Genomic DNA, 72,089 nt, shown 5'->3' on the forward strand with positions numbered 1-72,089 from the left:
AATTTCAAACTTATTTGTATGTATAATTTTATTAAAAAAAATGATAAATATATAGAAAATTCTAAAGAATTCTGAAAAAAAAAAATATCATCGTACAATTTCTTATATAAATAAATAAAAAAAAAAAGCACATGAATAAATATCTTCAAATGTATGCTATAATGAAGAAAAATTAAAAATTAAACAATTCTCATACAAAATAAAAAAAGGACGATGTATCTGTAAAAAAACAAAAAAAAATATCATCATATAATTTCAAAACAACTGTCATTATCGTATCTTACTTGTAGTCATCACTACATTTAAAGTTGTATATGTAGATTAATGTTTTATTTTTAATACATATTTATATATATATTTAATGGTTCACTACAGAAAAAAAAATCTTACTTTAAGTCACAATAAAATTTGTGACTAAACATACAAATCATCATTCCTTTGTTATCATTAAAAAGTCCATACCTAAAAGTATTAGTCACAAAAATCACAAGTTGTTGTCGTGAATGTGTTTTCAACCCAAAACTTATTGTGACCAAAACTAAACTAGTAACAACTTGCATCTAAATACTACTTTTTAGATATATATATATTTTTGACTAAATTAATGTGATATTTAGTCACAAAAAATCTATGTTGTAACTAAAAATTTATCACTAAAGGTAGCATTTTTTATAGTGGTTATCATATACAGTTGTATGAATTAAAGTAGAATAAAAAAATTAGAAAAAATAAAATAAAATTTAAAGTAGAATAAAAAAATAGAAGAATGAGAGAATTTAAATTAGAATAAAAATAGAAAAATTAAAGAATTAAAGAGATAATAAATAGAGGTATTTAAAATAATTTTAGATTGTCATGTCATCATCTTATTATTGGAAGTTATTTTACCAGGAACTTAGATCTACTCACAAGTATGTTGATTTATCAACCTAAATATGAACTTCTAAAACGATATGAAATTAAACACATAAGAGTATCAGAAATCTTACAGTGATTGCAGCGGAATATATATGTCTCCTCCCACTCAGATCTCTAACCCTTGATTCCTTTCTGTAGCAGAGTATAATCAAGATCTGAGCCCGAAAGTCCTTCTTTGTTGTCTCTGAAATCTACACAGCCTTCCTCACTATGATTGAGGTATTACTTGATGTGTGTGGGCACTACTCTAGCACTCATACATTTCGAAACAGTGAAGGTATAGAGAGAGAGAGGGTGGCGGCTCAGAGAGAATTTTCTGAGAGAAAATTCTTTCAGAATAATGCTGTGAAAAGCTTGTACAGATGTGTGTAACTCTGAAGCCTTTGCCTTCTATTTATAGAAGACCACCAAGGGCTATGATTGACATTTTGAACTGAGAAAATCAAAGGGAAAAGGAAGGTAAAGGGGCCGGCCTAGGCAATGTGGAAACAAGGCTTGCCTCTTTTCCAACTTTCCTTTTCCTACACTTGATAGTTTCCCTTTTGTGAAAAATTGCCAATTCCATTGTTCAACCATATTAATGATAAATCTAATTATTTAATAATTAAAAATAATTATCAAATAATATATTATCATTTATTTTATTAATAATGAAACTAATTAAAGTTTCCTAATTAATAAATATGCCCTTCAAAATCTCTATTTACTGTTTTGCCCTTAATAAGTGCTAAATTCTCAAACTGACAAGTCCATCTTGAGAATTTTTAATTGATTAATTAAAATCAATTAATTGAGTCCTACAAGTAATATCATCTCAACTAGTGAGGGGACCATGGGTCTATATATCCGAGCTTCCAATAAGCAGATCTAGAATTTACCACTTAAATTCACTGACTTATTAATTCTTCGTTGAATCCACACATAGAACTCAGAATTGCACTCTCAGTATATAGAATGCTCTATATGTTCCACCATATAGATACATTATTAGTTATCCATTGTTATAATCTTAATGTGATCAATGATCCTCTGTATGGATGATCTACATTGTAAAAGGACTTAAATTACCGTAACACCCTACAATGTATTTTATCCTTAAAACACTTAACCCTGTATAAATGATATTTCAACTAAGTGAAATGAGTACTCAATCATTTATCTCGTTTGGTTAAGCTCGAAGGAAATCACCCTTTGCTTACTATTCGCCAGATAGAAGCTATAGATTCCATATTTATGTTAGCGCTCCCACTCAATCGCACTACCGTGTTCCCAAAATGTATGTATTGCCCAGACTAAAATTTTAGGCTTAACTAACAAATCAAAGAACACGAATAATACTCTTGAAATTAAGCCTAACCATATCAGGATTTAGATCATGTGATCTAGGATCAACTTATGATATTGAATTGAATAGATGTTTACGGTAAGTTTCAAAATCTAATTCAAAGTTCAATATCTGTCCATTCCAATGCATACTCCATGCATCCAACCTGAGCTTTACTTTAACCTATGTTCTGGAAAGAACATAACATTTCTCCAAATGTAAGTAAACTCTGTTGTAGATTGTCATATCAGTGAAACCCAGTGTTCTGATAAATCTAGGAATACTTTATTCACATAGTCATGTTTATTTTCCACTGTGTTGACAACACAATAAACATGTTCAAGTATGTGAAAAGGGTTTGGATGAATTTATAAATCAAATAGACAAGCAATTGATTAAGTGAACCAAAACATACACAAGTGAATGAAAAATTACTTCTGTTACTTTATTGATATAGAATAATCTGGATTACATTGAAACAGAGTTTTATTTAGGGCATAAAACCCAACAAACTCCCACTTGCACTAATATAAAACAAATCAGTACATTTCAATTAATCCTAAATTCTGACGGTGCTTTTCGAATGAAGTTACTGCCAAGACTTTGGTGAATGGATCAGCCAAGTTATCCTGCGTATCCACTTTCTCCACCAAGACATCCCCTCTTGCCACATATTCTACGATAATATGATACTTTCTTTCTATGTGCTTACTTCTCTTGTGGCTCCGAGGTTCCTTACTGTTGGCTATAGCTCCAGTGTTATCACAAAGCAGGACTAGAGGCCTTTCCATTCCAGGAACTACACCAAGACTGGTGAAGAACTTCCTAAGCCAGACAACCTCTTTAGCTGCTTCAGCCGCAGCTATGTATTCTGCCTCCATGGTAGAATCCGAAATCGCAGTTTGTTTAGCACTTCTCCAAACTACTGCTCCACCCCCAAGAGTAAACACCATCCCAGATGTAGATTTCCTGTCTTCAAGACATCCCTGGAAATCTGAGTCTGTATAGCCTAAGGGATTCAAAGCACCACCCTTGTAGACTAATACATAATCTCTTGTACTCTTTAAGTATTTCAAAATATACTTAACCGCGTTCCAATGTACCCTTCCTGGATTTGGTCGATACTCGTTCACGATTCCAACTGCATAGCAGATGTCAGGTCTAGTGCATAGCATAGCATACATTAGACTCCCAACTGCAGAAGCATAAGGAATTTTTGCCATGTCTTCTATCTCTTGAGGATCAGTAGGACACTGTTCCTTATTTAGACGGATACCATGTCTAGAGGGCATGTTTGCCCCTTTGGTATTGGTCATGGAAAATCTCTCAAGAACTTTGTCAATGTAAGCTGTTTGAGAGAGAGCAAGGGATCTGTTCTTCCGGTTTCTGACAATCTGAATACCAAGAACATAGGCTGCCTCACCCAAGTCTTTCATGTCGAATTGAGTGTCAAGCCATTCCTTGATGTGAGTTATTTTCTTGACATTGTTTCCAATGATCAAAATGTCATCAACATAAAGGACCAGGAATACTACTACTTGGTTTTCCTTGAGTTGGTAAACACAAGGTTCATCTTCATTCTGATGAAAGCCGTAGGTCTTGATGATCTCATCAAACCTTTTGTTCCATGAGCGAGAAGCTTGCTTAAGCCCATATATGGACCTATTTAACTTGCAAACTTTATTCTCCTGCCCATGAAGAACATAACCTTCTGGTTGCTCCATATAGATGGTTTCTTCAAGAAGCCCATTAAGAAAGGCTGTCTTGACATCCATTTGCCAGATTTCATAATCTAAAGCGGCAGCTATGGAGAGAAGAATTCGGATGGATTTGAGCATGGCAACAGGACTAAAAGTTTCCTCATAGTCCACACCTTCTCTTTGGGTATAACCCTTGGCGACCAGTCTAGCTTTGAAAGTTTCGACTTCGCCTCCAGCACCTCTTTTCTTCTTGTAGACCCATTTACATCCAATTGGACGAAAATCTTCAGGTGGTTCTACATATTCCCAGACTTTGTTCTTTTTCATGGAATCCAAATCTAAGGTCTGGAAGTTGAAAATACACGAAACAACAACCTGGAAGTCAATACGAGTGCATAGTGCCCAAGTTGACAATCCAACTAGGATTTTGGTTTACGGGCCCGTCTTAGTGAAAATGAGTCAAACTTTGTACTAGGACATGAATTAGACATGTCATGAACATATTTATGGCAACAATATCAAAATCAAAGAACTTTCAATTTTGAGCACCCGGAGCACCAGGTGCCCCAAGCAACTAGCGCCCAGGTTGACATATTGTCTACATGGGGCACTTCCATCCGCAATACTGAAGAACTATCCCAAGAATTTTCTTTGTCTTCATCCAAAATGAGGAAACAAGTGCTTCTAGGGGAGATACGGATCGACCTGACGGCCAGAACGGGAACCCAGCGCCCAGGTTAACACTTTGTACAATCTATAGTACTATATAGGTAATATACTGGGTATCCATATCTCACATTACGTACAATCTTTGTTTTGTAAAATATATTATTCAGTATGTAGGTAACAATGATTAAAAGGTTAATAATAAAACATTTAATCACATCTTGCAGAGTGTTATCTTAAATAATGATCATGCCTTGAGACAGAAGCAAAGAGTTGAAAAGGAGAATAAGCGTAAAAAATTGGAAGCAGAAAAGACTGAGGTTGGTGAAACATCAAAGAAAAGAAGAACCGATGTAGAGGAGGAGAAACAGTGGAGCACAACAGTGATAGGGAACAAGAAGAGGTGGAGAATGAATCGAAAGTACATGGAAGGTGTGCCTTTGATCGACTTTTTTAGAATTTATGAGTGTTTTATGCCTGAGTAGATTGAGACCATAATCGCTACCGATTTCGGATCTTGCATAAGGGATGATGGTCCATACATCAAACATTCTTTACTTCAATGGATTGTTGGGATGGTGGACACTACGGCATCAACTCTAAACATATATGGACGACAAATCCCAATAACACTAGATGCATTCGGACAAGTAATGGGTATAAAGGACGGGGGTGAACCTATTGTGATTACTGATAAAAATAATATTAAAGAGATTGAGCAACTCCTTGGTGTTAGTAAGCAACTGGTTAGCTTGAATAATTTAAAGATCAAAGATACACTCCCAACCTTAACAAGAAGTTTCCATATTATTAGGATCAACCACAAAACGAAAACACTATATTCTTCTTCTTCTTTTTTTTTTTTTGAATAACTCATAGTGATCTTCAAAATAATAATAATAAAAAAGCCAGAGCAGTAAACTAAACGTATGTACAGTCGTCTAAAATATACCTCTTGGCACATTCAATAAAGCTTAACCTTGCAATACAATACAATAACCCTGAGATTATCAGAGAACTATCGAGAAACCTAACCACTCCGGTTGGTTGTATAGAATAAAGAAAGGATCTTGCAATGTATAAAAATAAAAATACAATGAGTTCCAAATGCAATTCGCACAAAAAAAAAATGGATAGCTTCAGCGGAGGAGATTAAGTATGTACTAGAAAATGGTTTGCTATTTCAGATTGAAAAAAAAAAACGAACAGAGCTCTATATAAGAGTTGGAGGATGAACGAATTGCCCTCCAAAATACTAAAGACTGGGTAACCCTAATTAAGAAATATCAATATATTATTTTTGTTAAAACATATTATTATTATTATTATTATGAGCAATGCTAAAAGGCACTGGTGGTGCGTAATACCTTTCTATGTGTCATTATCCCTATTGATCTAATTAAGTATTAGATCCTATATAATTTAATATAATAATTTTTAGAGAATATTGCTAGCCAATCGCAAAGTGATATGTCTAAGGGTGCTAGGCACCTGATATCCAATAACAATGCTCTATTATTATTATTAAAGACTCATACAGTTCATGACCAATTTGATGAAAGGATCTGGGAACTTTAAAGCTTGTAGCATCTCCTCCACAAAGTCCCATTCTAAAGTATCATATGCTTTTTGCAAATCAATCTTAATCAAACAGTTGGCCTTGCTTGATTTCCTCCCATAATGTCTCACTAGGTCTTGACAGATCATTATGTTGTGCCCTATAAACTGTTGGATATATTTTACCAGGATCTAGATTTACTAACAAGTATGTTTCATTAACATCCTAATATGAATTCTAAAACAATGAAATAAACACATATAAAGTTTAGGAAACCTTACATTGGGTGCAGCGGAATATAATGACTCCTTCCGTTCAGATCTCTAGCCCTTGATTCCTTTCTGTAGCAGAGCATCACCAAGATCTGAACCTGGATCTCTTTCTCTCCTTCCTTTGATGCTGAATCTCCTTCTTGTTGGTTGATTTTTCAGAGTCTTACACACTATGATTGAGATACCACTTGATGTGTGTGGGCACTCACTCATTCACTCAAGGATTTCGAAATTTAGAGAAGAAAAGAAGAGAGAAGAGGTTTCGGCTATAGAGAATAGAAAGAGGCTCAAATTTCATCTGACAAAGTTAAGTGTGAATGAGAGCCATCACTATCTATTTATAGGTAACCACCAAGGTTTAAGTTAGAATTATTTGGCATTAAAATAATGAAAAAATAAATGATAAAATCCTATAAGTGTGGCCGACCATGGGCTTTGGATAATGGGCCTCACTTATGCAATTTTGCTGTTTTATCATTCATGCATCTTATTTTCTCTAAAACGCCAATTTTCATATTCAACCACTTAAATGCCAATTCTAATTATTTAATAACTAAAAATTAATTATTAAATAATATTTTCATTTAACATATTTATTAATTAGACATATAAAGTCTCTTAATTAATAAATAAACCTAGAATCTCTTTTCTTTACAATTTCGCCCTTGCTTAGTGAAAATCCTTAAACTAGACATAGTCTAACTTTAGAATTATAATTGATTAATCAAAATCAATTAACTGAGTCTTACAAGCAGTATGGTCTCAACTAGTATGGGGACCATGGGTCTATATATCCGAGCTTCCAATAAGTAGATCAAGAATTTATATCCATTTTTCTTATATTTCTATTTCCAGGAAGCAATACAGTTACACTTTCCAAGTGTTTAATATCCATCTTCTATTAATGGATTAAAACTGTATGGAATATGAGTTAGGTATTCTGTGACCAGGATCCACTTGCAGTATTCTAAGAACTCTTTGATGTAACTAAACCTATGTCATCAATAGACACTACCACATTTTTTTAATCTATGGCATTTGTATCTTGTTCATAGTGGATTTGACAAGATCAATCTCTGCAAAGAGTTAATATGCCTATATCCACTGAAAGTAGTTCATCTCATTCGCAGATGGATGTACATTCAGGGGTGGATATGAGTTTTTCGTTGTATTCTTAAAACGATAACTCTAGATTATACCTTTTAGCAAAGAAATTTGAAATGTTTAAAATTTCATTAATTTCTAGCAATGGTTAAAACCATTAAGGTAAGTGGTTCAAGATCTTGCGAACTGATAGGGGTGGAGAAATAGTTAGTAGATATGCAGTTCAAAGATCATTAAATTGATTTTTGAATTATATCCAAACTTACCTCCCCAGAAATTTTGAGTTGCATATTGATGATTAGTTACTAGTCGTTGCCTAATTCCTTCTATGGTAATACAATTTCAGAATGATGTAATGGTTGTATACTTAATGTAAATCATTACTAGATTCATGGATGACCTAATCAAAATCTTAAGAAAAGCTAGAACTGTTAACCATGGTTTGTTAGCTGTTCTAAGTGATTAGGGGTGGACCATCCCATTGTCAATAGATAAGAAAGTGTTTGTTCAAACAAATACTACTTTTCTAAGATAATGACTAAGTCTGAAAACAAGTAGCAAATAGAGGAGATATTTTTCTTGATTCCAAAAGTGTTCTATCATCTTATATGACATATGATGATCCCACTTCCTCTGTTGTCTTGTCACAACCAAAGAGGTTAATACCATTTAGTTTTCTTCGACATAATTCACGGTACCTTGTCGTAGTGGGAGAGTTTCTAAGAACTCACCTTCTTATGACTTGGGAGACACTAGTGATTTAAATCCATTGTGAGTTTAAACAAGTAATGGATTGTCAAGATAAGAAACTAAGAAGAAAGCCAATAGAACTATGGTTTAATCCATTCACATGGAATAACCTAAAGTTTTCTACTACAAGGACATAAAAGGAAATTTTCGTTTATAAGTCTATTCAATAGACTTAACAAAACTTCCTGTTCCTAGTATTATAGGTTTGAGTTTATCTAAACCTATGGCTTGTGGTATACCTGGTAATTACTTACTCTAATGCAAGCAACTTACTTTAGTAAGATGCTGAAGCATTTTCTTTCTAATGGCAATCTATAGAAGCTTCACAACTTCTTAGGCATAGATTTTATTTATCTAAGGAAAAGTCTCAACTATTCCAGAAAAGATAAAGCCATGAAAGAATTTCTTATATCAACAGTGAGAGGTCTTAGATATGCTTTTGCATGCCTTAGACCAGACACCTGCTGTTGAGTGGGAGTAATGAGTAGGTATCAGATTAATCCAGGAGAAGAACATTGGAAGACAATCAAGTAAATCTTAAGATAAAGAAGAGGAACCATATGTTAGTCTATAAGGGTGTGTTTAAAACTCTTAGACTACACCATATCAGATTTCGAAATTTGCCTTTGTGCTAGTAAATCATTCTGATAAGATGGTGGTTACTCTGGGGGTGGAATAGTGATTTTGGAGAAGTGTAAAAACCTATCTAAAGTCTCTAGGTCTACCAGAGAGAGACTGAATGTTAAAGCTACAGGAAAGGTACTTATTCAGTCTAAGGAAAGTTCTATACATTTTTGGCATCATTCCAAATTGCCTTAAACTACTAGTGTTAATTTCCTGATTAACCAAAAGTAGTTGCCAAAGATATAGAATCCAGTATCCCAAGAGAGTAGACATATAGAGAGGACTTTCACATTATCAATGATTTTGTGATTAAAGGAAGAGTAATGGTGGAGAAAAGGTTGTGTTTAATTCAACCTTTCAGATCCTATTACGAGGAGTTTACTACTACTACACTTGATTTGTATATCAAGGTGTTGAGATTATTTGAAACACACTTTTTGCTTTATATTAGTGCAAGTTGTAGTTTGTTGGGTTTTATGCCCTAAATAAAACTCATTTCAATATAATCAGATTTACTTCTTAATATAGATCAGAAATAACATTTAATGTTGCATGGTTCACATGATTTATTTCATGATTATATGTACATAATGTATAAATTCATCTGAAACCCTTTTCACATACTTGATCCTGTTTATTGTGCCGTCAACACATTGGAAAGTAAACATGACTATGTGAATAAAGTTTCCTAGATTTATCAGACATAAGGTTTTACTGATATGATAATCTACAACAAGAGTTTACTTGCATTTGGAGAAATGCTATGTTCTTTCCAGAGCATTGGTTAAAGTAAAGCTCAGGTTGGATGCATGGAGTATGCATCGGAAGGGACCGATATTGAACTTTGACTTAGATTTATTAAACTTACCGTAATATCTATTCAAGTCAATATCGCCTAGTTGATCCTAGATCAAATGTTCTTAATCCTGATATGATTAGGCTCAATCTTGAAAGGCTATTCGTGTTCTTTGATTTGTTAGTTAAGCCTACTTTTAGGTCGGGGTGAAACGTACATTTTGGGAACACAGTAGTGCAATGGAGTGGGAGTGCTATCATAAACATGGAATCTATAGCTTCTATCTGGCGAATAGTAAGCAAAGGATGATCTCCTTCGAGCTTGACCAAACGAACATAAATGGTGGAGTACTCATTTCACATAAGCTGAAATATCATTTATACGGGGTCAAGTGTTTTAAGGATAAAATACATTGTAGGGTGTAACGGTAATTTAATCCATTTACAGTGTAGATCATTCATATAGAGGATCATTGATCAAATTAGGATTATAACAATGGATAACTAATGATGTGTCTATATGGTGGAACATATAGAGCATTCTATATACTGAGAGTGTAATTCTAAGTTCTATGCGTTGATTCAACGAAGAATTAATAAGTTAGTGAATTTTAGTGCTAAATTCTTGATCTACTTATTGGAAGCTCGGTTATATAGACCCATGGTCCCCGCACTAGTTGAGATAATATTGCTTGTAAGACTCATGTAATTGGTTTTGATTAATCAATTATAATTCTCAAATTAGACTATGTCTATTTGTGAATTTTTCACTAAGTAAGGGCGAAATTGTAAAGAAAGAGTTTTAGGGGCATATTTGTTAATTATGATACTTTGTATGGTTCAATTAATAAATATGATAAATGACAATATTATTTAATAATTATTTATAGTTATTAAATAGTTAGAATTGGCATTTAAATGGTTGAATTAGAAAATTTGCGTTTTTGAGAAAATCAGATGCAGAAAAGATAAAACTGCAAAATTGCAAAAAGTGAGGCCCAAATCCACTATGTAGGGCCGGCCACTTTTGTAGGGTTTTCCCTCTGATATTTTCATTATTTTAATGCCAAATAATTCAAACCTAACCCTAGTGGAATGCTATAAATAGATAGTGAAGGCTTCAGGAAAATTACACTTTTCTTCTGACACTTCTGATTCAGAAAAAACTGAGCCTCTCTCTCTCCCTATCTTTGGCCGAACCCACTCTCTCTTTCTTCTTCCTTAAATTTCGAAATACTTAATGTATGAGTAGTGCTGTTGTGTTAAAATTAGATACGCAAGTGCACGTAGTCACAAACAAGTAATACAGTGATAAGTAATGAGTATCATCTCCACAGGGACTGTGAAAATAAAATTTCTATTGCAAAAATTAATTACCAAGCAACAAGCCTAAAAACTAAAATTAAATGATTAATGAATCAACTAAAGGAGTAAGAAAATAAGTAAATTAACTCAAAAGTAGATGCAAGATGAAAATAAAATTTAGTTGTAAACTTTTGAAATGTGAAAGGCTTGAACTATTGAATCCCCCTATGTTTAGCAAAAACTGTGCGTTTTTGCTGCAGCAAAAAGTTAGCAAATCTTTAGCAAAAATCCCAGGTTAACAAGAACTCCATTAAAGCGCACAAAACTCTTCCAAATTTTATGCAATCAATCCTTGGACTTGTTCAAACATATTCCTATGCCAAGCAAGCTCAAGAATACCATTTCAAGCATAGTTCTCAATTGTTACACAAGGATATAACATATTCCTATGTTATTTCAAATCTAACCTAAAAAAGATTAAGAACTTGTGTCATTCAAGCTAAGTCCATTACATTTAACCTTTCCAGAATTAAATATAACTCAATAATCAAGCTATTGGTGGCCAAACAATATCAAGAAATTAGCAATACACACACTTGAATGAACATGAGAATTTTTACTAAATATTTGCATAAGAAAATTACTCAACTAAACATAGGGTTCTTCAACAATTCAAACCATTAAAAAGTTTAGCTCATAGCTAACTCAAGAACCACCATTACAAGATAAAACTTAGACATGGAGTTTGAATGTTAAGCTAAAGAAATTAAAAGAGAGAAGAAATTAAAAGAGAGAAGAAAGTAATAGCAAACAATAATGGAGGATTTTTCCAAAAGGATGGATGTTGAATCTTGTTGTGCTTCTCCTCTTTCCTCCTCCTTCTTCTTCTTCTTTCAATCTTCTTTTTTTTTCTGTGTAAAAATGGCAGCCCAAACTTCTTTTTCGTTCAGCCCCTTTCTTTTCCCTAAATGGAGGCTCCCCTCTTTCTTCTCTCTCCTTAGGTTTTGTACCTTTTTGCCCCAAATAAACCCTACACATGTCATGTAGATAGCCTCTCCATGTAATAGCTCCAGCCACCACTCTTATATTGCCACATCATCTCCACAAATGCCACCTCTTTTAATGAAATGCCAACTCACCCTTTTTCTAAGAAAATAAAACACATCAGCCACAAATCTGTTTGCTGCAGCAAAAACTTCACAGAATTTCAGCAAAATTAAGAACATGACTAACTTGCTATTTTCTTTGCCAATTTATGCACAAGAGTTATTGATTTTAACTAACAACTTCAAAATACACACAAAGACATAAAACACTGAAACTTTCACAAATTAAGAGACAAACATAATTTAAATGACACACAATTACATAAAAAACATGCTTAAAGTGATATCAAATAACTCTTTACTCAAGAGTTATCAAATACCCCCAAACTTACGACATTGCTCGTCCTCGAGTGATGAGAACAAAACCACACAAACTAGAACAACAAACAGCTCACAGAATTTCAAAACAAACGTCACTGAACTGAACAAAGATATTCAACCAAAAACAAAAACAGGATGCAACTTGTCTTGTCAATGCACACACCTAGGGGAAATAGCTCTCAGGAATAATGTTTTGCAAAAGGCAACTGAATGAAGATCTTGCTCAAGCGTTAAACCAAATTCTTTAAGTTTAAATGTCGCTGCCCAAAATAGGTGTCAAGTGCCCCTCTCTCTTGTTTTTTTTTTTTTTTAAACATAGCTTTTCCTAAACAATTTCGATCAACTAACATGTAAGCTAAACATTGGTCCTCGAGTTCAAATGATGCCTCCATAGGTTACCTAACAACTTCCTCTCCACTAATGTAGACACACACCACTCCAAGGATCAATAGGACTTTGCCAAGCTTGTAATGATAGGCTAGGGTGAAGGTAAGATAAGGAAAATTAGTTTCGGTTCGAACCACCCTAAACACATTGATCTTTATAGGACCTAAGCAATGCACAATAAATTTTTCCCTTAAGAAACCCCACAAACCACATATAACTCTTGCCACTAGCTTTAATTCTTTACTAATATATATATATCTACATGCATTTTTTTTTTTGGCACCCCCAAACTTATTTTTGACTTTGATCTCTCTTTTTTTTTTCAAGAAAGGGGGTACAATTCTAAGTACAAACTTTTTTTTTTTTTTGAATAATAAACTTATATAAACTAAATAGAGATGACATAAACTAGCTAGATGGCAAGATAACAATAAAGGTGAGAACCACTCCCCCCCCCCCAAACTTAAAGAACAACATTGTCCTCAATGTTTAGAAAAAGAGAAAAGAAAATTGGCAAATACTCACCCAATTGACATTCACTCACTACGCTCCCCACAACTCCCAAATATGCAATAAAAATTAGTATCTTATAAAGACCAATGCGTCTTGGGGTGAGGTGAAAAGGAGAATTTATGTCTAGCTAGGCTATGTAGTGGCTAAGAAAAGAAAGTGTGAATATCAAGCTCAAAGGGGAAAAACTAGGGATAAAATATTCAAGGGTAGGCTTCAAGGTTCAAACGTTCCAAACATGGCCTATATCACTTCCTCGGGGTAGGGATGTCTAGGATTTCGCCTCAAGGAAAAATTGCTAAGTAATTCTAGAGACGTAAACTCTCACAAAGGTTTAGTTCAAACTAATTAGTGACACAAACCATTTAGTCAAGCTATGAGCACAATCAAGAGAGGCAAACTTTCAACAACGAAGGGCAACCAACATGTTAACTTAAAACAGACAGCTTAAAACTCAAAAAGAAAAACATTCAGTTTCAAGAACTAAGTGGAAACACGACATCGTCATCGAGCCCCCCTAGGCAACACTAACAAAGACAAGATACCACCCGAACATAAGACAACAAGACAAACAACAACAACTACAACAGAAAAAAAAAGAACACAAATAGAAAAGACAAGTGAAAAATAAATACTGAAGCTGAAAGAAAAAGTACTCCCTCTGTCTATCCCTCGGGGTCATCCTCTGAAGCGAGAGATTTCAACGAGCAATGGCGAGATTGGGTTGCTGAGATGGGGAAATTGGTTATGGGCTTCAGGTCTGGGCAAATCGAGGTTCTGGAGAAGAAGGGCAGTCGGGTCTGGTGAAATCGGAGAAAGGGGGCGGAGAGGAGCTGGGTTCGCCTCGGCTGGAGAAATGAAGGACGGAGGTGGGGCGGGGGGTTCGTCGGACTGGGAGGGGTTCGGGTTCGGCTGTGGGGTGCGGTCGGGTTTGGACGGTGGCTTCCTGGTGTGGACGGGGTCGGAATGGAGGCGATGGGGGTGGTCGGACGGTGGCTGGTCGAGGAAGAAGGGGGTTGGTTTTTTCTGGGTTGGGTTTCGAAGGGGTCTGGGGGGGGAAGTCGGGTAGGGTAAAGTGTTTGAAAATAATATTCTTTTTTTTTTATGTAATAATATTAATATAATAAGTAATATTAATATAATAATAATATAAAAAAAAAATTCTGTTTTTTTTTTTTTGTTTTTTAAATAATAATATAAATAATAATATAAATATATATATAAGTAAAATAGGAGTAATATGTAATAGATGGACCTTTCCTCTCGTAATGTGAGTGATATTACGCCTGCTGTAGCAAAATTTCCACAAAAGTTCAGCAAAAATCTTGCAGAGTGCTCTTTGAACATGTATTACTTTTGCTAAAATTTTGCTAGAAAAATGCTGCAGCAGGCGGAAGTTCTCCACATGAACGAAAATTCCTTTTGTGCTTCACAGAAATGCTGCAGCAAAAGTCCATCAAAAATTTAGCAAAATCTCTAAACTTCCAAATCACCTCCAAGGCTCCAAATTGTGTTCCAAAACCACCTGAAACATCAAACCAAGTGTAAAATCCACCCAAACACCTAAAAGAAAAATGAACAAAAAATAAAATAAAATAAAAATAAAGGAAAATGAAGAAATATATACTTTTTTTTTTCTTTCTTTTCATTTTTTTTTTCATTCTTTTTTCTTTTTTTTCTTTTCTTTTCTTTTCTTTTTTTGTTTTTTTTTTCAAAAATATTTACAATACTTGTTCTTTTTCCAACATTGGGTTGCCTAAAAATAGAATTGACAATTCGAACGCAAGGCAACCCAACCACCTTCCGCTTCATGCATCCTCCAAAGTGATTGAGGTTTTTGCTCGATCGACCTCACCACCAAAATAATGCTTTAGACGCTGCCCATTCACTTTGAATTCCTTTCCGGATTGCTCATTACAAACATCCACAGCTCCATGAGGATAAACTTTGGTTATGGTGAATGGGCCCGACCAACGAGACTTCAATTTGCCCGGAAATAACCTCAACCGCGAGTTAAAAAGCAAAACTCGCTGCCCTTTCTCAAACACTCGAGGTTGAATTCTTTTATCATGCCACTTCTTGGTATTTCCTTTATAAAGTTTGGCATTCTCATACGAAAACAACCTCATTTCTTCAAGCTCATTCAATTGTAACTTTCGAGCTTCCCCCGCCGCTTGGAGATCCATATTCAACTTCTTCGTGGCCCAATAAGCTTTGTGTTCCAATTCAACGGGCAAATGACAAGCCTTACCATAAACTAAACGGTAAGGAGACATGCCCAAAGGAGTTTTGAAAGCGGTTCTATAGGCCCAAAGAGCATCATCCAACCGTTAAGACCAATCTTTTCGAGTAGGATTCACCACTTTCTCCAAAATTCCTTTGATTTCTCGATTGGAAATCTCCGCTTGGCCATTTGTTTGAGGATGGTAAGCTGTAGCTATCTTGTGCTTGACACTATACTTAGCCAATAGAGCTGCCAACACTTTGTTAACAAAATGAGTTCCCTCATCACTAATGAGAGCTCTTGGAGTCCCAAAACGAGTGAAGACATTCTTGTGTAGAAATTTCATCACCACCTTAGAGTCATTGGTGGGACTTGCAATTGCTTCCACCCATTTTGACACATAATCTACAGCCACCAAAATGAATAAATTTCCAAAGGATGGGGGAAAGGGTCCCATGAAATCGATGCCCCAAACATCAAACAACTCTACCTCGAGGATAACTTGCAAAGGCATCTCATTTCGGGCAGAAATATTACCAACCCGTTGGCATCTATCACACCGTCTAGCAAACTCATAAGCATCCTTGAACATGGAAGGCCAATAGTACCCCGATTGAAGTACTTTTGCAGCTGTTCTTTGGCCTCCAAAATGCCCCCCATAAGGTGATGAGTGACAATGCTCAAGAATATTTTGAACCTCTTCTTGCGGCACACAACGCCTTATCACACGATCGACACGCTTATAAAGAAACGGTTCATCCCAATAATAAGACCTCACATCATGGAAGAACTTCTTGAGCGGTTGCCCTTTTAAATCAGATGGAGTCCTCCCACTCACTAAGTAGTTGGCAAAATCAGCATACCAAGGAGTGGAGTCTTGGTTTACTAAGCTCACCATCAATAAAGCTTCATCGGGGAACATCTCTTTAATTGGCTGCTCAACTTTCTTTATCTCATCATCACCTTCTAGTCTAGAAAGGTGATCGGCCACTTGATTCTCAGCTCCTTTTTTATCCCGAATCTCCAAATCAAATTCTTGAAGAAGCAACACCCAACGAATCAATCTCGGTTTGGCGTCCTTCTTGGCAATGAGATACTTGATTGCGGAATGATCCGTGTACACCACCACTTTGGTTCCAACAAGGTAAGCTCGAAACTTGTCAAAGGCAAAAACCACAGCCAATAACTCCTTCTCTGTAGTAGTGTAGTTCAATTGGGCGTCAGCTAGTGTTCTGCTTGCATAATAAATTGAGTGGAACACCTTCTCTCTTCTTTGACCAAGAACAGCACCAACTGCAAAATCACTAGCATCACACATTAGCTCAAAAGGAAGTGACCAATCGGGAGCTACAATAATGGGAGCGGACACAAGAGCTTTTTTCAAAGTCACAAAAGCTTCATGACAGTCTTTGGTGAACTCAAAAGATCTATTCTGCTCAAGTAAAGAGCAAAGAGGCTTGGAGATTTTGGAGAAATCTTTAATAAACCTCCTATAAAAACCTGCATGCCCCAAGAAACTTCGAATTCCTTTGACAGTAGTAGGAGGTGGCAGCTTCTCAATAACTTCAACTTTCGCTCTATCCACTTCAATTCCCTTGTTAGAAACTTTATGACCCAAAACAATTCCTTCTTGAACCATGAAATGGCATTTCTCCCAATTGAGAACTAAGTTTGTGTCTTCACATCTTGCTAAAACCTTCTCCAAGTTAACTAAACAAGTGTCAAAAGACTCCCCAAATACCGAGAAGTCATCCATGAAGATCTCAAGAATGTTTTCTGCCATATCTGAAAAAATCGCCATCATACACCTTTGAAAAGTGGCGGGAGCATTGCATAACCCAAATGGCATTCTCCGAAAGGCAAAGGTACCATATGGACAAGTGAATGTTGTTTTCTCTTGGTCTTCCGGAGCTATGGCAATTTGATTATAGCCAGAATACCCATCAAGGAAACAATAGAATTCTTTTCCCGCCAAACGATCAAGCATTTGATCAATAAATGGCAGCGGGAAATGATCTCTCCGCGTGGCCTTGTTCAACTTCCGATAGTCCATACAAACACGCCATCCCATCACCGTTCTTGTAGGGATCAACTCATTGTTTTCATTAGCTACCACCGTGACTCCACCCTTTTTTGGAACACATTGAACTGGGCTTACCCAAGAACTGTCTGAAATGGGGTAAACGATGCCAAAGTCTAACCACTTGATTACCTCCTTTCTAACCACTTCCTTCATGATGGGGTTTAGCCGTCGTTGCTGCTCTACAGAATGGTTGCACAAATCTTCCAACAGAATCTTATGCATGCAAATCGACGGACTTATACCCTTGATGTCCGCCATGGTCCAACCAATGGCTCTTTTGTATTTCTTCAAGACATCAACTAACAAGCATTCTCTTTGGGCACCCAACATAGCAGAAATAATTACCGGCAAGGTCTCTCCATCTCCCAAATAAACATACTTCAAGTGACTAGGCAACGGCTTCAACTCCAACTCGGGTGGTTCTTGAATGGAAGGCTTAGGAGGCTTGAAATTGTTCTCTGACAACTCCAAAGATTCAAATGGCCTCCTAAACTTAGTGAAAGGCTGCTTTGACTCTACCCAAGTAACTTTGGTTTCTTCATCTTCACTTAAAGCTTCAAGCTCTTCAAGAGAACTTATCATCTTTTCCTCTTTCGAAGCTTCCTTGTGAAATTTTTCAGCAACAATAGAATCAATCCCACTTATGCGAGAGCATTCCTCAATCTCATCCGGAAACCTCATGGCATTGAACACATTAAAAGTCACTTGTTGATCATTCACCCGCATAGTAAGTTCCCCTTTTTGCACATCAATCAAGGTCCTCCCGGTAGCAAGGAATGGCCTTCCCAAAATAATAGGAACTTCTCTATCCGCCTCATAATCAAGAATGATGAAATCGGCCGGAAAAATAAACTTATCAACTTGCACCAAGACATCTTCAATTTTTCCTTCCGGATGGGCCATGGAACGATCGGCCAATTGCAAAGTGACGGTGGTTGGCCTTGCTTCTCCAATTCCCAACTTCTTGAAAATAGACATGGGCATTAAATTAATACTAGCTCCCAAGTCACATAAAGCTCTACCCACATCTCTTCCGCCAATGGTACATGGGATTGTAAAACTTCCGGGATCTTTCAACTTAGGAGGAATTTTACTCTTCAACATGGCGCTACACCCTTCTGTCAAAGCCACTGTTTCAAACTCACCTAGCCTCCTTTTCTTTGTCAAAATGTCCTTCAAAAACTTTACATAGTTGGGCATTTGCTCCAAAGCTTCCACTAATGGTATGTTGATGTGGAGCTGCTTTAGAACATCAAGAAATCTTCGGAATTGACCATCTTCTTGCTGCTTTTTAAATCTTTGAGGAAATGGTGGGGGTGGCTTGCTAAGTAACTTTTCTGCTGCATTTTGATGAGGAATTGCTGCAGCATTTTCTTCAGGTTGCTCCTTTGCCATATTAGAAAGTTCAACATTTTTCTCTACTCGACTTTGGATTGAAGTGGGCTCATTTTTATCCTTAGCTTCTTCCTCGTTTGACTCCAGAACTTTACCACTCCTCAAGATTACCGCCTTGCAATGCTCTTTTCCATCTCTTCTTGGATTTTCAGTATCACTAGGCAAAGTACCTTGTGGCCTATTTCGAAGCTCATTAGCTAGTTGCCCAACTTGATTTTCTAGAGTTCTCATGGAGGTTGCTTGACTTTGGATCGCAGTGTCATTCTTCGCCATATAACTCTCAGTTCTTGTCATGAAATTTTCTGTCTTGGCCATGAACTCACGCATCATACTCTCAAGAGAACTTGTTTGGACACCTTGTTGTTGTCTTTGTTGAAAGGCTTGTTGAGAAAAACCAGGTGGAAAGTTGGATCTAGGAAGCATAGATGATTTACTAGTACCAGCCCCTTGATTTCTGTATGCCAAGTTTGGGTGTTGCTTGTATGTTTGGTTGTAGGCATTCTGACTTACCATGTAAAACACAGATGCAGGATTGAATGGGCAATTGTCAAAGGTATGAGCCTCACTACAAAAAACACAAGAAACCTCCTCAAGTTGTCCCACAGGTGAGGAAACATTCTGTTGACCCATTTGTTGACCCATGCTCATATTTTTGATCATATTTGACATAGAAGCAACTTGGGCAGATAAAGCAGTAATGGCATCAACTTCAAGAACACCGGCAACCTTCTTCCCCAAAGGTACTCTAGTAGTGGGCCACTGATAATTGTTGTTGGAAATTCTCTCAATAATATCATAGGCCTCATTATAGGACTTGGCAAGTAAAGCACCATTTGCCGAAGCATCAACCACCATTCGAGTATGAGCATTGAGACCGTTGTAAAATGTTTCCATTTGGATGCAATGAGGGATACCATGGTGAGGACATTTCCGCAACAACTCCTTGAACCTTTCCCATGCCTCATACAAAGACTTATCTTCAAATTGTTGAAAGGAAGTTATTTCCTTCCGGAGCTTGGCATTCTTAGTGGGAGGAAAATACTTCATCAAAAACCGCTCCGCTAGTTCTTGCCAAGTTGTGACCGACGCAGAAGGCAAGGAGTTCAACCAAGCTCGGGCTTGATCTCTCAAAGAATAGGGGAACAACTTTAACCTCAAGGCATCCTCCGTAACTCCGGGCAATTTGAAAGAATCACTCACCTCCATAAATAGACGAAGGTGAAGGTGAGGATCTTCGGTGGGTATGCCACTAAACTGTCCCACAGTTTGAAGCATCTGGAACATAACTGGCTTCAATTCAAACTGTGGAGCTTGAATTTCTGGCCTCACAATGCCCGGATTGAGCTCATTGAAAAGAGGTGCTGCGTATTGGCGGATGATTTGATCTCTATCATCCGCCATAATCACTGCATTTTGACCATTATTAGGGGCCATTTCCCCTTGAGCTCGTCGTCCATTTCCTTGGTCATCCATCATTTCTATATCCCCTTGAGCCCTATGTTGAGCTCTTCTTCTCTCTCTGAATGTGCGCTCAATTTCAGGATCAATAGGATATAGATCAATATTAACAAATTCTTGGTACTCGTTCATAAAAAATTTTCACCTGCCAATGCACAAGAGTCACCAAAAATGAGTACAAAATGATAGACTAAATTACAAGCTAATTGACAATTACAACAAAATATATTTACAGTCCCCGGCAACGGCGCCAAAAACTTGTTGTGTTAAAATTAGATACGCAAGTGCACGTAGTCACAAACAAGTAATACAGTGATAAGTAATGAGTATCGTCTCCACAGGGACTGTGAAAATAAAATTTCTATTGCAAAAATTAATTACCAAGCAACAAGCCTAAAAACTAAAATTAAATGATTAATGAATCAACTAAAGGAGTAAGAAAATAAGTAAATTAACTCAAAAGTAGATGCAAGATGAAAATAAAATTTAGTTGTAAACTTTTGAAATGTGAAAGGCTTGAACTATTGAATCCCCCTATGTTTAGCAAAAACTGTGCGTTTTTGCTGCAGCAAAAAGTTAGCAAATCTTTAGCGAAAATCCCAGGTTAACAAGAACTCCATTAAAGCGCACAAAACTCTTCCAAATTTTATGCAATCAATCCTTGGACTTGTTCAAACATATTCCTATGCCAAGCAAGCTCAAGAATACCATTTCAAGCATAGTTCTCAATTGTTACACAAGGATATAACATATTCCTATGTTATTTCAAATCTAACCTAAAAAAGATTAAGAACTTGTGTCATTCAAGCTAAGTCCATTACATTTAACCTTTCCAGAATTAAATATAACTCAATAATCAAGCTATTGGTGGCCAAACAATATCAAGAAATTAGCAATACACACACTTGAATGAACATGAGAATTTTTACTAAATATTTGCATAAGAAAATTACTCAACTAAACATAGGGTTCTTCAACAATTCAAACCATTAAAAAGTTTAGCTCATAGCTAACTCAAGAACCACCATTACAAGATAAAACTTAGACATGGAGTTTGAATGTTAAGCTAAAGAAATTAAAAGAGAGAAGAAATTAAAAGAGAGAAGAAAGTAATAGCAAACAATAATGGAGGATTTTTCCAAAAGGATGGATGTTGAATCTTGTTGTGCTTCTCCTCTTTCCTCCTCCTTCTTCTTCTTCTTTCAATCTTCTTTTTTTTTTCTGTGTAAAAATGGCAGCCCAAACTTCTTTTTCGTTCAGCCCCTTTCTTTTCCCTAAATGGAGGCTCCCCTCTTTCTTCTCTCTCCTTAGGTTTTGTACCTTTTTGCCCCAAATAAACCCTACACATGTCATGTAGATAGCCTCTCCATGTAATAGCTCCAGCCACCACTCTTATATTGCCACATCATCTCCACAAATGCCACCTCTTTTAATGAAATGCCAACTCACCCTTTTTCTAAGAAAATAAAACACATCAGCCACAAATCTGTTTGCTGCAGCAAAAACTTCACAGAATTTCAGCAAAATTAAGAACATGACTAACTTGCTATTTTCTTTGCCAATTTATGCACAAGAGTTATTGATTTTAACTAACAACTTCAAAATACACACAAAGACATAAAACACTGAAACTTTCACAAATTAAGAGACAAACATAATTTAAATGACACACAATTACATAAAAAACATGCTTAAAGTGATATCAAATAACTCTTTACTCAAGAGTTATCAAGTGCCCACACACAACAAGTGATACCTCAATCATAGTGAGGAAGATCGTGAAGAAAGACTTTCAGCAAAAAGGAGTTTCAGCATCAAAGATTCAGAGAAAGAGATCCAGGTTCAGATATTGATAATGCTCTGCTACAGAAAGGAATCAAGGGCTAGATATCTGAACGGAAGGAGTCATTATATTCCGCTGCACCCAATGTAAGGTTTCCTAAACTTTATATGTGTTTATTTCATCGTTTTAGAAAGTTCATATTTAGGGTGTTAATCAACATACTTGTGAGTAGATCTAAGATCCTGGTAAAATAATTTCCAACATCAAGCTGCAGCTTGTCTTGTATATCATTAAGCTCTTCCTTAGCCTGTGTGTAAGCTGCTTAGACATCAGAAAAACCCTCCCTGTTAATCTCCTTGAATATGGGTTTCAATGCCTTCATCTTGCTGATTAGTTGATACATTTTGGTACCTCTAATTTCCTTGTTCCATTCCTCATTGATCTTATTTAAATAATTAGGATGTGAAGATCACATTCTAAAGTATATAAAAGGTTTCTTTCCACTACTCCACCTGGGATACAAGGATAACATACCAGGAGTATGATCAAAGGCCCCATCATTAACAAAAATTGCCTCAGCATTCGGAAATTGGTCAAGCCATTCTTAATTTGCCAAAACTCGATCAGTTTTTGAGTAGATTTTGTTTTTGTCCTTGCTGCTTATTAGACCAGGTATAGAAGCACCCAGTTGCCTTTACATCTTCAAGCTGATAATGCTGAACACAGCTTGTAAAAGTCTGTGTCAACATGGTGTTGGAATTAATTTTTACCAGGATCTTAGATCTACTCACAAGTATGTTGATTTAACAACCTAAATATGAACTTCTAAAACGATAAATAAAAACACATAAAAGTTAAGAAACCTTACAATATGGAAGCGGAATAAAGTGTCTCCTTCCACTCAGATCTCTAACCCTTGATTCCTGTCTGTCGCAGAGTATAATGAAGATCTGAGCCCGAATGTCCTTCAGATGGATGTGATCCTTCACAGTCTTCCAATCTATGATTGAGGTACTGTTTGCTGTGTGTGGGCACTTCTCTCTCACAAGGATTTTGAAAATTCTCTCTCTTTTTCTCTCTTGATTTCGTGTATGGATGATGATGCATTCAAAGAGAAGATAGAAGGGCTGCTATATATAGGGAAAAGGGAAGCTCAACTTTCCAAAATAAACAGTTTCCTCTTTTACTGAGTAATTAATTAACTGCCTTATTTAGTGTGCTCCACCACTTTCCTATTACTGCTAGGTTTAGGTTAGCAATTACTTGGTAATTAAAAATTGAAAATAATAATTGGAAAACACACAAAGAAGTGGCCGGCCATGGTGTGACTTGGGCCTCACTTGGATTTTGCAGTTTCCTCAATTTTATTTCTATTTCTCCAAAAATGCCATTTTTCCAATTTTAACCATTTAAATGCCAAAACTAATTATTTAATAACTAAAATAGATTATTAAATAATATTATCATTTAATATAATTATTAATTAGACATACAAAGTCTCTTAATTAATAAATAAATCTAAAAACCCTTTTATTTACAATTTCATCCTTACTTAGTGAGAATTCTTAAATTAGACATAGTCTAACTTTTAGAATTATAATTGATTAATCATAAATCAATTATAGAGTCTTACAAACAGTATGATCTCAGCTAGAATGGGGACCATGGATCTATATTGCTGAGCTTCCAATAAGTTGAACCGAATTTACCAAGTAAATCCCTAACTTATTAATTTCTTGTTGAATCCACTCTTAGAACTTGGAATTGCACTCTCAGACTTATATAGAGCATACTATATGTTTCACGATATACATATGCTATCTCATTTAACCGTTGTTATAATCTTAATGTGATTAAAGATCCTCTATATAGATGATTTACATCGAGATGGGATAAATTTACCTTTTCCACCCCTCAATGTATTTTGCCCCTTAAAACACTTAGTTACCTGTAAATGATGTTTTAGTGATCTAATATATAGCCACTGAAACAAGAGCTCATCCATTTACTTCTATTTAACTAAGCTCGAAGGGAATCATCACGTGACTTCTATACACCAGTAAAAAGCTATAGATTCCATATTTATGTTCAGCACTCCCACTCAGTTATGCTATCATGTTCCCAAAATATACGTATCATCCTGACCCAAAAGTAGGCTTAACTAATAAATCAAAGAACATGAATAACACTCCTGAGATTGAGCCTAAGCATATCAGGATTTAGATTCTTTTAATCTAAGATCAACTTCTGATATTGACTTGGAAAGATACAACGGTAAGTTTATAATATCTTGTCTAAGTTCAATATCGGTCCAGTCCAATGTATACTCCATACATTCGAAACTAGTATACTTTACCAACGTCCTGGAAAGAACATAACACTTACTCCAAGTGTAAGAATACTTCATCGCTGATTATCACATCAGTGTAAATCCAAAACACTGATGAACAGGAACTTAGTCTTTTGAATCATATAATCACAATCACATTCCACTATATCAACAATACTGTAATTGTGAATGAATATATGTTCTGGACTTAACTGATTTTGTGCATACATTAAATATGTATATTAAACCATAAACATGAAAAATACATGTTAACAGAAATCACTTCAAAATTCTAAATTGATAACTAATCAGATTGTAATGGGTTTTATTTAGGGCACAAAACCCAACAAACTCACACTTGCACTAACATAAAACAAGTTGTGCATTACAATCAATCTTTTGTCTTGATCTTCAGATCAAGTGTAGTATATTTGAATCCACCTAAATTTCTGGAACCAGGTTCATAAAACATTATGAAACATCTTTAACTATATGCTTTACTCATCAGGGGATACTGAAATCCTTACTGCCCATTAAGTACATCTGAACAAACAGAAGACATATCTCTCAAATTTTAAAATTTGGAATTGAGATAATGCAGTGTAGAATTTTCTTCAGTAAAAATAACTTTCTGGTAATTTCGAATATACAAAGTTATATATATCTTCTCTGATGAAGCTTGAATTATTATAGATGGGTTTTTACACTCTTCTACAATAACTCCTCCACCCCCAGAGTAACCACCATCTCAAATTCTTAATGAGTTGGTGTGGATATTAGGATTACTAAAGTATAGTTCCTTAATATCTAACATATAGGTCACTTTCATAAATCTTTCTTGATTGTCCCCTAATGTTCCTTATTTGATTACATCTCAGATGGCTCCCACTCAATAGCAGATGTTTGGTTAAAAAAAACTTTTAACCTCTTATTATTGTTTTGAAGGATATCTCGTTGTGACTTATTGTCTTAGTCTGAAATTGTAAGTTTCTTTAAGACTAGGTCATCAACATAGCAGTCTAGTATTTGAAGTGTAAAATACTTGCTAGAGATTAAGCAATCAAATTAAGATACCATAAAATGTTATGAGGATTAGAAATCTTGACTCAAGTCATTCGAATAGACTATGCAAGAATTATTCTATCTTATTCTCATAATTCTGATAAGTTATTTCTATCCATGTGAATGGTTAGATTTGTTTTATCAGTGGTGTTCTTAAGTTCCTATCACAAGTGTCAACTAAATGAAGATGGGTAAAGAATTTTAACATTCTCCCACTCAATTAAGGTAGTGTGATACATTATCAAAGAACTTTATTGGTATCATTATTTATTACAACAGTAAATTTAAATTGGAACATATAATCAAGATGAAGAATTTATTCTGATAATAGCTAATTTATTATATTACTTCCATGTTTAAAATTATGTGTCACAAAGAGTACTGTGGAATAAAGTCCACCCCAAAGTATATAGAGATTATGATCCACCCCTAAAGGTTGTAGAGATCATGATTCTCTAAGTGTAATAGAGATTATGTGGAGTTGAATATAATCTAGAGTTCATTAGATATAAAAGATCGTTGAACTGCATATTATTCTTAACTTTTTCTCCACCCCTATCAGATCAAAAGATCTTTTTATTAAACAAATTCTTAATAATTGTTTTAGAATTAACAATTATTCATAAACATAGAAATGATTTCTAGTGTTTATGTAGTAATAACTCTGTAAGGAGTTTAAATAACTATAGAATTTGTATCAATAATAAAAACACATACACATACAAACATAATAAATATAATAATTGGTAATTGATTTATAAGATAAAGTAATGAAGCTCAACTCATAGATTGCAATTTATTTGTAAAAAAAACTTTATTATAAATTAAAAAATTGTTTGCAATATTATGACAAAAGAACAGGGAATAAAATCCCAAACATGAAATCCAAATTGTTTTAAAAATGAAACAATTAATCCAAAAAATAAATGAGCTTCTTCTTTATCATTGACGACCTCCATCCATAATCCAGCTTTCAGATCCAACTCGCTAAGACAGCATCCGAGTTTAAGAAGCTTGAGCTATAAGAAGAAAAATAAACAAGGTTAGTAGTCTAGAATTAATAATCCAAATGGATAATAATTCACTAAAACACATCAGTTTATAGAAAGAAATACCTTGTTTCTTTGCAAGAAGCTTAGGACATTGGGGTTTCCAATGGCCTTTTTCATTGCAGTAAAAACATTTTCCTTTCGGTGTATCACCAGAAGCTGCAACCTTTTTGTTCTTAGTTGCTTTCGCAGCTTGAGCTCGCTTCTTGACATTTTTCCATTTCTTCTTATTCTTGGATTTGGAAGTAGAGGCAACGTGTGCCTCAGGATTATTCGTCCTATTACCATTTCCAGAATTCTGAGGTTTACTCCCTCTCTTCTTGGGACCTCCAATCAAATTTTCATATGTCTGAAGGTCATTGACTAACGTGTGAAAGTCTTGTTCCTTCTTGTTCATGACATAATTTGATGTATAGGGCAGAAAATCTGGAGTCAGACTATTCAAGATGAGACTCACTTGAGTAGTCTCATCCATGTCAGCACCATGATTCTGGGCTTCCTGGAAATAACTTGCCATTTGGAGAAGGTGATCACGCACATTCTGATGGGGTTCCATCCGTGCGTTGATGAATTTCTTAGTCGCGTCAAAACGAGACTGGATAGATGCCATACCGAATAGCTCAGTTAACTGCGTCATGATTTCTGCAGCTGTGACAGTGTTAGCAAACCTTGTTTTCAAGGTGTCAACATGCTGGAAAGCATGAAGTATCGAGCTTTGTTGTTAGCATTCTGCCAACGCTCGAACTTCTCTTTAACAGCTTTGGTTGCATTGTCACCCGGCTATTCAAGAGACGGCTCAGTCAACACAAACAGGGCACTTTCACCTATGAGAGCAATATTAATGTTCTCTCTCCATTTAGGGAAGTTAGATCCATTTAGCTTATTTTCAATCAATAGTGACAACATGGGATTCGACATGGTAATTCAGGATACTACATGATAGAAATCAATTATGGTTTAACACAAAATCTTATTCAGAAATTATTAGCACATAACAAGTAGGAATGACTAGAGAAAATACTAAAAAATACAATCCTAAATAATTTCTAAGGTTTTCAACAAACTGATATCAGTGTCCCGTTTAGGCGAGAGTCAAAGCTATCATCCATTGAATAGAGTTGTTAGCTCATCTATAATGACAAACATTCTAGCAATCTTTTATTCGATCGAAAAGAGAATCCGACGTTGTCCCGTTTAGGCGAGAGTCAAGGTCATTCCTATTTCATGAGCTTCCACCATTGTTTCATACGTTTGTAAGTCTTATACAGTCGCCACCATTAGGGTGATCAATACTAATATAAAAAACTTACAAATATACTTATCTTTCGAGATTAAACTGCGCTAACTTGCTAATGAACGTTCCCCCATTAGGGAGGATTACTCACTAAAACAATAGCTATGTAAAACCAACAATGGAGATCGAATATCTTAATAATAAAGCTCATTATTTAAAAATGTATTTTCTTCTATTATTTATTTATTTTAAATATATATTTATTAAATTTTAAATTTAGAATAAAACTCTAAATAAAATTTAATTTAATATCTATAAAATTAAGCTTAGATGGTTAAGAAAATAAAATGAATTATTTACATCTTAGTATTAATTTTCCAATAAATATTAAGAAAATTACTTAATTTAAGTTGTATTAATTTAAATTAATTTGCAACTCAAATTAAAATTTTCTATAAATATATATATTGTATTTCCAAATATTAAAGTATAAAAATATACAATTTTCGAAATACATTAAAATAAATCAATCTTTACTAGAAAAATACTTCAAGCAAGAATACTATCTATCTAGATTTTCTTGACTAATTAATTCAATTTCTAATAATATATTTTAGTTCCTTTATTTTAAATTAATCATTAAATAAAAAAATCATTGATTTAAGTTGATTCAAAAATTAATTAAAATAATTAATTTACAACTTTAATCTATTTTTCAAGATAAATTCAAAATCATCTTGCATAATCAAATGCAATTTCGAAAAATGATTAATAAAATAAATAAAATATATTTTAAAAATTATTCAAATCTAAGTTGTTACATAAATACCCAACTTAAAATAATTTTCTATTTAATTAAATATCATGAAAGTAACAATATTTAAGTATCATTATGAAAATCAACTTAGATATTTAATATTCAATTTAATTAAATGCATTAAATTCAGGAAATAAATAATTAAGTATAGAGAAGGCTTAATTATTAATTTCTAGGTTAATACTAGGAAAAATATTCTTAACTTGAATTGTACCAAAATTAATTATTAAACAATTAATTTCACAATCAATGATATTTTCCTATATTAGAAATAATAATTAGTATAGAAATAACTATCTAGAAAATATCTTAATTTAACTAAGTATTTTTTTTCAAGATTTGAAAAATATCTGATTTAAGTTATTATAGAAAGAATCTATAATAAGCAACTTAAAATTTTCCAAATGAAATTTAATTAAATATCAAGATTAGGTGGTAACTACCTAATTTAAGGATATTCCATTTTAAATTTAAAATCAACTTAAAAAATATCTTTTAAGAATCTTCAATAACCAATTCCTAGAATTCCTCAACTTAATATTAAATTCAAAAGATATTTAAATTTAAGTTAAATTAGGAAAATTAGTAATAACTAATCTATAACTTAAATAGGAATATTTAATGAAATAATAAAAGTAAGTTTCAGAAAGAATCTAGTTAGTTAAAATTCTTTATTTAATTAAATACAAGAAAAATACAAATAGTTTATCTAGAAATAATATTCATCAAACTATGTTTTTCTTAAATTAATTTCAAGAATGATGAAATTACTTATGTTGCTAATCAATTTTATTAGGTCAAACTAATTTAATTAACCTAGCACAGTTATCCAAATCATGCAAATGGGCCTTCATAATTGGGGTTGTTCATGTGAGGGTGGCTGGGTTCAGTATGTCGTACCCACTTCTAAGGCTCCCAACTCTCACACAAGACCCAAAAGAGAGGAATTTAACCTTAAAATGAACAACTGTTATTAATTGAATAGGCCCATTAACTAAATGAGCCTAAATAAAATCTATCAATTTATGACATTTTATTTAGCAACAACAACCTATATGTGTCTATAACAGAAATTAAACACATAGGCTCACACAGACACACAGATTTGGATGGACCCTATCATGTTACTAGGTCATACACAGATGAAAGAAGAATGTAAAATTTACCTGTTACAAATTATTTACTTGACCTATTGACAATTGAACCATGGGTTAAAATCAGATCATTGGATCTGTCAACAAGTTAACCATGACAATTTAGATCAAGCAATAATAGGTTTTAGAAAAACTTACAAACAATCTAAAACACATACTCCTGCAACAAGTTAGATTTGGATAGTTGGATGTAGGATTTATTTAATTTTAAAATATTAAATATATTCGAATAAAAAAAATATTTTCGGTTTTTTTTTTTTAAAAAAAGTAAAATGATATTTAAAATTAAACCTACAATTTTGAAAAATTAGGTTTTAAGTAACCTAAATATCATTTCAAAATAAATTTGCTAACTTACCTTTTAAACTTCATGTTATTTAATAAATTAAATATTCAATAAAATAGAAAATGATAAATACATACCCTTTTCTGATTTTACAATTTAATTTAAGTAAAAAATAACAAAATTTAAAAGTTAATGAAAATATCTTATTTCCCCTTTTTAAAATACCATGATTATAGTAATCTTATTCTAAATAAGGTCAAAAAACTTTAAAAGGAAAAATTTTATAAAAAAAAATTTCTGACCTTAAATTGAAAAATAAGATAAAACAATCAAATTTTAAAGAAAATAAGAAAAGAGGTAAGCAATAATTGATTTTAACTTATTTTCAAATTCAAATTACACTAATATCTAAAATTAATTTTGAAAAATCAAATTAATTTATTTCTGATAATTAGATTTGAAATATGAAAAATAAAATTAAAATATAAAACTACACAAAAAATCGGAAGTTAATTCCATGAAATAGCATGAAAAATCGAAGAAAACGAAGAAAAACTGCACGCTGTACGAATGGTATGCATTGCATACCACCCGCGCGCGCTTGGGAGGTGATCTGCCGAGTTTCCTCGGCGCTGGGAGGCTGCAAGCAGCCCTTCCGCGCGCGTGGGAAGGGTGATCACCACCCCGATTTTTCTTGATTTTCAAAAATTCATAACTAATTCAAATAAAATCGAAATCGAGTTCTGTAAAAAGGTAAATTGCTTAGAATTTTTCAAACTATCCAATAAAAATAATTCAAGATACAGAAAAATAACTATTTTCCCCAGAATTCACAAACATCAATCAAACATCAATATGACACACCATGAAACCATCCAAATCACAAACAAATCGTTTTAAGTCCAAATTTCTTGCAAGCAAATCAATTACCATGGCTCTGATACCAGTTGTTGGAATTAATTTTACCAGGATCTTAGATCTACTCACAAGTATGTTGATTTAACAACCTAAATATGAACTTCTAAAACGATAAATAAAAACACATAAAAGTTAAGAAACCTTACAGTGATGGCAGCGGAATAAAGTGTCTCCTTCCACTTAGATCTCTAACCCTTGATTCTTGTCTGTCGCAGAGTATAATCAAGATCTGAGCCCGAATGTCCTTCAGATGGATGTGATCCTTCACAGTCTTCCAATCTATGATTGAGGTACTGTTTGCTGTGTGTGGGCACTTCTCTCTCACAAGGATTTCAAAAATTCTCTCTCTTTTTCTCTCTTGATTTCGTGTATGAGTGATGATGCATTCAAAGAGAAGATAGAAAGACTGCTATATATAGGGAAAAGGGAAGCTCAACTTTCCAAAATAAACAGTTTCCTCTTTTACTGAGTAATTGATTAACTGCCTTATTTAGTGTGCTCCACCACTTTCCTATTACTGCTAGGTTTAGGTTAGCAATTACTTGGCAATTAAAAATTGAAAATAATAATTAGGAAACAAACAAAGAAGTGGTCGACCATGGTGTGACTTGGGCCTCACTTGGATTTTGCAGTTTCCTCAATTTTATTTCTATTTTTCCAAAAATACCATTTTTCCAATTCTAACCATTTAAAGGCCAAAACTAATTATTTAATTAACTAAAATAGATTATTAAATAATATTATCATTTAATATAATTATTAATTAGACATACAAAGTCTCTTAATTAATAAATAAATCTAGCAACCCTTTTATTTACAATTTCATCCTTACTTAGTGAGAATTCTTAAATTAGACATAGTCTAACTTTTAGAATTATAATTGATTAATCATAAATCAATTATAGAGTCTTATAAACAGTATGATCTCAACTAGAATGGAGACCATGGATCTATATTGCTGAGCTTCCAATAAGTTGAACCGAATTTACCAAGTAAATCCCTAACTTATTAATTCCTTGTTGAATCCACTCTTAGAACTTAGAATGCACTCTCAGACTTATATAGAGCATACTATATGTTTCACGATATACATATGCTATCTCATTTAACCATTTTTATAATCTTAATGTGATTAAAGATCCTCTATATAGATGATTTACATCGAGATGGGATAAATTTACCGTTTCCACCCATCAATGTATTTTGCCCCTTAAAACATTTAGTTACCTGTAAATGATGTTTTAGTGATCGAATATATAGCCACTGAAACAAGAGCTAATCCATTTACTTCTATTTAACTAAGCTCGAAAGGAATCATCACTTGACTTCTATACACCAGTAGAAGCTATAGATTCCATATTTATGTTCAGCGCTCCCACTCAGTTATGCTATCATGTTCCCAAAATATACGTATCACCCTGACCCAAAAGTAGGCTTAACTAATAAATCAAAGAACATGAATAGCACTCCTGAGATTGAGCCTAAGCATATCAGGATTTAGATTCTTTTAATCTAAGATCAACTTCTGATATTGACTTGGAAAGATACAACGGTAAGTTTATAATATCTTGTCTAAGTTCAATATCGGTCCAGTCCAATGTATACTCCATACATTCGAAACTAGTATACTTTACTAATGTCCTGGAAAGAACATAACACTTACTCCAAGTGTAAGAATACTTCATCGTCGATTATCACATCAGTGTAAATCCAAAACACTGATGAACAGGGACTTAGTCTTTTGAATCATATAATCACAATCACATTCCACTGTATCGACAATACTGTAATTGTGAATGAATATATGTTCTGGACTTAACTGATTTTGTGCATACATTAAATATGTATATTAAACCATAAACATGAAAAATACATGTTAACATAAATCACTTCAAAATATTAAATTGATAACTAATCAGATTGTAATGGGTTTTATTTAGGGCACAAAACCCAACACATGGTACATCACTATATGCCCCACCCTTTCTTCTTTTGCTAAAATAGCATTAAAGTCTCCCATAATGAGCCATTTTCCATTAGTTGCCAAATCACACAAATCAGTCCATAAAACTTTCCTTCCTTCACTATCATTTGCCCCATATACTACAGTCAAGTAGCAATCGAATCTCCCATTTGTTGCAGCAATTTTCAAGTGAATTAGTTGACTGGTGCACTTTATATTGTTTACAACAAATTTGATAGAGTCCCAAGCTATAACTATCTTGCCTCCTTGATGCCATGCTATATTTGTCGAAAAACACCATCCCTTAAACACATTGAGGTACAAGGTTCCAAGCTTTTGAACCTTTGACCCTTGTTTCGAGAAGTCCAACAAAACCAGCATTTTGGCCTCTAATAAATTGCTTTATTAGCTGTTGTTTTTGCTGGCTATTGGCTCCTCGAACATTCTAAACAATGAGCTTACATGGCCAAGAGACTGCTCCCCCCCTCACTTGTATTACGAACATTAGAAGAGCTTAATTCCTGCATATCTGTTGCAATTTCCAGGTCTGCCCCTGTTCACTAATTTTTTTTCCTTTACTGATAGCCTGTAAACCTTCTTCATCCACTACTGGTTTCTGTTGCCTTTTATCTTCCTTAATGATCCATTCCTACTTAGCTTTAGTAGATTTTCTGCATTCTGCAGTAGCATGCCCCATACCAGAGCAGTTCGAACATATTGTAGGCTTCCATTCATAATTGATACCCACATGATTGTTCATCCCAAACTCATCCTCAAACTTCAAGATATTAGGAAGGACCTGATTCATTTGGACTTCAATTAAAACTCTTGGATAGCTCAATCTTTCCCTTTCCTTTGTCACACTATCCACCATAATCGGCTTCCCCACCTGTCCAACAATTTTGAAGAGAGACTTTTGGCCCCAATACTTGAGTTCAAGCTCCTCAAGCTGTACCCAAATAAGAACTTATTTCACATCCTCCCTCCTGAAGTTCGTATTAGGATTCCAGGGTTTCATTATTATTGTTCTTTTATTGAAAAAGATATACCCTCCATTCAGCACTTCATCTCTGTTTTCCACTGAGTGAAACCGAATGAGGAAAATTCCATATGTAAGCAGCTTGACCTTGTCTACCTTATCCTTTCATATTCTATTGGCGAATCCTTCCAATATGTGCAGTGGTGGGTTCGAACCCATTACATAGCACACAATAGAAGGGTTCGAATAGCTAATCTCATCTTCAATGTCTTCCAGCTCGATCTTAACTTTGTTAGGCTTCTCAAATTTCTTAAAAGACTAATCTATGTTCCTAAAAATAGATCCAGATCTAAGAATAGGAGGAATCGAGTGCTTACCTTGGCTCAAGTTATTGTTACATTGGCAATTAGCTTGAACAAATTGCAGGAAGTCAGATTTCACATCTTCAGCCCGTTTTATCTCACTCAAGGAAGCACGAGGCGATAATGGAGCTTGGAATAGATCCTGGAGCTCAGGTGATGATTCCTCATTAATTCTCGAGTCGCGGCAGGTTCTTCATCGCAAATAGCTCTAGGGGAGCAATCCCTTTAACAACATCCATTGATTTCGTACGAATAACATCTGATACAGTGTTAGGACCCTTCTTCTTTTGCTTTGTGACTGAGTTCTTTGACTTTCCTTGGTGTTTCGATCTAGTTTTGGCCATGGCACCAACTTCAACTGCTAGAGAGAAAAACCAAAAAAAGTCTTGATTATGTTTTCACATGTATATATATTAAACTAAAAGTAAATAGACAAAAAGAATATTTACCTCTCGAAGCCTATCAGGTATCCTCGAGTCTTTTCGTATGTTGTATCCTTGGAATGCTAATGACAAAACTCACACCTTGATTTTCTAAGTCTTCTATCACACACAAGGACTAGTGCGGACTAGTAGGATAATAGTGTATATGAAGTTCTTGATTAAATCTCAACACATGAGCTAGAACTATTTCTTTTATGATAGAGAGAAAAAGGTTTACTAATAAAATCATTTAAGGCTTTCAGAAAGTTACCTACAAATACTATTATATTTCAAAAACTATATAGAACTTTGTTATGTGATATATTAAATAAACCTAATAAATTTTTTATATAATTAATTATATTTAAATTCAAATTATTTATTAAATCATATTTAATTATTTGAATAAATAATATAACCGAATTTAGTTATAGATATTTATATCTTATAACCGATTAATGGAATCTTTCAATCACTTGAGAGAATATCTCAACTACTTTTAAAATTTAAATATTTATCTATTTAATTAATTAATTAACCTAAAAAGACAAAACTAATAAGGACACCCTACAATAGTGGGGCGCATGCACTATGTCTTCCGGTCCCTCCACTCTATCAATTGACGCCTCTACTCGTCGAAGGGAAGGTTGATGGCTGCTCAAAGATCTTCTTGATCATGATGTAGGGTGCTGTTATGGCCATGCATAAGCCCAAGTGCTACTCGTAGATTTTGAAGTTCAGTGTCATCTATGACAGGCCTTTGAGTATTATTGGTTGATGTAATCTCAGTGCTAGGAGTAGTTTGATCGGCATCCGTACTGGTGTTCCCAGTCTCAAGTATGCCTGGTGTGAACCTAGCTAGAGGGTAGTCACTCCATGGCCTGTTGTAGGTGGTTGTGTATCAATTTGCTTGGGGTTTATCCTCTCGTGTTTTCAGGAGTTTGCACGTTCGGATCCGTCACCATTGGATCGCCTTGATCAGCAAAGCCTCCTCTTTGAGTTTGTACAACCATCCTATTATCCTGTCAAGATTAAGACAAAAGCTTGTGTTTTTGCTCTCAATGAAAGTACTAAAATATTGACCTCGCTTCTAGCCAACGACAGTGAGTCAAGATAAAGCGATTAGATAAAATAAATAATAGAAAGCAAAAACTATAAAGTGATAGAACACCAAATTTTAAAGAGGTTCAACCCCTTAAGAATGGTAATAACCTACTCCCCTTGTATTTGTATTGACTTGAGAGAAGAAATAAAGTGTTCTTCCTCTCTGAAGCTCTTACAATGGATCTCTGAGTTATTTTCTCTCTTAGATCACTATTCTCTCTTAAATGTTTCTCTGGATTAATTCTTTCGTACCCCCTCAATAGTGTGATTATGCCACTATTTATAGGAGCTTATAATTACATGAAGAATGGTTTTTCTTATTCTCTTATAAATAAAATAGGAAACTACATTAATTCTATAATTACAATGTAAAGAATAGGAAACCAAGGCGTATGCCGTATTGTCTTTATTCTCTGACTAAATCCCACAAATGTAGGGATTATCTACGTGTCTTAGAAGCGATGAGATTGATCTCTAGAATTGCTAATTTATATGTTTTGTTCGGTACAAATGGATCTGTATCTTGGTCAGACGTCTTCTTGATTAACCTGTTCGGATATCCGAGTGTTACAAATATTTAAATTAACCATTCATGAGCTGCTAGGAATACTTCTCTCCGCACATGTAGCAAAAATGTGGGACACGTGTCATTCATTCTCATTGCTACGTCAGGGTGCAAAAAATAGGATGACAGTGCATATTGTTATTTCACGACCTAATCTATGTGTCATAATAGGTAGATCAGGTGTGCACTCACCTGTAGGTGAAAGACCTAGATTAATCTCTACAGGAAGAAGGTATTATGGTGGTTATCAGGTGCGACTACCCAGTTTTTAGATGTCGTATATGGTTGGTATTGAGAGCTAGGGGTCTAGTGGATGGTGTGATATGTACGAGTAGCTTGTCTCTTGTGATTAATCCTGATCTCTCTATTTTTTTCTTGTACATGATGATGATGGTGAGATGTTTCATTTTAAAAGCTAACCATGTAGAGATTTTTATTAAACTACTGGTCCTTTAATATTAGTTGTTTCCCTATTGGGTTTTATAAGCTCACCCTTATATTTTTCCTTTCAAGAACTCAGTTTGGTACTTGTAGTTGTGAAAGAATCGTTGATGGAGAACGATGTGATTAGCTTAGTCTTATCTTTATTATTATTTTTTTTTTGATGAATCAAGAGTTGTACATTGCTCATAAATCTCATTTGTACAAACAAATAGGAACCTCATTGTAATAAGGACCTATATGAATCATAATTGTTCTATCATTATTTACATCAAAGTTAGTTTTCCTACTTTATAAGTTGAAAAATCAGTCTTGCTCCTTCTTTTTAACTTCCTTCGGCCAGCATATCCTTACACGAGTCTTGACAACTTCTTTTGTGTGCTGAATGATCTGGTTTGTGCTTACTGTCTTCTTATCTCATATGTGCTCATTCCTTGCTTTCCACAAATTATAAATCAAAGCAGCAGTAGCAGCCGAAAATACCTTTTTCTTGAAGTCTTATCTTTATTATTAATTAACTATTCTTTTAAAGACTAATATGTACCAAATTATTAATAGATGGTCCGATCACTCTAATTGCTATGAAATAATTAGGAATGAGAAATGATGGATGCTTTAGTATTATTTTAGTATTTTACAACTTATTAAATCTAACTATTTGGTGACTACATAACTGTGGGGATATTATTGTTTTACATATATATTGACGAGTGTCCTATATTATTACAATTATTTTCTGCTTATTATAGGATTATTTCGTTATTTTAAATATGTATTTTTTTACATAATTTTGTAATATAAATATCATTTGTAAGTATTATTTTTCAACAAAGGTCAAAGTGTGACATTTGACCACCTAAATTATGGATATTACATATTTACTACCGTTTAGGGCTCGGGTCGTGACACTTTTGCTCTGCTTGTTCTATTATCTTGTATTTTTGAACAATTGCTTTGTTTAATGAAGTTGATCGTTTTAAAAAAATTGTAATTTTCAATTTTAACCTGTATATTTTGCTATTGAGTTGTAACATATTATTTAATTCTTGTTTTGTCATCATTGCATAGAATTTTATTTTATTGGTTTGTTATTTCTTGGGCACTAATTTTTCCAGTAGTTTGATCGTGGAAATAATAACAAAAGTTGCTTAAAACAAACTAATAAGAGCCTACAAAATAGGAGAATTTATACGCAAACAAAGAAGCAGAGTGACTGGAAATAGAATATAAAAATTAAATATATGTACTACACTGAACTGGCTGTAAATTGAGATTGTGAATTGCTAAATTTTTTTAAGAAAATCATAAGGTAATAAGCAATAACATATTATTAATAAACTATATATCAGCATCTTATTTAAATGTTCTTATTATGATCACAACAGAAGAGTATACTCCCACACCAAATCGTTTACATGATCAGCAACAAAAGTAACCCAATTTTTTTTCCAAACGTACGTAAATATATAACATCCGTGGGCTATATTATATTATCACCAAAACCCCCGGGTAATTAAGAAAACAACAGTCTTATTCTTAAACTTCATCATTAATATATAATTAATTAATTATAAAACCAACTTATAATTAGCTTTATAATTAGGTTCTCACCACCTTACCGTTAAACCTCCTGGCAGCCTCGTAACAGTCCATCACTGCCCCATGAGAAGAAGCAACAGTAGATCCCCTCGTGTAAATCGACCCCACCGGCGCCGCCGTGTGCTTATTAATAGTCGTCCCGTACGGACTACCAGCTGCTTCCGCCGTATAATGATGACCACTAGTCTTGGGTAATGGGTTGTGGCCGTGGCCGTAGGGCTTCACAGCATGAGAATTATCGCTACTAATAGAGCTAGATTTCAAGTAATCTATAGCCTCTTCGATACTATTCGTGGGCATGCTAAGTGATCCGCTGCTCGCGTGACCATAATGAGTAGTAGGATTATAATTAGTACTACCGACAATCGGGGTCCCATAGCCTCCTCCTCCGATGGTGGCTTTGCGGCCGTGACCACTGTTGTGATCATAAATATTATGCTTAATTGGTACGTGTTGAATCGTGCGCCCAGGCTTGTAATAATCTTCTTCTCTCTCGTAATCGTCGTCCTCATCATCATCATCACTGCTGTAATTGCCATAGCCGGAGGTTTTGTGGTGGCCGTAATCATGATCTTTCTTGTTATATCGGCCACCACCAATTGAGTGAGGAGCAATAGTTGGGCTTGGGCGGATATTAGCTATGCCATTTGAGGGAGTACTGTACCTGTGAGGCGAAGGTCTGCTGGCTTCGATCTGGACTCCGGTGAGGAATCGGTCAATCTCTTGAGGATAATGACGACCGTGACCCTTGTCGTGGCCGTACGGACTCGAGGGCTTACGGTAACTGTCGTGGTCTCCTCCGTAGGAACCGTAATTAGTTCTTATCGGTTCAAGCTTATTCGGCGATCCATAGCGGTAGTCGGAGGTGGCGATCATGGGCGAGGCAGAGAGGATGTGCTCGGTGATCTCAGTCTCTACGACGTAGGCATCAGCGTCGTACGGGGAACAGCCGACGACAGTTCTTTTCCTGCCGTCGTTGTCGTATATGACCGTACGACAGAGTTGATTGCTGTCGTTTTCGTAGTCATGATGACCACCGCCGTAGTTGGAGTGACCTTTGTATGGGTAAGCTTGATCACCTCCCAATCCCATTTTCTTCTTTTTTTTCTTAAATAAAATTATATATATTTGTTTTTTTCCTTTGCAGATTTTGAACGTGTTGAGACTGGTATTTATATGGAAAGATTTGGTTGTAGTTTTGGTATATAACTTGCAATTGGGAAGAATCAGGTACTATATTTATAGATTCTTTAAGCTAGCTATTATCTTTGTCATGGTTTTCTTTTTATATGCTGTAAGGAAAATGACCTCCATTATTATCATGTCCATTAGATATGAGAGATGTGAGCTGGGTTTTCTTTTCTTTACTTCCAGCTTGAATGGGAAAACGCCACTGATTATATATATGAGAAATCACATGATATTCTGGTTGGTAAGGGAATAATAAAATGAGAAGTAGGAATACAGTAGAAAAAGTAATTAAATGAAAATAAAAAATACATTCATAGAAAGTGAGCAAGTCTATTTTTAGTGGTATATATAAAAGTGTGATATATATAATATGGTTTACATCACTTATTTTCTTTATTCAGTGTCACACAGTTCACACTATAAAAAACATACATAATTTATCTTTGGTTCCATTTGGTAAATTACTAAGGGTGCGTTCTCAAGCCATTTTTTTGAATAGATATTTTGTTTTTTTCTTTAATCAGAATAGAAAATATATTTAAAATCATGTTTAGTAAAACTACAATTTCTTAAATTTTAAAATAAGAATCAAAATTTCGAAAAAAAAAAAATACTTTTAAAATAATTTAAACAATTTTTTAAAATTATAATCTATTTGTATTTTCTTTCATCAAAATTTCATTCTCCAACTCTAACTTGGACCCGCCCAAATGTCAATGGTCGACTCTCGACCTGGACTTCGACCTTATCCCAGACCTAGATATGGATCCCTATATATTCTGGTCCGAACCCCAACCCTCTCGAGACTTGAGTCGTTGCCTCTAACCCTTGGAGCTTGACACCCTGGACCCGATGCTGAACTCCAACTCACTTTCTCCTCATTTTGTGATTTCTCACTAAAATAAAATAAATAAATAAATTACGAAACACATACATATTATATTTTATTTGTAAAATTAAAAACAAAAAATAATTATGAAAAAACAAAAATTCTATTTTTATATTTGTGATTTAAATAAATAAATACATTTGATATTAACCAATTAATTAAGAAAAAGAGCATTATATTTAATTTTGCTAACATTCCGACTAGAATTCTAAGGTGGCAGTTCATATCATAATACTATAACTTAATATGAATTATTGTGGATTAGAATCATTTAAAATATATGCAAGTTAAAATTGGGTAGAGCTGTAATACACTATTATTATTTGAGTTGGGTTAAAGTTAATGCATGTGACGCGAAATCGATTCGAATTAAAAATTGTTAGTTCTTTTCCTTGAACTAGCCATGGCATGAAAAAACTTGGAATTTTTATCACCGCTATGATAAGTCAAAATGAGAACACGATAAGTTGTGTTAGGGTTAAAATTTTTTGACACGAAATATATATAAATTATGTTAAAGTTGACCATGTCAACCAGCATAACACGAATATAGAATATTAATACGAATTACCATCTTTATAGAATATTCATTCAAGATCCATATACGGCTAATTTTCGTTAGCTTTTACAACTTTTTCAAGGAAAAAATATTATTAATCTTCTGACAAATTTAGAAAATTCAATTATTAGATAAAAAATTATAGAACATCATGACCATGAACAAATTTAGAAAATCCAATTACTAGAATAAAAGTTCCAATGTGTCTCCCCTCACCCAATGCGCACAAAATTAGTTACCCCATATACACTCCAAAAATAAGGTAGCGTTTGGTTGGAGATAATGAAATGGAATGGAATGGAAAAGAAAACAATTTTTATTCCATTTCTTTGTTTAGTTGCATTTTAAAGTATTGGAATAGTATTCCAATAGAATGCTCTTTCCACCATTTTAGTGGAATGACTATTCCATTTTAAAAAGAAAGGAATGACCATTCAAATGTAACAAGAAAAAAAAATTAATGATTTTTTTATGAATTTTTTTAATGCATTTTAAATTATATTCCATTCCATTCATATTCTTATTCCCATTCACATTCTTATTCCTATATTTTCATTCCTCCCAACCAAACGCCTCCCAAGTGTTAATGGCATAGCTAGTCCAATGTATCCCTACCTATATACATGTTTATTTATACTATTTCAGAATCTCTCTTTTCTTTTAATACTATATAGTTTGGACTCTCTATTTTAAATAATTGTAAATAAAACTCTGTGAATTGAGATATAAAAAAAAATAGTACCTTTAGCTAATAGTTTAGACTCTTCCTTCTCTTTTTCTTACATACTTTTTCCACTCACAAAATAGTATCATTCTTTTTAGCAATTTACAAAAGTGTGTTAATTGTAGATAAACTTAATTGTAATTATTTGAAACTGAGTATCCAAAACTGATTTTTTTTATAATAAAAATAAATAAATAATAACTGAAGGATCCTTGTATAATGTATCATACAAATATCATTTGTATTGTAGGATAAAAATTGTAGATAAGCTTACCTTTTATTACCTAACATTGATGTAAAGTCATGTCCTTATATTTCCAAGTTGGATGATGATGAAATTCCTTAATAACTATCTATAAGGATCAATACCACAATTTTCTCCCCCACAAAACCCGAATTCTATCTTTTGAAAAAGCTTTCTGAAGAATCTCATTCCGCTTTCAAATCAGATAAATGCATTGTCCTCTTCCGGCCTTGGTTTAATTATAGACCTACTCAAAGTAGTAAAACATTCCCTTTACAGTGGCTAGTGTGTGGCTTTTTTTTATTTTTTTTTTATTATCAGTGGCTTTATAAGTTATGATTAAGTGATGATATGTGCATCTAAAAGCACTAAAACATTACGCCACTGACATAGTGTTTTTTCTTTTTAATTTTACAGCAATGGTCTCAATGTAGATAAATGTGATTAGTTAAAAAATCTGTCACTTCACTATGTGTAATTTTTTGTGTGCATATTTTGGGTGCCTACATCTTTACACTCAAATTTTATTATGCCTTAAGGATGACACAAGAAATGTCCTCATAGATTCTATTATATATGTATAGGGTTCTGTGCAGCAGAATATTATTTAGCCACTTGAAATCAACACATTGTACATGTATTCTTAACAACCGTTGCTCCTCTTTCATTCTTTGTCAATGTAAAACATGGCTAATATAATGTGAAATTATTTATTGATACATTTTGATAAAATAGACAAAAATAATTATAAAATTATTTTTTTAACTTAAAAAAAAGACTAATGTGACCCTAATTTTCTCTCTTCCATGGTGAAGTAGAAAAAAGTAGTTTGAAAGCCAATCACGAGATCTACTGGCCAGAATTCATCGGAAAGGAAGTGCGATAAGACTACTTCAAGTGTTGGAGGGATTGAGAATTCTTCTGGTCTAAATTTGGTGGCAGATGTTATTCGATCTAGAGAGATTGTGGAGAAGGAGAGGCAGGAGTCGCCAAGAACTGGAGCGATCCAAAGTTGGCCTAAGGAATCTAAACAGGTGATCTTGTTATGATAAAGAATGATAACAAGCTATTGCCCAGAATCAATGGAAGAAATTTACCGAGGGTAAGTCTTTCTACCGTGATCCTAAATTTTCTTTCAAAGAACATATTGTTAGAGAGGTGAAAATACAAACATCAAACTGGAGCTCTGCTGTAATCTATATGGTTCTTGGTTCCAACCCTCTGACTACGGTATTTGAGGGTTTTATCAACGAATTTGGAGACATCTTAGTATTGCTCAAATAGTTAGAATGGCTATGGATCTAATTGTAATATCTCGAAAACCTAATTATGAATAATTAGAGTTTATGATTATATTATGGGTTAATTAGGTAACAATGAGTAGGATTGTGATCTTGCTAACCTAATTTAGCATAAAAAATAAATTTTGCTATAAATGGATAAATAAGCGTAATTTATCAATTATAGAGATTTTTGGAATATGTGGATATAATGTAAGTTATTTGTGAAATAAAAATATTTTTCAGGTTCAGCAACCTTAGAGACCCGATTGGAAGCCAAAAATATCACAATAGTTTTAGTTAGTAATATTGATAGGATTATTGAGATAAGTTGATTTTAAAAATATCAGGATATTTTAAAGAACTTGGAGTTGACTAAATACCTTCCGGTTAAAGATTTCTTAGTGATTAAAACATAGTGAAATAATTATTATTAATAAAGTTTTTATTTATATATTAATATTATTATTAATATATAATAATATTATTGTCACTTTTGGTGATGGAAACAAGGGCCAAATTATTGGGAAAGGAGACTTGGTGATGAGTAGAGTTCCACCTCTTACTCAAGTACTGTATGTGAAAGGGCTCAAGGCAAACCTGATAAGCATCAGTCAACTTTGTGATGCAAATTACACTGTAAGTTTTTCTAAAACTCATTGTTTAGTTTCATCTGATGGGTACTCAGTCTTAACAGGGAAGAGATCTAGTGATGGTAGTTATTTGTTGGACAATGTTGTCCTATGTAATAGTGCATCATTAGATAAATCAGATATTGGGGATTTTACTGCTATTCCAAAAGTTTTAACCAAAAGAAATAAGAGTATTAAATCATCACCTTGTCTTTCAAGAGCTCATTCACTACTATTAGTGCTATAGTATGGTCTTCTAAAACTTATATTGTTGAATCTTGAGTTTAAACAAAGAAATGATGATGTTTTTGTCCTAGTGTTTGCTGGTTTTGATCATGTTGTACATCGTACTCCCTTGTTTCAAAAGAAATATGATATACACAGGATATGTTGTCTAGTGTTCCTCATTGCTTGTTTATGTGTCATCATGTGTGATAATGAAAGTTCCACAAACATCCCTCAAAATGCATATTGACTCAAAATATATAGATAATAGATAATACATTGGATAATCACATATTATTCTTGATGCTTTCTTGGATTTTTATTTACTAAAGCCTTGAATTCTCATATTAATGTGCGCAACTTGGAAGGTTTTTTTTAATGTGTTCTATCTGATTAATTCGTTGGGGTATATGATCATCATCTTTCTCAGTTTGTTCAGCTAAGCCTTGATTGCTATCATTTTTTTTCTATGAGGCACTTCATGTCCCATCTACAGGTCCTCCAGTTCTATCGAGGAAGCTCTAACTAGGTGAATTTTTCAGGATCTTTTGAACCTTTATTTTTCCCAGCTAAAAAGGCTACCTCTTTTAGATGCAATGGGAAGAGCTCTCTTTAGTCCATTTACTAATAAGTAGCATGCTCATTCTATATTAATATTTCTGATTAAAAGAGGACGGCTACATCTTTGAGGGAGAGTGAAAGCCATAGTTGGTTGCAAAAGAAAGAGCCGGAGTGACTAAAGATAGAAAAGGCAGCAAAAAAATGGGCAGTTTAATAAAAAAAAATTGAGAGAGTGAGCCAATGTTCTCACATGAGGTCACTAGCACACGCCGAAGAAAATCTTGGTTTAAAGTCCTGATAAAAGTTCCTTGGTTATTGTCTTTCTCAAGTGTGTGTGAATATGTGGATTGAAAGAAGTTTTCGCATCTTTTTATTAAGTATGGCTCATTGTGAGGCTGAATGAATTGGTTCTTTGCTCAAATAATCATTGCTCACTTGTTAATTGATTAGACCACTCATTGTGTTTCCTCTTTACAAGTTGAACATGTTAATTCTTGAGATATATCATTTGGCATGTTTTTTTTATTGAAATAAAAATAAATCTCATTTGAAGCATCATTCGTATTATCGTGGCGATTTGATTGTTTTGCTTGGTCAATCTCTCATTTGTTTATATCTAATATCCATATGTTTTAAGTCATATTGTGAGATGGTTTGACTTTCTTCTTTGATGTTGTGATAGATACTTTGGCATTTCTTAGGGGGAGCATTTGGTTTAGGACCATATTATTTTTGGCGTGGATTATGCTTAATGAAAGGGGAGAAATACTGATCCTTTGTGTAAATGGTTGCGTTTGTTGTTTGGTTGTTTAAAGTGTTTGTTTTTCCTGTTTGTTTAGACTCTGTTATATTTTGATGGTTGCTTTGTTTTGCATTGGTATTGTTGTCATTGACCATAATTTGTCAAGGGGGAGATTAAGAACCAGTATTTTTTGTAGTGACAAATTATGTCCAGTTGCGTCTGGGATTCGTAGTGTTTTGTCTAAAGTTAGTACTGTTAGGTGGCGTTTGGTTGGAGGTAATGAAATTGAATGGAATGGAAAGGAAATAATTTTCATTCCATTCCTTTGTTTGGTTGCATTTTAAAGTATTGGAATGGCATTCCAATGGAATGCTCTTTCCACCATTTTGGTGGAATGGCTATTCCATTTCAAAAAGAAAGGAATGACCATTCCAATGTAACAAGAAAAAAAATTTAATTATTTTTTTATCAATTTTTTTATGCATTTTAAATTGTATTCCATTCCATTCCTATTCCTATTCCCATTCTCATTCCTATTCCTATATTTTCATTCCTCCCAACCAAACGCTTCCTTAGTGTTAGTCCACATCGTTTTAATTGTTCAGATGGTAACAACTATCTATTTCGAGATTCTTGATTTAGCTATGTATAAATACAACTCCTTGGTATTATGTTGAAAAAAAATCTTTATGATCGGAGATTAGGGATTATGTTTCTTTCTTCTTGTTTCATCTTTATGTTCCATGGCAAGTGATCTTTGAGCTTGGGGGTATTAATCCAAAGTTGCAGATGAGAGCTTGAAGATGTTGAGTTCAGACTGAAGGGACTTTAGTATCATCTTCATCACTAGATCTGAAGGGAGTTCAGATTGAAGAAAAGTGTTGAAGAGAGCTCATCATTCACACAAGGGGATCTTGTGTCTCCAATCAAGGGTCTTGGTTGGTATGGGTATAGATTCACTGTATTTTGTAAATGAGTGTATTGTTTACACTATTGTTGGTCTTTGTAAGGTACATCTTTGAATATAGTGAAAGTTATTACCCTAGTTCGGGAAACCTAAGCACTAGCCGCCTAGAATGAGTTTTTAGGGTAGGTGAAGCTTGTAAAATTCTGGTATTGAATCTTCGATTTTGTTTTTAATATTCAAGCATAAATCAAGGTAAAATCAATCTAAATATGAAAAAGATAGGTTAGACAAGAACTTAGGGTTTATAATATTGGTGCCAGGATATGGTATGGGCTTGCCTAATTAGGCAATGCGATACATGGGTGCCAGGTGTTGGCACGAGCTCACCTGATTAGGTGATACAGTGGTGCAATATATGGGTGCTAGGCTATGACATGGGCTTACCTGATTAGGTAATGTAATACATAATTATCATATTAAAGTATCGACTTGCCTGATTAGGCAATGTGATGTAATAAAGCTAGTTTTTTTATGAGGTAACAGATGTAAATTATATTATTAAATGAATATGACTTCTATTATTAGTATGATGATTTTGTATTACTGAATATCTATATTGACGTTTAATTGTGATAGATGTTAATAGTAATTTGGATTTCATCTTATGAGGAATGAGTGATCGTTCCTATTCTGATTGTCTGAGTATAAATGATGATATTTGAATAATATATTATATGATTGTTGTTATTACTTTTCTTGATGAGTCCTTGTGACTCACGGGTGCTATGTGGTGTAGGTAATAGATAGAGGCATTTGGATAACCATGAGTCAAGAATCTTTTCTAGCAAATGTACATATCAGCTTATCCAGCAAGTGGAATTGAGTGCTCAGGAACTGTATGTTAAATGTTCTGAACTTTAAAATGTATTTTACAATATTATTGTGATGGCATGCCTTGTAATATTTTATATAGGAGATCCCCAATCATAAAAAGAGACTATGCCACGATTTTATGGTTTAAATTAGTTGGTAAAGTTTTTATTAGATCACATTTTGTTTAAATTGCTAGTTTATGATTATAAACTAGTTTATTAATGCAGACACGTGGTGTCCCTAAGGATTAGGGCATTACAACATGGTATCAGAGTAGCAACGATTTTAAAGATCCTAAAGACTGGTTGGGTATGTAAATTTGCAGTGAAAACAAGCTCGACTCATGGATAGTAAGTATTATTTACCGGTTATATGATTAATTGTTATCTGATGTCGTTAGCAGTATACATAGAATAAGCATGAGTTAGGTTAATTATAGTATGTTATGATTATGTATTAATTGAGATAGTGAGCAACATATCAACGTCTTGTGAATGGTATGTTTGAATGTGTCAGAATATGGAAGTGTATGACATACTGGTAAAATCAATTAAGAGCGAGGACCATGCAGAAGACTGTTGGAATTATTTTACCAGGGTCTATATTCACTAACAAGTATGTTATTAACATCCTAAACATGAACTTCTAAAACGATATGAAATAAACACATATAAAGTATCAGAAACCTTACAGTGGTTGCAGCGGAATATAACGTCTCCTTCCACTCAGATCTCTAACCCTTGTATCCTTTCTGTAGCAGGGTATCACCAAGATCTGAGTCTGAATCTCCTTCTCTTGAAACTGGATTCTTCACAGCCTTACACACTATGATTGAGTACCACTTAATGTGTGTGGGCACACACTCTTTTCACTATATGGCTTCTATTTTGAAGAGATGAAGAGAGAGAGAAGGTTTCGAATAGGAGGGTGAAGGTGGCTCAAAATTTTACTGAAGGAATGAGTTACATCATCCTTTCCTTTGAAGCCATCACTACCTATTTATAGGAAACCACTTAGGGTTAGGTTAGATTTAATTAGCATTAAAATAATGAAAAAATAAAGTGGCAAAATCCTTCCCAAGTGGCCGGCCATGGATTGTGAGCCCCACTTTGCAATTTTGCTATTTTTCTAATTTTTCATCTTATTTTCTCAAAAATGCAATTTTTCCAATTTAACCACTTAAATGCCAAATCTAATTATTTAATAATTAAAATTAATTATTAAATAATATTACCATTTAATATATTCATTAATTAGTCTTAACAAAGTCTCGTAATAACAAATAAACCCTAGAATATCTTTTCTTCACAATTAAGCAATAGCTTAGTGAAAATTCATAAACTAGACATAGTCTAATTTTAGAATTATAATTGATTAATTAAAATCAATTAACTGAGTCTTACAAGTAGTATTGTCTCAACTAGTATGGGGACCATGAGCCTATATATCCGAGCTTCCAATAAGTAGATCTAGAATTTACCAAGTAAATTCACTAACTTATTAATTCCTCATTGCATCCACCATAGAACTTGGAATTGAACTCTCAGTTATATAGAACGCTCTATATGTTCCACGATACAGATACGCTATTAGTTATCCATTGTTTTAATCCCAATAATCAATGATCCTCTATAGATGATTTACATTGTATATGGATTAATTTACCGTTACGCCCTTCAATGTATTTTATCCTTAAAACACTTAGCCACCTATAAATGATATTTTAGTAAACTAACATAATCACCGAAATGAGTACTCAACCATTTATCTATGTTTAGCCAAGCTTGAAGGAAATCATCATTTCACTTCTATGTCTAGATTGAAGCTATAGATTCCATATCTATGATTAGCGCTCCCACTCAATTGCACTACCATGTTCCCAAAATGTACGTATCACCCTGACCAAAAAGTAGGCTTAACTAACAAATCAAAGAACATGAATAATACTCTTGAGATCGAACCTAACCATGTCAGGATTAAGATCATTTGATCTAGGATCAACTAGGTTATATTGAATTGAATAGATATTACGGTAAATTTATCATATCTAATCCAAGTTTAATATCGGTCCTTTCCAATGCATACTCCATGCATCCAACCCAAGCTTTACTTGAACCAATGCCCTGGAAAAGACATAGCACTTATCCATGGTGCAAGTAAACTATGTTGTAGATTATCATATCAGTTAAACCCTGTGTACTGATAAATCTAGGAATATATATTTAATCACACAATCTTGATTATTTTCCACTATGCTGACAACACAATAAACAAGAATATTAATGTGATAAGGGTTTGGATGAATTTATAAATCAAATAAACATATAAATGATAATATGAACCAAATGACACACTAAATAAGTGATGAAAATACTTTTGTCTCTTTATTGATAATTAAATGATAAAGATTACATTGAAATAGAGTTTTATTAAGGGCACAAAACCCAACAAAGACCTCGCAGGGTACTTTGTAAAATTGAGAAAATTCAATATGAAGGTAAATCAGAAAAAATGTTCATTCAGGGTGTCCTCGGGAAAGTTCCTTGGTTTTATTGTAAATACAAGAAGAATTAAGGCTAACCTCGAGAAAATAAAGGCAATGCTCGAAATGCCCTCTCTTAGTAAACCAAAGGAGGTTCAATCTCTAACTGGAAGAATCACCACCTTGAGTAGATTCATCTCAAAATCAACTGATAAATATATCCCATTCTTCAATATTTTGTGAGGCAACAAAAAATTCGAGTGGAACGAAAAATATGAGGAGGCTTTTCAAGAAATTCAGAAACATCTTTCAACACCACCAGTATTAGCAAAATCGATAACTAGAGATGTGTTATACATATACTTGGTCATCTCAGAAAATGCCCTAAGTGTTGTATTAGTGGGAGAAGAGGGTAAAACCAACAACCCATTTATTATATAAGTGTAAAAATAATTATTTTTTTATTATTTTCTATATATTTTTAATTATTTTTTTTCTGTAGTATATATTTTTCAAAATTTTTATTTTCTATATATTTATAATTTTTTTTTCTATAGTATAAATTTATACGTATTTGATAAAAATAATTTTTAATATTATTAAATTATATTTTTATCATTTGTAAAAAATTGTAGTTTATAAGAAACTTATGTTGATATTGTTTGTTAATAATAAAAATAAAAATATAAATTATTTTTAGAATAAAATAAAAAATTTAAATATTATTTATTTTAAATATTTTTTCTTTCAAAAAAAAAATATTTTTATTTTATGTAATATATAATAAATAATTAAATAAATCTTTGATAAATAAATAATTTATTATTGTCTTTTAATCAAAACAGCTTTTTCTAAAAGTTGAGGTATACCAGCTTTAGCTTTTAGCTGTAGTTTTTCCATAAATTCTTCAATAAGCTATTTTTAACTGCTTATCAAACACCTTTTTGTCACAACTTTTTTGAGAAGCAGCTTTTAGCTTTTCTAAAAGCTGTGTCAAACTGGCCCTTAATACTTAACGACCAGGTAACTACGGAAGTTCCAAAAATATAACTTAAGTATTATTACCGTCAAAAATTAAACTTAGATAATTATTTGTAATTGAAAGTTAAAATTAAGTATTTACGTCACAAATTACTCATAAACTAAAAATATAATATTTGTGTCAATATACCGCTTACTCTATTTGATTATAATTCTTATTCCATTATTATACCATATGTATTACCATTACCATTACAATTACCAAACTAACCATCACATAAGTAAAATCCCAACAATTAAAGTATAGTTCCATTTACACCCCAAAACGAACCTTATAAAGTACCCTATTTAATAATTTTTATTTCATATAAAAAATATTTATTTTTAATTTATATTAGTTTTTTAATTTTTTTTTCTTCCATCTTATATTTTTAAAAAAATATATCTATAAAATAAAAACACAATATATTTTAAATGTTAAGACAAAAAAATCAAAATTATATGTTAAAATAGAATTAAAATAATTATTTTTGATAATATTCTTATTGCTCATGAGGTTATTCATGCCATCACATCTAGAAAAAATGGCAAGAATGGCTGGCTGCTCTTAAACTTGATATGGTCAAGGCTTTTGATCGGGTTGAGTGACAGTTTTTGGAAAGTGTTATGTTTCATTTTAATTTGTAAAAATTACATGAAATATGAGATTTTGTAAAAAAGTTACAAAAATATGACATTTATAAGTTTGTCACTCTTCTATGACATTTTTTCACATTTAAGATTTTTTATGGTATTTGATATGCCATATTTTTGTAAACTTATCATCCAAACCCATATTTCATGTTTTTGTTTCTAACTTACTTAGTTTTATTATTTTTTTAGTTTATTTTACATTTACATTTTAAGGTTTCTTTCTATTTAGAAAATTTACACCAAATACTAACTTTTTTTTTTCAAGCATTACATTTATAATTTGACAAAGAAATTTTTACCTTTATACTTTTCTTAATTTTTTTTTTCTTTTTTACTGTTTTTTATTTATTAAAGCTTTAAAAAGCTTTTTTTTTTTGGTCTTTTTTATATATATTTTTTAGTCAATTTTGGCTCTCTTTTTTCTTTTCATTTTTTAAGTCAGTTGCTGACTTTTTTTTTTCTTTCTTTCTCTTCTCACTCTCTAATTTTCTTTTTATTTTTTTTTTCTAATTTCTCTTTGTGTCTCTTTTTTTTTTATTTCTTTTCTCAAACTATTTTTTTTCTCTTTTTACATATATAAATATATATAATAAGTGTACATTTTTGTATCTTATTTTTTTTTACAGAAATTAAACTTGTTTTTTTTTTCATTTAAACTACTATTTATTTATTTTTTTTTATTTTTTCGTTAAAAACTAATTATTTTATTAAAAACAGCAGAAAAAAAACCAGTTTCATCAACATCATCATGAAGAAAAATCATAATCTAAAAAGAATACAAACTTTAAAAACTAGTTTCATGAACATTGAAAAAATCTAATAATTTCATTAAAAAATAAAAAAAAAATAGTTTCATCAACAAGATAATGAAAAAAATTACAATCTAAAAACGATATTAACTTAAAAACCAGTTTCATCAATATTAAAAGAAACTAATTATTTCATTAAAAGAGGCAAAAAAAAAAATAGTTTCCTCAATAACATAATGAAAAGTACACAATACCTAATAACTAAGCTTTTACAAACGATACTAAATTTAAAAACCAGTTTTGAATATATAAATTTTATATGAGTACCTAATAACTAAACTTCTAACTTCATTCTTTATTGGGATATTGGCGGCTAAACCCCCCAAACTTTTGGGTTTGTGACAGTTAACCACCAAAACTCAAATTTTGGCGGCTAAACTACCTGAACTCCACTTCCGTTTTGGTCCGCACTATTCCGTCACTTTGGCTCCGTTTAAAGGTAAAAATGGCTTACGTGGCACGATCCTTGTCAGCAACTCATGCCACATTGGCATTAAATCATGCCACCTTCCTAAAATAAAGCAATATGACATAAGAAATTTAAAACTTAATTAAAAAATTAAATTAAAAGAATAAATTTAATTAAAACAGAACTATACCCAGAAAAAAAAAAAACAAAATTAAAAACCCAGAACAAAATTTAAATAAAAGAAAACTAAAAAATAAAAGGGAAATAAAATCAAAACAAAATTAAAAGTGGACAGAACCACACTTACACTTAACCCCTTGTCCATTCGAACCCCTAACACAAAAAACCTCACCATCTCTTCCACCATTGTCGTCTGCAACAGTGGAAACCCACACCCAGCCCCGAAGTAAGAAAACCCAGCCCCGAAGTAAGAAAACCCACCCCATTCAGGCGACGGTGTAAGGAGGCGAAACAGCAACAATGACATACCGTAGGCGCGGTTCGCACGATCCCCCACCTGGTAAGATTTCTAAACTTTTAAAATTTTAGGGTTTATGTTGAGTGTTTCTGGTTCACGTGTCGTTGAGCAGGGAAAATGGGTTTTTATAATGGGTTGGGATTAGGTTGTTAGGTCAAATAGTTAGATGGGTATTAAAGTGGCTTTGAATATTGAGTAAAAAACAAAGGTCTGAGGAAAAGAAGAATCTTTTCTCACTGTCGAGGGTTTTGTCTTGATCAGTGGGGTATCTTGATCAGTGGGGTATATGCTTTTGATATTTCACGTGGTTTACAGTTGACCAAAAGGAAATGGTTTGCACATGTGGGGTGCGTTTTGGTTTTTGTCTTTTTGTGCAGGGGCTAATTGTTTGGGGGGTTTAGCCGCACTTTGTTAACTTAACTTCCAATGTTTAGTTTAGGCTTTGTGCAGGGGCTATTTGTTGGTTTTGGTTTTTGTCTTTGTATTTCTGGTTCACTATAGCTTGTTGTGATTGTGGCAGTGAATGAAGAGGGTGAATTCACAGTGAAGCTTATACATGGGGGTTTATGGTTTTCCCCATTTGGAAATAGAAGATATGAGGGAGGGTGTTGGGAGTACTTTGATCACTGTAAAATTGAAGGTTTTACTAGACATGATTTGGAGGACATGGCAAGAAGCCTTGAATATAGGTTTCCTTTTGGTTTCCTGTACAAGCCCCATGGGAAGCATTTAAACATGGGTTTCATGGTTGTAAACAATGCTTCAATTCAGCTCATGTTGGAGGATTTGACAGGTACAATTTTAAACTTTTTTGTTTGTACATATGTTAGTTGTTTGATGTCATAGGTTTTATTGTTGTCAAAGTTGATGAGTTATGGTTGTTGTTGTTCTTTTTGGCAGCTAGAAATAATGCAGAGGCTAATGTGTATCTGGTGCTACCAGATCCACAGTTAGCAGTGGAATGGGAGGAGGATGCTGAAGCTATTAAGATGCAGGAACCACAACAGTCTTCAAAAGTGGAGAAATGTAAAATTGAGGAGCTGCCTGAAGGGTGTACTGTTGTTGCTGATGTTGTTGTGAATCCCCCAGGGCATGTCAATGTAGATGACAAATTTTACAATTTCTTTGTCCACTGGGGTGAGTTTTTGGCAGCAGTTGCAACAGAGGAGGTGATTTCAGAAGAATTGCAAGAAGCAATTGAGATTAGTTCGTCATCTGATGATTCAAATGAGGTGGCCTCAAATGAAGTGGACTCAATTGAGGTGGACTCAAATGAGGTTGAAGAGGACTTTGATTATTTCAATCCTCCAGAGATGGAGGATTATATGGCCTGGGTAGAGGACTTGTCAGAAGGTGAAGGCAGTGATAGCCATCAAGCATCTGATCTCACCAAGGAACAGGTAACTTTGATTGAGTTACAATTTTCACTTAGTATTTCTGAGTTTTGAATTAGATATGTAATGTGTTAGTGATATTGATTGTTGTGAACATGACAGGAACCTCCAAAGGAATCTGATGCTCATGCAGAGCCAGATGCTCCTAATTCCCCTGAGGTTGTGCTCACTGGATTCAATGAAGTTGCAGAGCCAGATGCACCTAATTCCCCTGAGGTTGTGGTCACTGGAGTTAATGAAGTTGCAGAAGAAACTCCAAGGTCTAAGAGATTGAGACTTAGGAGGATGAGGAAAGCTCCATCCCAACCCCAATCACAACCCCAAACACAAGAACCTACTACCCCCCCTGTTGCAGATGCTGCTCATGACACTTTGCCTGAAACACAGCCTGACCCAAACACTGATTTTGAGATGGATTATCTTTCTCAACCCCTGCCTGAAACACAGCCCCAAACCCAACCCCAAACACAAACCCAAACAGAACCACAGCCCCAAACAGAACCACAACCCCAATCATTGCCCCAATCCCAATCCCAAACAGAACCACAACCCCAAACACAGCCCCAAAGACAAACAACTGATGCTGACTTTGAATTTATAGAAGAAGAGTTCAATCCAGACACACAAGGGGAAGTGGAAAGGGAACATGTTGGGACATCAGATCCAAACAGATGGTGGAACCAGGCAAGTGAGAATCCTGTTGGCAATGATGATGGCAATGATGGGTTAGATTCAGGAGATGAACTACACAGTGTTCACAGTGATGATGAAGAAGGTGATCATACATCGAGGTTGGAGTTCAATCCCCAAACCAAGAAAGATGACTTCAAGTTTGAGTTGAACATGGAGTTTGGTAGTATCGAAATATTGAGGGCTGCACTGAAGGAGCATTTCATACATACAGATAGGGAATATATTCTAATTCACAATGATAGAGCTAAGTTCAGAGCTAAGTGCAGTGCAGAGGGGTGCCCATGGGTTCTACATGCACATGTCCAACCAGATGGAATGACATTCAAGATCACTACAATAACTGAAGGAGGGCACCAATGTGGCATGGTCTTGGAGAACAGGTACTTTTGCTGTTTAATGTTATTGATTGTTCATTAAGTATAACTATTTTCATTCATACTGATTGTTCATTCATGGGTATTTTCAGGCTTATTGATGTGAATTGGGTGACCAAACACTTCATTGATCAGTTTAGGCAACACCCTGAAATGGAATTCAAACAGTTTGCTGAAATGACCAAAGACACAAAGTATTCTAAGGTCACTTCATGGCAATTCTACAGAGCCAGAACTGCAGCAAAGGCATTGCTTGAAGGGTCTGTGGCAGAACAGTATGCCATACTAGATGATTACTTCCAAATGATCTTGAAGACCAACCCAGGGAGTACAGCCAAGATTCAAACAGAGTTAAGGGGTGAGAGAAGGATCTTTCAGAGGTGTTATATTTGCCTTCAAGCATGCAAAGAAGGGTTTTATAGAGGTTGCAGGCCATTAATAGGGTTGGATGGTTGCTTCCTCAAAGGTTACTGCAAAGGTGTGCTATTGGCAGCAATTGGTGTAGATGGAGGGAATTCCATATTTCCTGTAGCTTATGCAGTTGTGGAGAAGGAAACTACTAGCAGTTGGGAATGGTTCCTAACATTATTGAAGGATGACTTGGCACCAAGGGATACAAGGACACTCACCATGATGAGTGATAGGCAAAAGGGTCTTCAAAATGCTGTTGAGTCTATTTTCAACAGCCCTGACACAAGATTCTGTGTTAGGCACATGTACTGCAACTTCAAGAAAGACTTCCCTGGCCTATTACTGAAGCAACTTGTGTGGGCAGCTGCTAGATCAACAATTCCTGCTCATTTTGACCAGAGGATGAAAGAAATCAAGGATATAAATGAAGGAGCTTACAATTGGTTAGCAGCCAAACAAAAGTCAGAGTGGACAAAGGCATACTTCAAGGAAGGTGTTAAATGTGACATGTTATTGAACAACATGTGTGAAAGCTTCAATATGGCCATTATGGATGGAAGGGACAAGCCCATTGTCACACTGTTGGAGACAATCAGAGGTTGGTTAATGTCTACTTTCACAAAGAGAAGGGAAGGCATACAAAAGTGGAAGCATGGAGTGCACAACAACATAGCAAAGCTTGTAGCAAAAAATGCTGAAATTGGTAGGAAGTGCTCTGTCACAAGAGCAAATGCTGTTTTATTTGAAGTTAAAATGTCAGAAGCTGGTGCCTTTATGGTTGATCTGGACAAACATGAGTGCACATGCAGAAGGTTCCAGCTCACTGGAATTCCTTGTGGTCATGCCTTGGCAGCCATTTGGTTTTGTGGCCATAATGAATGGGGTTACATACATAGGTACTACAAAGCTGAAGCTTATGCAGCAGCATATGCAGGCACAATTTCCCCCATGCCTAGCCCTGACAAGTGGCCAAACAAGGGCCTTAACCCTATATTCCCTCCCTGTGAGCATAACCTTCCTGGCAGGCCAAAAAAGAAAAGGAGAAGGGGTGCTGATGAAAAAGATCCACCTGCAGCTGCCACAGTTAGAAAAGCCAGCAGAGTTGGAACTGTCATGCATTGTTCTAAATGCAGAAAATCTGGACACACAGCCCCAAGATGCAAGGAACCTGTACCAAATGTGCCAAACGAGGTATGATTAAGTTTTAATTGCCAATTTATTTGACTTTTACATTTCTATTGTGTTTTGACATTGTTTATATGTCCATTGTAGGCTCCAAAGAATAAAGGAGGTAGGCCACCAATTCAAAATCCATCTGCTGCAACACTCAAGAGGAGGCAGAGAAGGGACAAACAACTTGCTAAAGAGGCTAGGAAGAGGGGTGAAGGTTCAAGTTCCCAGCCTCGGGGTTGATTGTCGTTTAGAATTGTAACATTATAATTTACATTAAACTATTGTCACAGAAACTAGTTTTAGATACCTTTTGGATATTTCTTGTATAGGTGCATTTTGGTGATCTTTTGATCAATGCCCCGAGCACCAATAGGGCCTTAATTTATATTTGGCTCAATGTGAATTGTATAGGTGCATTTTGGTGATCTTTTGATCAATGTGAATTGTATAGGTGCATTTTGGTAATCTTTTGATCAATGCACCAAACACAACAACAGTATATTTTGCTAATGTATAGGTGCCTTTTGGATCTGAACAGGTCAATGCACCAACCAAATGAATAGAAATTTTATTTTGCAAAAGTTTCAATGTTCATTTAAATTGCCAAGTTTTACATTACATTCTAATACTGCATTAGCAACCAAAAGATATCATTACATCCTTAAATAACATTCGAACATTATCCTTAAAAACATTACATTTTGGGGTTAACTGTTACAAATATAAAAGTTAAGGTGGTTTTGCCTCACAATATTTCCATACATTAAACAACATTCAGAACATTAACCAAAACAGAACAATGGCAACAACAACACTTATGACTAAGATTCCACTGGTGCAAATCTTCTCTTTTGGGTCTTCAACACTTGTACTGCTACTTCCATTGAAACTCTCCATGCAATCAGTCTTTCCCATACTGTTAACCAATGAGTGCTCATCAACCTGAACCCCCTTGTTCAAGGCCTTCAGTATTGAAGATTGCTCACAGTTATTTTCCACACTGTTCAGATAATTATATGCATCAACATTTGATGTTGAAATGTCTGAAATTTCTCCCTCAAGCCTTCTAATTTTACGCAGCAGCCCAGGAACCACCTCCGATGCCCTTTCACACATTGGTGGGTCGATCCACTCCCAAAAATAACAACCACCAACCAGCTGTTGAAAAAAAACACCATTACTGCAGAATCAGACGAGGTCTCGAGCAAACCAATCACGGAAACACAGAAAAAATTAAAAAAATACAACTCACCCTATAACGTCGACACATCCCGAATCTCCTTCCTGGGTTTGCATCTGTCCACGAGGTTTTGATCACTACAGGTTGTGCACAAGAGCACTTCGGATGCGAAACCCTCTTCATTTTCTTCTTCGACTGTGGCTGAATGAAGGGAAGGGAAGAACGGGGGAGGTCGGTTCATTCGTGCAGGTGAGGGATTTTAAATTTAGGGTTTTTTTTTTTTTGATGGGTTATTTCTGTTTTTAATTTAAATTCTGATTTTAATTAAATTTTCTAATTTTCTGATTAAGTTTTAATTTTATTTTAGGAAGGTGGCATGATTTAATGCCAATGTGGCATGAGTTGCTGACAAGGATCGTGCCACGTAAGCCATTTTTACCTTTAAACGGAGCCAAAGTGACGGAATAGTGCGGACCAAAACGGAAGTGGAGTTCAGGTAGTTTAGCCGCCAAAATTTGAGTTTTGGTGGTTAACTGTCACAAACGCAAAAGTTTGGGGGGTTTAGCCGCCAATATCCCTTCTTTATTTTGGTATTTAATTTTTATTTGCTTGCTCAAAAAATAGAATTGATTTAAACATACATTATGTAGTAAATATAACAAAGAGAAACAGAAATTAAAATAAAAGAGAAAAAAAGAAACAAAGAAAATTAAAGAGACAAAAATACAATAAAAACCATAAAGGAATAACAAAAAAAAAAAAAACAGTGGAATGTGAGAAACCATTTAGTAAAATAACCCAAATAAAAATAAACAAATAAAAACTAGTTTCTTGAAATAATCAAATAAAAAATTAAAACTTAAAACTCAATTATGAACAACAATAAAAAAAAAACCAGTTATGAAAACTAGTTACTTAAAAAAAACCAGTTATAAAAATAATAAAATAATATGTGTGTCAGAAACTGATTATTTAAAATAAAATAAAAATTGTTGTTCAAATATCATACAATAATAAAACTGGTTTTATACAAACTAAAAAAATACAATAATATCATAAAAATGGAGCAACCCCATTACAGAACAGTTAAAACCTGTGAAACCAGTTTCGACCTGTGAAACCAGTTTTGACGCTATAAAAAATCATAACAAAATATAAATGTTAATTATAATGTTAACTGAAACCAGTTTCATCAGACAATCAAATAAAAAAAAATACACACACACAAAAATACTAATCACAAATATAATCAAAACAACACATCATGCATACCAATATTAAAAACAAAATATAAGTGTAAGTTTCGAAGCTAGAAACAAAATAACAAAAAAATAACTTAAAATAAAAAATTTGTAATAACATAATGAAACTATCTTTTTGTTCTTTTAATGAAATTATTAGTTTCTTTCAATGTTGATGAAACTGATTTTTAAAGTTTGTATTATTTTTAGATGATATTTTTTTAAATTATTTTTTTTTTCTGAATAATATTCATGAAACTGGTTTTTTTTTTCTGCTGCTTTTAATGAAATAATTAGTTTTTAAGAAAAAAACAAAGAAAAAAAAACAAACAGTAGTTTAAATTAAAAAAACAAGTTTAATTTTTGTAAAAAAAACAACATCTACAGTTGATATCATTTTTTTTATTTATTTTAGTGTTTTATATTTTTTAAAAAAAAAAGAAAAAATAATAAAAAGAAACACAAATTTAAAGTTTTTTATGGCATTCCTCATGATTTTTTTCCCATATTTGTATGTTTTTTTTTTTAAAAAAAATGTCATATTTAGGGTAATTAAGTTTTTATGCCATATATATCAAAACATATCTTCATTTTCCCATATTTTTGTAAATAGCCCTTTTAATTTCCCTATTAATTTTGTCAATCTGATTATGAAATGCATTTCTACTACTAGTCTTTCTTTTTTAATAAATGGAGTTGTTATAGGGTCTATTAAGCCTTCTGGGGGTCTTAGGCAAGGAGATCCCTTATCTCCTTATCTTTTTATTCTGTGTGCGGAGGGATTCTCTTCCCTTCTTAGGGACAGGCAAGATGTTGGCCTTCTTAAAGGGATTGCTATCTTTAGGAGTGGTCCTTTGATCTCTCACCTTTTTTTTTGCTGATGTTAGTCTTATTTTTTGTTCTGTTGATAGCAAACCTGTCGTGCTATTCATGATGTTTTTAGTATTTACTTTAGGGCTTCGGGTCAGGCTATAAATTTCTCAAAGTCCTCTATTCTCTTTTTTTCCCAATACTTTGCAAGAGATCAAAAATATTTTCTTTCATACTTTTAACTTAGAAGATAGACCTTTTATCAGTAAATACTTAGGTCTCCCTCAATGTCTCTCTAGATCTAAATACCACTCCTTCGCTTTTCTTAAAGATAAGGTTGCTTCTGTCCTTAGATGTTGGTCTGCTAAATGTTTTTCAAGGGCGGGTAAGGAAGTTCTACTGAAGGCTGTGATTCAAGCCATTCCTGCTTATGCAATGGCTTGTTTCAGGTTACCAATTAAGCTTTGCAAGGGTATTGAGGCAGCGATGGCCAGGTTCTGGTGGGGTTCTACTGGGGTTTCGAGGAAAATCCATTGGAAGTCCTGGAAGTTTATGTGTCAATCCAAATTTAAAGGGGACATGGGTTTTCGATCGCTTGTACATTTCAATCAGGCTATGCTAGCCAAACAGGATTGGCGAATTCTTAAAAATCTCAATTCTTTTCTTAGTCTGGTTCTTAAGGCTCGATATTTTCCCCGCTCTTCTATTCTTGAGGCTGTCCCTGGTCATAACCCTTCATACACATGGAGAAGTATTATTTGGGGTCGAGATTTAATGGTTTCGGGACTTATTTGGAAAGTTGGGGATGGTAATGGTATTAGGACTTTGGATGACCATTGGCAGGGGCGGAGCCACAGCCAAGAGAAGAGTGGCCATGGCCCCCCCAACAATTTTAATATCCCTTTTGTATATATAAGTAAATATTTATATATTTATAAATAAAAATACATATATAAATAAAAACTAATTAATATATATAATATATGATAGTAAAATGTATAGACAACTAATAATATATATAGTATAAATTAAGTGTTTAATTTATTAAAAATAAAATAAAAATTAATTTTTTTTAGAAGTGAATTGACATAAAATTAATTTATATGAGTAGAAGGTAAATAAAATAAGGCAATTGCTTATTAATTATTAATTTTTAATTTTTTCTTCTACTATTTCTACTACCTATTATTGTTATTTTTTTTTTACACATTTGACTCAAAATCATTCACTAATTGATAACTTTCATAGTTAAGTGTTAAATTTTATTAAATATAAAAATTATTTTGTTCATATATATATATTTTGTTTTATAAAATATTTACTAAATTTAAAATTTAAGATATGCTTTAATTAAAAGTAGATTAATATTTTTAATTTAAATAATATAGAGTACTTTTTATTTTATTTTGATATTTTTTATAGACATTTTTTGACATACAAAAGAATTTGTTTTTAATTTTAATAATGAAAATAAATATATGATAAAAATTTTATTTTATACTAAATTTTAAAATTTGGCCCCCCTTGCATTCAAGTCCTGGCTCCGCCCCTGACCATTGGATTCCTAATCATAAACTTAAATCTTTCTACACAAATAACCCTCCCTCCTCTTCTTTGCTGTACTATTTCATTAATGATTCAGGTATTTGGGATCTGTCCAAACTCAGAGCCTATTTTGATGAGTCCATGATTAATGATATTATTAAGGTTCCTATTTCTAGTCTTTATAATAAAGATGATATGATTTGGGAGTGAAAGAGTTCTGACCTTTTCAGTGTTAAGTCTACTTATCATTTGGCTCTCTCTCAACAGGATATTCCCTCTTCCTCTTCTTTTTCTGTTTCAAAAAAGTTTTAGACTAAAATTTGGACTTCTAAAACACCCCCAAAAGTTAAACTTTTTGTTTGGAGAATGTTGTCTAATGCTCTTCCTGTAGCTTCCTCTCTTTTCAAAAAGTGTGTTGTTGATTCTCAAGTTTGTCCTCTATGCAAACTCGGACCAAAAACTACTACGCATGCCCTGCTAGAATGCTACAGATCGAGAAAAGCTTAGCAATCATCAAAGTTTGCTATATACTATAATAATTATAAGTATCTTGATATTAATAAATTTTTCCTAGGTATTATTCAAGAACTAGATAAAGACTATATTGGTATTTTATACTATTTTTTGTGAGCACTTTGAAACCAAAGAAATAATACTTTTCACAATTAGCATACTCTCCCTCCCACAAAAGTGTATGATTGGAGTGTTAATTTTTTCTTCAAGTATTTGGATATGCAGCAGGTTCAAGCACCAAATAACAACTCTACTGCTGCTCAACATGATGTAGTGGAAGCTGATGTCTTGGGCACTTTAAAGATTTTTACTAATGCAGCCATTGATCCTCATTGCAAAAAGCATAGTGTTGGCATTGTTCTCTTGGATAATTTCAATCGAGTTAAAGCAGGATTTTCCAAACCAATTATTGGGCTTGTTCCCCCTGTTGTAGCAGAAGCTAGGGGTGTTCGCGGAGTGCGAGTGGTGCGATTTTTGACCATTTTTTCAAACCAACCCGCACATGCAGTTTTTTTAATTTTTCAAACCGCACCCGCACCGCGAAACTAAAAGACTGCAAAAACCGCACTGCAAAAAATAGTGCGGTGCGGTGCGTGTTTTGCTGTTTATGCGGTTTGAACTATCAGCAAATAATTAAACTATCACAAATGCAACAAAGCTTAAGCAACACTTGTCAAAAATACCATAAGACTTGACAATAAATATGAAAAAAAAAATTAAGTTTCAACAATACAATAATTAGTGAGTTTTAGGTTGGACATTTACATATTGGACTTAATAAATATAAAAGTTGGTATTTATATAATGTGCGGTGCGGTGCGGTTTGAACCGCATATTAACAATTCAAAACCGCAAACCGCACCGTACCGCGCAGTTTAGGAAAAATTCAAACCGCGACTGCACCGCAAAGAATTTTAAACTGCATTTTTTTTGCAGTGCGGTGTGGTGCGGGCGGTTTGATGAACACCCCTAGCAGAAGCTAAGGCCATTTTTCAAGCTATCCAGTGGGCTCAAATACTTCATGTGGATGTGCTTTATAACCGACTGTAAATCTATAGTTGATAAACATACCTCTTGTAATTAAAATAATAGTATATTAAATGACATTTTAATTAGTGTTAAGAATTTGTTATCTTTCAGTCCAAACTTAACTATAGCTCATGTTCATAGAGAGTCTAATATGTTGGCTCATAAAGTTGGTAAGTTAGGTCTTGAATTAGATGATGAGTTGGAGAGAATATGGTCATCTACCTTTTCTCTCGGTTTGTCTGCCCTTTTTTTCGTGTCTACCTTACGTTCTCTGGTGTCTTTCGTTTTGAGTCCGGTCTGAATCCCTCTTTCTTGTTTATTTGACTTTCTCTCGTGAGAGCTTTGCTTGTGTTTCCCAGTGGTTTTGTCTCCTGTGTGTTCGTGTGGGTTTGAGTGAATATGTTTTTTCTCATTTGTTCTTTCTCTGTGTTTTTGTTTGGTTTGTCTTGTTCTTTGGTTTTTGACGTCTTGGGTGTTGGTTGTATCCCTGTTTGACTTTGAGTGGGGTGGAGTGTGCTTGTCCTTTCAGTGACTTTCCTGTTTGTTTTCTTTGTTATTTTTTGTTTGGGAGTTTGGTAAGATTCAGTTGGTGAGTGAGTTTTCATTTATTCTTATCCTCTACTGTTTGCCTTTATGGAGTCAATCATTACATGCAAATCTCCTCAGAAAGGCAAAAGCTTTTCATGCATCGAAACCACTGTTAAACTTTCCCCATGTGCTTCTTCTGTTAAGGCACTCACTTCTTGCTGTTTGTATGGGAAAGTAATAGCTCCCATGAATGTGGATGAGGCTACGATTTTGGATTTTGTGGCAAAGACTTGGAAGAAACAGATCTCTGTGGTCCCTATGGTGGATGTTATGAAGACTGCTAATTTGTTCAAGTTTGGGTTCGAAACAGCTGACGACAGGAACTGGGCTCTTGTTAATGGCCCCTGGTGCATCCGTGGTTATACCTTGGTCCTGCATGCTTGGTCTCCGAGCGTGGATGGGCCGATTACTCTCAATGTGCTCCGAGTATGGATTCAAATACATAATCAGCCCCATGAATATTTCTCGCGTGAGAATGGCTATCTTCTAGGGGGGCTGGTTGGGAAGGTGGTGAAGTTAGACTTGGAAGATGATAAACCTGCCACTTGGTCTAATTTCCTTAAGATTCTAGTGGATATTGATGTTCAAAAACCGCTAGTTTCTGGGTGTTTTTTCGACTTAATCTCTGGGGAAAAACAATGGTTGCAAGTGAAATATGTTAAGATCTGTATTTTTTGTTACAAATGTGGCTGTCTCGGTCATCAGAGAAGGGGCTGTAAGTTATCCTCTCCGGTTACGGTGGCGAAGAATGATGGCATCCCATTCCCCATGTTCGGCCCTTGGCTCTCCACGTCCTCGGCTTATCACGACGTATTCTCTGGACCTTCGTATGGTGGTTCTCGTTTTGCAGCGCCCTCAAGCATGGTCAAATATGGAGGTGCGAGCTCACCGTTGATGAAGTTCACGGCTGTCGACGGCGATGGTTCGAAGGATGGGTCTGCTCTGAAAGTTCGACGCCCGAGACGTCCTGTGAATGTGACTTCTCGTGCAGCTGCTGCTTATGGGAAGTCTCAGCGTGCGATGTGGTTCCCTAAGCAGCGAATTGCAGGTGTTGAGAGGGGCATTTCCATTCCGAGTAAGGGAGGTGCGTCTGGGTCTCTGGTTAAAAGGAAAGGGTCTGATCATCTTTCTGTTTTGAGAGTCGATGAAGTGGACCGATCCTTGGACAGGGAAGACGTGTTGGAAAATATAGCCGTTAGTAAGTCTGCTCTGGTTGGTGGGCCTTCTTTTGGGCCAGGCTTAAGTGTGATTGGGCCGTCTGGCCAAAGGGTGGAAGTTGAGAAAGGCTTTTTGTAAAAGGATAATTTCAGTGGGCCTTCTAATATGAATTGTTTTATTAATAGTAGTGGGCCTGAGTTAGGGGTCGCTAACATCATTGTCATTTCTTCTTTGGAAGATAATGGGGGCCCGATTGTGACTAATAAGGACTCTCCTTGTATTGGGCCGACATTTATGGAGCTTATAAGTGGCGAGCAACTTGGACTCTCCTCTCCAGGGCCCACTGTTGAGCGTGTATCTTCGATGCTGCCCAATGAAGATAGAGCCTTGGCTCAATTTTTCAAAGCGCAAGAAGACTTAATGAATGATCTTAAACATTTTGGGAAGCTAGATTTATATGAGATTCGAAGGATAGGAGGTGATATTGGTGTTCCGGCTTCTTCTGAGGTTAATGAGAGGACGACTCCTTTCAAAAAAGGAAATTTGAATCCTCAGCTTCTCTTTGTTCTAGGCCTCACAAAATTCACCGTAAGTATCCTGGTGTTGTGCGTGATTTTCCTTGGGACTCAAGGCGAGAAGAGAATGAGGCGGAATTAGTGGTTGATGAGCCTTCTGAAGATAGTTCTAATTCCCCTAGCCGATCGGGTATCTTGAAGAATCCCCTGATTGGTTCTTTTGTGATCGATGATGATGTTTCAAGTGGGTCTGCTTACTCTCACACCCATGTGGAGGAGAATGTCGAATCTCCTCCACAGGAGCGATGAGAGGCTTAGCTTGGAACTGTAGAGGGTTAGGGCAGACCTCTACAGTTCAGGAATTGAAGTCCCTGATCCGGTCGCGCTCTCCTGATTTTGTCTTTCTGATCGAGCTCAAAGTGGACGCTGATCCTTTGGTACGTATTCTAAAGTCTCTTCACTTTTACTTTCATATTTGTGTTCCGTCGGTTGGAAATGCGGGGGGAATTATTTTGGCTTGGAAGGTCGGGTTCAGTTTTGAGTGCATCTCTTGCTCGTGTAATCATATCTCGGGGTTAGTATACTCTGATCCCCCTCTCATCCGTGGCTCCTTTCGTGTGTTTATGGTCCTCCCTACTTGCATGCGAAGAAAAAGTTTTGGTCTGACTTCTTGAAGCTGGGTGATAGATTTGGGGGGCCCTGGCTGATTTTGGGTGACACTAACTTTGTCCTTTGTGCTACGGAAAGAGAGGGTTCCTCTGGTCGGGACCCCTTTATCCCGATCATCTCTAAACTTCTGGACGCCGGAGGTCTGATTAATTTACCTATCTAAGGGGACAACCTGACTTGGGATAATCATCGGTCTGGGAGGCATCATGTGAAATCTGCTTTGGATAAAGGCTTAGTGAATGGCGCTTGGCTCAATCTGTTTCCTAGGGCTACCCTCTGCTCGTCCCAGACTTGCAACTCTGACCATAGGCCTTTGTGCCTCTTGTCGGATGGTCTGGATACCAAGTTTAAAAGATGCTTTAAATTTGAGGAGGGTTGGACCCGTGATGCTAGGAGCAACCTGGTGGTGGAAAATGCTTGGAATTCAGTAAATCATGATTGGGCTCCTGCGATAATTTTCAAAAAGGTTGGGACCACTAGGGTGGCCCTCCTGAACTGGAGTAGATCCCAGTTTGGTAAGCTTGATGAGGCTATAAAAGATCTTGAACTCAAGCTCAACTCTCTGCAGAGTCTCCCGGCTGGGTCTCGGGATTGGAATCGGGAACGTGATATCCGCCGAGAGTTGAATGAGTCTCTAGAAAGAAAGGCGATCTATTGGAAACAAAGGGCCAGAATCTCTTAGCTTAAAGACGGGGACAAATGCTCTAAGTTTTTCTTCCTTTCGGCTGCCATTAAAGGGCGAAGAAATTCCATTGAGAGCATTATGGATAAAAATAATGTCTGGATCTCCGGTCGGGAAGCCGTTGGGAATGAGTTCATTGAATTTTTTAGGGGTATCTTTACGGAGGGTGTGACTTGTCTGGATTATAATTGCTCCCAGTTGTTTCAAGAGCAAATCTCTCAGGAGGAGTTGGTGGCTCTTGTTAGCATTCCTAGTGCTGATGAGATCAAAAAAACGTTGTTTGCCATGAATAACCATAAAGCGCCGGGCCCTGATGGGATGTCAGTTTTGTTTTATAAACATTATTGGGAGTCAGTTGGTGATGATTTTTGTGATGCGATTCAAGACTTCTTTGTGAATGGCAATATGCATAGGGGGATAAATGCCACGAACATTGTGCTCATTCCGAAGGCCCAAAATCCTAAACGTACCAACCACTTTAGGCCTATCTCTTTATGTAATGTGGTTTACAAAGTCATTGCTAAGTTATTAGCAAACAGGATAAAACCTTTGCTTCCTTCCCTCATATGCCCAACACAAGCTGCTTTTGTCCCGGGGCGGAATATCCATGACAACAATGTGATTGTCCAAGAAATTATTCACTCCTTTAATAGGAAGAAAGGTAAGGAGGGTTTCTTTGCTATAAAAATTGATCTTGTTAAAGCTTACGACAGGTTGAGCTAGAAGTTTATTGATCATGTTCTGGAGTGCTCGGGCATTCCTCAGGGGTTCCGTCATTGGATCTCGCAGTGTATTTCAACCACGACTCTTAACATTTTTCTGAACGGGGGTCAGGTGGGGAATATCCAACCCTCCTGTGGGCTTCGCCAAGGAGACCCTCTCTCCCCTTACCTGTTCATCTGGGTTGCTGAAGTGCTTTCAAGACTGATCTCCAATACCCTTGAGCAGGGCTCCATCAAGGCTATTTAACTCAGCAGGGGAGGTCCGGTTCTCTCTCATATTTTCTTTGCAGATGATTTAATCTTGGTGGGTAGAGCTAATTTAACTGAGGCAAATGGCTTCTAGAGCTGCTTAGAAAAATTCTGTTCTTGGTTAGGCCAACAGGTAAACAAGCTCAAGACAACCATTTTCTTTAGTAAAAACATCCCGACGGACATGCGTCGAGATATCAAGGAAGCCTTGGAATTGATTATCCAGAAGGATGCATAAAATATTTGGGTCTGCCCCTTTTCAGATCTAGGCAAAAGGATGTTGATTTCAATTTTATTCTTGACAACCTTACGGCAGAGCTTCAGGGCTGGAAGGCGAAAACTTTGTCAAAGGCAGGGCGAGCTACCCTTATAAAATCTGTGGGACTGTCTTTGCCTATGTATGCCATGCAAACCACTAAACTGTCTACTCGTATGGTTAACCGGATAGATGGTTTGGTCCGTGATTTCTGGTGGGGTTTCGAGAAAGGTAATCATGGTCTTCACTTGAAGGCCTGGGACATGCTCTGCCTCCCTAAATCTTTTGGTGGTCTGGGATTCCGGAAAACCAAAGAAATGAACCAGGCCTTTTTAGCTAAATGGGGATGGAATATTCTTAATGGGAGCCAATCCTTATGTTGTAAAGTTCTGATTGCAAAGTACCTCAGGGGCAAAGATTTTCTCACCTGTAGGTACAAAAGTTCGGATTCTTGGTTTTGGAAGAGTGTTGTTAAGGCCAATTCTATCTTGAGGAAAGGGGCCTGCAAGTTGATAGCTAACGGAGAATCTACGGATATATGGTGGGATCCCTGGATTCCCCACTATAAAGGTTTCTGTCCGAAACCAAGAGGGGGTAACCCTCCCAACTTTCAGCGTGTTTCTGAGCTTCTTTGTGAAAATGGGCATTGGGATCTTCGTAAGTTGAATCACTGTTTTGACCATGAATCAGTTACAGGTATTCTTAAAGGGGGTCAACCCTCTGGTTAGGGGTGTTCATTGGATCACATCCAATGGATTTGGACCCATCCGATCCAATCCAATTATTTATTGGATATTGGATTTTGCCATCCGATCCAATCCAATTGAATTGAGTCATCCGATCCGATCCGATCCAATGGATGTATTGGATTGGATCGGTTCCATCCATTGGATGCTTTAACTGATTTTTTATTGGATTGGATTGGATCCAATGGATGAATCCAATCAATTTTAGCCATGATTTCATTCAAAAGAAAAAAAATATATGAAAAAACATAATTTAAAGCCTAATAATCCAATAATAAACAATAATTTAATCCAAATTCAACCTAATTTTCATAATCCCATAATAAAAATATAACAAAAATCTAACTCAATAAGCAAAAGTCTTAATAAACAAGTCCAATACATCAAATGCAAATATTATATAAAATATTAAATCAATGTGTGCAGGTAGGGGTGTTCATCCGATCCAATCCGCACTTTTTTGGTCAAACAACATCCAATCCGCACTAAGTGCGGATTTCATATTTTGGATCCAATCCGATCCGCATAAAAGTTTAAATCCAATCCAATCCAATCCGCAATAGTGCGGATTGGATTGGTTATTTTGGATCGGTTACTTTTTTAATAATAAATTATTTAATATTTCATAGAAAAAAAAATTAAAAAAAGACTATTGTTTCTTAATCTCCAATACTAATCTATTTCTATCTCTATTTATATACAAATTAAACCAATATACATATATATCAATATATATATACTTATCTTTAGATTTACACTAAAATATATATGTATCTAATTACTAAAATAAATAAACTAGTATATATATATTTAAACTTTATGTGTATGTGTCTATGTGAATAAGAATTATTTTTCTTGTGTTTTTTATTACAAAATAAATAAAATGCACCAACTCAATATATTACTAAAAAAGATTAAGAAATTAGAAGTTTGTGTCTTTTTTTAATTAATATATATTACATATTATAATTTTTTAAAAATATATATAATTAAGTGCGGATTGGATTGGATCGGTTACTTTTTGAGGTCAAAAAACATCCAATCCGCACAAGTGCAGATTTTAGATTTTTTAATCCAATCCAATCCGCACAAGTGCGGATATCCGCATTTTGCGGATTGGATTGGATTGGATCGTGCGGATTGGATTGGATCGGATACTTTGTGAACACCCCTATGTGCAGGTGCACAGTAAAACCTATTAATAATTAATATATTTTTTTTAAACAAAATAATTAAATATATAAAATTATAAATATTAAATATGATTGGATGGGCATTGAATGATATTGGATTGGATCGGTTCGGTTATCCATTGGATCGGATGTCTCATCCAACATCCGATCCGATCCAATTGGATTTTTAAAATTTGCATCCGATCCGATCCTATTGGATCGGTTGGCATTGGATCGGTCGGTTGGGATTGGATTGGATGACTTTCTGCACACCCCTACCTCTGGTACCGGTATCGATAGATGGATCTGGACGCTGGAAAGTAATGGGCAATTCTCGTGTAAATCTGCCTATCTAGCTCAAGCCTTGGAAAGAGCTCCCCACTGCGTTGTCGCTCCAAAGCTTTGGAACAAACTCTGGAATAGCAAAATTCTGGAGCGACATAAGATCTTATGGTGGTGTATCTTATCTTGTGCTCTCCATGTAAGAGCTGTGATCGGCAACAGATTCCATATAGAAGATCCAAGTTGCCCCCTTTGTGGAAGGTGCGATGAATCCATTGAACACCTGTTTCTTTCTTGTGATGTGGCTCTTCATCTCTGGCGTTCTTCTCCTTGGGGTATCTACCCTGTGTGTGATACAGGCATCCGTGCCTGGGATTGGGTCAAATTCATCTGGGATCTTAAGTTTAAAGGGGCTTGCGTCGATGATATATTCTTATACGCTTCTATTGTTGTGGATACTATTTGGAGGGTGCGCAATGAGAAGGTCCATAATAATTTTCCTGTTGATATTAACAAATGCATTGATAATATTTGTACTTCTTATGCAGATATGTGACTCCTTGCTACAATGTCCCACCCCAGCTTTAAAGGAAGTTTGGTCCCCTTCTCCTCAGGATTAGATTAAGCTGAATTGTGATGTTAAAGTGGGATTGGATAGTATGTGTATTGCTGTTGTGGCAAGGAACCACCTTGGCAGAGTGATTAGAGTTCAGACAGCTCGGGAAGATTTCTCGGATGCTCTTTGTGGCGAAGCGGCGACCTGCTCTTTGGCTGTGTCAGTTGCCTTGGATATCGGCTCTAAGTATGTTATTGTGGAGAATGACTCGAGAGTAGTCACCGATGCTATCAAAGGGAAGGGGTCTCGTTGGGCAATAGAGAACTATATCTCATTTTGTACTAAGTCTTCTCTATCCTTTAGTAGTTGTTGTTTTTCTTATATTAGTAGTTGATAACTCTAAGATTTAGAGTTATTTTCATATCTTTAAGCTTGAATTTAATGTGAATTGTGGAGCAATTAATGTTTATATTGTGTAATTGTGTCTAGTTTGTTGTGTCTTTGTAATAAATGGAAGTGTGTGTGTTAGTAAGTGTTAAATAGACTTATGTTATTGTTTTTATGTGTTTTAAGCAGAAAAAATACAAGAATAGGTATTTGAAAATGTTTGGGACAAGGAAAAAAAAAAGGAGCAGGAAAATGATTATTGCTGACTGGCATTGCTGTAGCACTCATCGCGTAGCAATTTGTCAGCCCAGTAAGTTTATTTTGGCAGATAGTCCAGCTGGCTTTAATGAAAAGAAAAACGAGCTGAGGTGGCGGAATTTGGCTATTGACTCAACAAACATGTGGAAAATGAAGGACAAGTGGGTGATGATTGGGATTTCCAATTAGGGTAAACTTTGGTACCCTAATTGGGGTGCAAAAGGAGAAAAAGGAAGGAAA

At 34.6% G+C, this 72,089-nt stretch overlaps 5 protein-coding genes and 1 non-coding gene across 6 annotated transcripts; 3 read left to right on the forward strand and 3 right to left on the reverse strand.

Annotated features, from left to right (window-relative positions):
• Window positions 1–14,710: 14,710 nt before the first annotated feature.
• Window positions 14,711–15,616, reverse strand: LOC115702043 (uncharacterized). Its single transcript, XM_061109205.1, has 2 exons — window positions 15,196–15,616; window positions 14,711–14,865 (listed from the first exon to the last, which is right to left on the reverse strand). Exons 1-2 carry the CDS (start codon window positions 15,614–15,616, stop codon window positions 14,711–14,713), a joined length of 576 nt encoding a protein of 191 aa, XP_060965188.1.
• A 54-nt stretch (window positions 15,617–15,670) lies between these two features.
• Window positions 15,671–20,632, reverse strand: LOC133034171 (uncharacterized). The gene has a single exon (XM_061109206.1). The coding sequence runs from the start codon at window positions 20,630–20,632 to the stop codon at window positions 15,671–15,673; it is 4,962 nt and encodes a 1,653-aa protein (XP_060965189.1).
• On the forward strand, window positions 19,953–20,059 carry LOC115724305 (small nucleolar RNA R71). The gene has a single exon (XR_004013103.2). It is a non-coding gene; the product is annotated as a small nucleolar RNA R71 (small nucleolar RNA).
• Window positions 20,633–38,295: 17,663 nt separating the features above from the next.
• On the reverse strand, window positions 38,296–39,939 carry LOC115719513 (uncharacterized). Its single transcript, XM_061110223.1, has one exon. The coding sequence runs from the start codon at window positions 39,657–39,659 to the stop codon at window positions 38,568–38,570; it is 1,092 nt and encodes a 363-aa protein (XP_060966206.1). The 5' UTR covers window positions 39,660–39,939; the 3' UTR covers window positions 38,296–38,567.
• A 12,726-nt stretch (window positions 39,940–52,665) lies between these two features.
• On the forward strand, window positions 52,666–54,918 carry LOC133033928 (uncharacterized). The gene is made up of 2 exons (XM_061108989.1): window positions 52,666–53,288; window positions 53,767–54,918. The coding sequence occupies exon 2, from the start codon at window positions 54,236–54,238 to the stop codon at window positions 54,692–54,694; it is 459 nt and encodes a 152-aa protein (XP_060964972.1). The 5' UTR covers window positions 52,666–53,288; window positions 53,767–54,235; the 3' UTR covers window positions 54,695–54,918.
• Window positions 54,707–57,825, forward strand: LOC115704383 (uncharacterized). The gene is made up of 4 exons (XM_061109207.1): window positions 54,707–54,710; window positions 54,825–55,713; window positions 55,800–57,309; window positions 57,391–57,825. Exons 1-4 carry the CDS (start codon window positions 54,707–54,709, stop codon window positions 57,529–57,531), a joined length of 2,544 nt encoding a protein of 847 aa, XP_060965190.1. The 3' UTR covers window positions 57,532–57,825.
• The last annotated feature ends 14,264 nt before the right edge of the window (window positions 57,826–72,089 follow it).

Source organism: Cannabis sativa, chromosome 2 (genome assembly GCF_029168945.1).
Source record: "Cannabis sativa cultivar Pink pepper isolate KNU-18-1 chromosome 2, ASM2916894v1, whole genome shotgun sequence".
Classification (NCBI taxonomy): domain Eukaryota; kingdom Viridiplantae; phylum Streptophyta; class Magnoliopsida; order Rosales; family Cannabaceae; genus Cannabis; species Cannabis sativa.

What these genes read in the sequence shown, in the direction of transcription:
- LOC133034171 (XM_061109206.1), bottom strand. Translation starts at nt 20,632, where the DNA reads ATGAACGAGTACCAAGAATTTGTTAATATTGATCTATATCCTATTGAT.
- LOC133033928 (XM_061108989.1), top strand. Translation starts at nt 54,236, where the DNA reads ATGCAGGAACCACAACAGTCTTCAAAAGTGGAGAAATGTAAAATTGAG.
- LOC115704383 (XM_061109207.1), top strand. An exon ending in GGCATGGTCTTGGAGAACAG is followed by an intron (nt 55,714 to 55,799) that starts GTACTTTTGCTG and finishes GGGTATTTTCAG; the next exon opens with GCTTATTGATGTGAATTGGG. An exon ending in TACCAAATGTGCCAAACGAG is followed by an intron (nt 57,310 to 57,390) that starts GTATGATTAAGT and finishes TGTCCATTGTAG; the next exon opens with GCTCCAAAGAATAAAGGAGG.
- LOC115702043 (XM_061109205.1), bottom strand. Translation starts at nt 15,616, where the DNA reads ATGTCTCCTTACCGTTTAGTTTATGGTAAGGCTTGTCATTTGCCCGTT. An exon ending in TCTAAAGCATTATTTTGGTG is followed by an intron (nt 14,866 to 15,195) that starts GTGAGGTCGATC and finishes TTGATGTTTCAG; the next exon opens with GTGGTTTTGGAACACAATTT.
- LOC115719513 (XM_061110223.1), bottom strand. Translation starts at nt 39,659, where the DNA reads ATGGGATTGGGAGGTGATCAAGCTTACCCATACAAAGGTCACTCCAAC.